This window comes from Daucus carota, chromosome 2, assembly GCF_001625215.2.
Source record: "Daucus carota subsp. sativus chromosome 2, DH1 v3.0, whole genome shotgun sequence".
NCBI classification, from domain to species: domain Eukaryota; kingdom Viridiplantae; phylum Streptophyta; class Magnoliopsida; order Apiales; family Apiaceae; genus Daucus; species Daucus carota.
The window spans coordinates 21,106,745-21,178,833 of NC_030382.2; the positions used below are offsets into that span (position 1 = coordinate 21,106,745).

The 72,089-nt window shown below is 37.1% G+C and overlaps 5 protein-coding genes across 5 annotated transcripts; 1 reads left to right on the plus strand and 4 right to left on the minus strand.

Moving 5' to 3' along the window:
• Positions 1–7,237: 7,237 nt before the first annotated feature.
• Positions 7,238–9,444, plus strand: LOC135150440 (uncharacterized). The gene is made up of 5 exons (XM_064086740.1): positions 7,238–7,671; positions 7,770–8,076; positions 8,183–8,326; positions 8,586–8,990; positions 9,109–9,444. Exons 1-5 carry the CDS (start codon positions 7,238–7,240, stop codon positions 9,442–9,444), a joined length of 1,626 nt encoding a protein of 541 aa, XP_063942810.1.
• A 3,383-nt stretch (positions 9,445–12,827) lies between these two features.
• On the minus strand, positions 12,828–14,916 carry LOC108192513 (5-OH-xanthotoxin synthase). Its single transcript, XM_017371991.2, has 2 exons — positions 13,983–14,916; positions 12,828–13,610 (listed from the first exon to the last, which is right to left on the minus strand). Exons 1-2 carry the CDS (start codon positions 14,898–14,900, stop codon positions 12,978–12,980), a joined length of 1,551 nt encoding a protein of 516 aa, XP_017227480.1. The 5' UTR covers positions 14,901–14,916; the 3' UTR covers positions 12,828–12,977.
• A 9,609-nt stretch (positions 14,917–24,525) lies between these two features.
• LOC108203260 (uncharacterized) lies at positions 24,526–27,673 on the minus strand. Its single transcript, XM_017372032.1, has 6 exons — positions 27,572–27,673; positions 25,927–26,100; positions 25,622–25,825; positions 25,318–25,410; positions 24,693–24,809; positions 24,526–24,612 (listed from the first exon to the last, which is right to left on the minus strand). The coding sequence occupies exons 1-6, from the start codon at positions 27,671–27,673 to the stop codon at positions 24,526–24,528; spliced, it is 777 nt and encodes a 258-aa protein (XP_017227521.1).
• Positions 27,674–33,946: 6,273 nt separating this feature from the next.
• Positions 33,947–34,855, minus strand: LOC135150441 (uncharacterized). Its single transcript, XM_064086741.1, has one exon. It carries the CDS (start codon positions 34,853–34,855, stop codon positions 33,947–33,949), a length of 909 nt encoding a protein of 302 aa, XP_063942811.1.
• Positions 34,856–34,891: 36 nt separating this feature from the next.
• Positions 34,892–35,617, minus strand: LOC108203258 (uncharacterized). The gene has a single exon (XM_017372031.1). It carries the CDS (start codon positions 35,615–35,617, stop codon positions 34,892–34,894), a length of 726 nt encoding a protein of 241 aa, XP_017227520.1.
• Between the last annotated feature and the right edge of the window lie 36,472 nt (positions 35,618–72,089).

The following is a 72,089-nucleotide window of genomic DNA, read 5'->3' on the forward strand; positions in this document are numbered from 1 at the left end:
AAGATAGAATTTGGAAGAAAATTCAGATGTGGAATGCGAAAGCGCTTTCGAAGGCTGGCAAGGCTGTACTGCTCAGAAACGTGGCCACTGCAATTCCGTCTTACTGTATGTCATGTTTTATGCTCCCAAAAAATTATGTCAGGAAGTTGAACGCATACTTAATGGTTTTTGGTGGAGTTCTTCTTCCACAAGCACAAAGGGGATCCGCTGGCTATCATGGGATGGCTTGAGTAATTCTAAAGAAAGAGGGGGTCTAGGTTTCCGAAGCCTTCACGGCTATAACTTAGCCATGTTGGGGAAACATGTGTGGAATTTTATTCATAAACCTCACTCATTAGTCGCTAGAGTGTTTAAAGCCAGATATTACCCTAAATCTCACGTCCTAAATGCCACTAGAAATGGAAGAGCTAGTTTTATTTGGTCGGGTATATTCGCAGCTAAGGAGGAATTAAAAAAAGGCTTTAAATGGGTTTTAGGGAATGGTAAGGACATTCATGTTGGTACTGATCCATGGATTAGAGGCAAGGACGATTTTATGCTTGATAATGGTTCTGCCTTTGATAGTAATTTGAAGGTGGTACATTTGATTTGTCCAAACTCTAGGGACTGGGATGTAGAGAAAGTCACGAACATGTTTAGCGAGAGAGATGCAGAAGCAATTTTAAGCATGAGAATCCCCCATTCAAATTTATTTGATAGAGTGGCTTGGGTTCATAGTAAGGATGGACACTATACTGTCAAATCAGGGTATAGGCTGTGGCAAGAGGAACACAGACAACAACTGTCCAATGAGAACTCTTCGGGCGCGAAGAAAATTTGGAAGCTGCAGATTCCTCCAAAGGTGAAATAATTTTTGTGGCGTTTTTGCAGGAACAATATTCCAGTTCGTGCTCTACTGCAGAGAAGATGTAATGCGATTCCGCTGATATGTCCAATGTGTGACATGGATGTCGAGCATCTTTTACATGTATTTTTTGACTGTGCTTTTGCTTCTCAGTGCTGGCAGCATATGGGTTTAAGTTTTGATATGTGGGAAGTTGAAGATGCAACAGGATGGCTTCTGGATAAGTTGGCGACAGAGAGCCATGATCACCTCTCTAATATTGCCATGATTCCTTGGGGTCTCTGGTTCTTCCGTAATAAAAAGGTATGGGATGATAGAAGTGTTACACCCCGTTTTGCAGTGGAATGGAGTATGAAGCAACTTCAGGATTGGAAGAGTGCTATATCTCAGCTACATAACAACCAACAGGAGCCTGTGCCGACCACTAGCAGAGAAAATAACGAAGGCAATGCGAAATGGGTTCGACCAGAACAAGGAAAAGTGAAAATTAATGTTGATGCAAGCATCGTTCATGGTTCATCATGTTTCACTATAGGTATGCTTGTACGAGATCACACAGGATTTTTCTTGGAGGGCCGAACTATAAAGCTCAACAGAATGGTTTCGGTTATGGAAGCAGAAGCTACTGGTATCGAAGAGGCTTTTAAATGGGCTGTGTCAAAAGGCTTTCAAGGTGTTTGCTTTGAATCTGACTCTCTCCTAGCAGTCCAGGCTATAAATGGTACTGTTGCGTTCCAAACGGAAGCTGGCCACAGTATTGATCTATGTAGATCATTTATAGCGTCTAGGAGTGATTTTTGTTTTCGTCATGTTAGAAGATTAGCTAATAGGGCAGCCCATTGTATGGCTCGTAGGCCTTGTGAGCTAAACTCTTTTGTTGATGCTGTGAATCCTCCGCGAAATGTGTTGGATTCGGTGATGTTTGATGCGTTTTAAGTAATGAAAGCATTTCATTTTTCTTCAAAAAAACTTGGACGGGGTTCTCAATTATGGGAGGAAAACGTGATTGAGAAAGGAAACAGTCTTCTTTCTTGTAGTGAAAAATGTTGCAAGCCCAAGGTAATTTTCTAATGAAGAAGCTGGTGGTACAAATAATCATATATTACGTGAATTTTTGACGATTTTTTTTTGTTCGGGATAATTTAGTGGCCCATATTTTTTTTATGTTCTTCACTTCATACTTACTCACAAAATTTGACAGATTTAAGACAAGAGTAATATTATCCCTTTAGCATGTACCAATTAGTATTAACACTGAATTTTATTGTCTACCTATTAGTTAATAGTAGTCCATTATGAGCTACATGAATATAGGTAATGTACCACTGATTTTAAATTATCAGCTTGTCAGGAGAGTAGTGAAGGAGCAATATCAACTGCGTTTAGATGTAGCTTACAGAGATTTTTTTAGATTTTATACAAGAAATCCTCTTCCTTAGGATTGATATTAAGTCATGAAGGAATATGATTTAGTTTCTCTTACTTCACAAATGATAGGCAACACCAGGTTTTGGCTTTGTGATGAACCAATTTAATTTAATAAAGTATGAGAATTTGTTTATGTCATATCTCAGAGAGATGTAACAAATACCTGTCTGTGTAGCGTTAAAAGGAAGGTTAGTAAAAAAGCACACAAGTTGGAACTTCTTATTTTTGGATTACATTAAGACCTTTGGGGTAGGCTGGGTGACCAATTGATGGATACTAGATTAAGGTTTTGGAAGGCTATATCTTTCAATTGAGTATAAGGGTTTAACACCACCACACTGTTTGCCACACATTGTATGGTGTTTGAAGACACGATAACTTCATAGCTTCTCATTTGTAAAATAATCATTGATGGTGGGTACTTTTTCTTTATTTTAGTGGTAGCTTGAGTATTTTCAGAGGAGGGATGGAGTTGACTGCACGGATAATCTATTTAATCATTTGTTATTAGTTAGCATTAGTAATTATTTTTTAAGAAATGATGAAACTAAATAATTGACTAATTGACAATGGATATGATAAGTACAGTTCTCATTTTTTTAATCAATAACATTAGTCTGTACGAGTTTGGCTAACAAATAAAAAGTTACATTTCATTATTTCTATTGAGGTAAAACATAAGTTCATATATAATACAAATTGGAGAAATACTAGAAGATAATAAAATACATACGAAGCTGTTTAGCTTTATTAATCGAGAAACAATCAAATGGACCACCAAAGTTATTTCAGGTTTATAAGTAGGCTTGGTCAATCTAGAAGCTTAAAAAAATTGATTCGTTTCGGATAATTATAATTGGCTTTTATGTTATCTTTTTGAGTTCAAACAAATAAATATTTGAAGTATAGACTGAAATGAACTTATCACATGATTTATGAACAATAGTTTCTACTTTTACAAGAAGAAAAAAAGATGTAATGGATCAATCACTTGATCTTTTGGCATCTGCTTACTCCAAATTCCCTTTGGTATCAAATTTCTAATGCTTTTGTCCGAGGAACCCCTGATATAATGCATGTGTCTTGCAGTGTTTTTTAATTTAATATCTTATTTGATAAGTTGAGCAGGTGATCAAGGAGGAGCAGAATACGGTGGGTGTGTTTGTGACAAAGAAAAGTTAGTTTTTTCTTCTACACTTATTCATGTATGCAATTTGATGTATTTGAATCCGAAAATGATATGATTCCTTTTTTACAAAGGATTTTCAAAAGAGCTGGATGAGGCTTATGCTTTCTGAGTTTCCAGAGTTTGAAGAGATGTGCGCAATGTTCACAACACGTTTTGGCAAGAAATATGTGGCTCGTGATGGTGATGCTCAATTACGCAACAATTGTGAATTCAATATTAAGGTAGATTTGAAATTCAAAATAATTCATTTTAGGCTTGAGCGAATAATATAATTTTAGTTTTTTGTCATCAGTGTGGAGGATGAAGGTTCTCATAACAATTGCTTCGAAGAATGGCATTAGTCTGGGAATCCTCCATGAGGATAGAGGTAAGCAAGCAACATTATTTCAAATAAACAAGTATAGGACTTAAATTTGGAATCATAGAAGTACAATTTTGTTTTTGAGATATATAAACTAATCAGATCCTTGCTTTGAATGTGTAGAATCTTGAAGCCGTATCAAACTTAGAAGAGTATTCCAAAATTTTTACATGAATAAAAGGTTGGAAGTTTCTCTGATTCTATGAAAGAAAGAAAAAAGAATAAACGCGACACAAGCCGCAGCTATGGAACTCTCCGCTTTGGGTCATACTATCAAGATGATCAAAATAGTCCAAGTACAAGGGATCTATTACAATGGGGCCTAGAATTTCAAGTGGTTGAGTGAAATCTGAGATATCTAACACTTATTAATCTGTATATGAGGATGAAGAAAAGGGTTTAGAAATTATAGATTGTACAAATTTTTTAAAGTGTTTTATATTTAATATATATTTTCTCACTCGCGCGAAGCGCGTTTTCCCCCTGGTTTATATATATTTATAAGTATTTTGGCAAATTTGATTTTTATAAACTTATTTTAACATGCCCGATAAAGATATATTAACTTTAACATGTCTATTGATTATTTAAAAACATATTTTAATTGAATACTTCTATTATTATAATATAAATTAAATATATTAGTTGTTGCATTTCAGTTAGGTATTCGAAAAGACGAAGCTGAAAACTTTAAATTCAAGTTCTCAAAACTCTTACCCATGGCATCCGATCTTCTTTGGATCGGAACAATTCTCGTCCTAAGAGCTACGATTGAATTCTCTGCTCTTATGAAGATTACTTGTGTTTTTGCTTGCAGGAATTCTTCTATTATTTTGGATTCGGATCTTAAAACTTTGATCGATAACTTGGATGGGGTTCTCAATTATGGGCGGAAAACGTGATTGAAAAAAGAAACAGTCTTCTTTCCTGTAGTGAAAAATGTTGCAAGCCCAAGGTAATTTTCTAATGAAGAAGCTGGTGGTACAAATAATCATATATTACGTGAATTTTAGACGATTTTGTTTTTGTTCGGGATAATTTAGTGGCCCATATATTTTTTTTACGTTCTTCACTTCATACTTACTCACAAAATTTGACAGATTTAAGACAACAGTAATATTATCCCTTTAGCAGGTACCAATTAGTATTAACACTGAATTTTATTGTCTACATTTGTGAACTCTATTAGTTAATAGTAGTCCATTATGAGCTACATGAATATAGGTAATGTACCACTGATTTTAAATTATCAGCTTGTCAGGAGAGTAGTGATGGAGCAATATCAACTGCGTTTAGATGTAGCTTACAGAGTTTTTTTTAGATTTTATACAAGAAATCCACTTGCTTAGGATTGATATTAAGTCATGAAGGAATATGATTTGGTTTCTCTTACTTCACAAATGATAGGCAGCACCTTGTTTTGGCTTTGTGATGAACCAATTTAATTTAATAAAGTATGAGAATTTGTTTATGTCATATCTGAGAGAGATGTAACAAATACCTGTCAGTGTAGCGTTAAAAAGAAGGTTAGTAGAAAAGCACAAAAGTTGGAACTTCTTATTTTTGGATTACATTAAGACCTTTGGGGTAGGTTGGGTGACCAATTGATGAATACTAGATTAAAGTTTTGGAAGGCTATATCTTTCAATTGAGTATAAGGGTTTAACACCACCACTGTTTGCCACATATTAATTGGATGGTCTTTGGCTCAAATATTATGGCATAAATTAATTTGATTTTGTTTCAGATTAATTGATATGGTGTATATCTCGATATATTTAATCTGATTCTGTTTCAGATTACATATGGGATATAATAGCTAGCAAATATTTATCTGATTATGTTTCATATTATTTATGGAATACTGTGGCTTGCAAGTTTCACACCGATTCCATAATTAATGATAATTAATTATGGAAAAGAGTAGTGCACAAGTCTCTCTGCACCTATAAATATCCCTATAGGTTGGAGGGTTTTGAATCATCAAACACATCCTCCTCTCTCTCTCTCAATGCCACAATCTTACCTCGCTCTAGTGATAGTTCTCTTGCTCGATTCAAGCTCGCCGAAGGTGCCGTTCTTGTTAACGACATCGCAATCCGTTTTATCCTGGGAAGTTTTCGTTCCACACATACGGTGAGGAGGCGAATACGCTTTAAGGAGACAGTTTCGCACTGGACTCGGATTTTCTTCATATCCTTGTGTTTAATCTGTCTCCTTCGTTCTTGTTCTGTTTCGCACACACAAACACACATATATTGTTTTTTTGCACAGATTGTTCAACAATCTTAAAGCGTATTTTACTTTTGGGATCCTTCCTTTCTTCAAACGGAACGAACAGAGATAGAATCAGACCGATTCCCGAAAAGCCTTTCTGGATATTCCTCAATGTCCCGGCTATTATCCAATTGAAAGTGATAACAGAATGCATAGGTCGTTAGAAGGAGTTCTAGAATACATATACATATAGTATATACCACCTAATTACTCTATTTCCTCTATGGGGAAGAAATAAAATTATGGAGCCTGTGAATATTGGAAAAATTACAATTACTGTTAATCAAGGAAAAAAATTCGTGGTAAAGACAAGACATGGTCGATATCATTATTCATACTGAAACTTACAAAGTCTTCCTTTTTTGAAGATCCAAGAAATTATAGCACCTGGATAATACCCTTTGAATTGACGTAGACCTAAGTTGACGACAACAATGTGCGTCTGTCTGTATGTGTTAATTTAGTAGCTCGTGTTATGTAACTAGGGTCTGATAATTAAGTTATTGCATATATACGAACTTACTCCCCAAGAACTTAAACTATAAAAGATATCTGTGATTGACTTGGTTTGTTTGCGTGTTGGATAACAGACATATGGAGAACACCGTTAACACGAGCGTGATTGGAAACAGTGTGGTTGATCCCAACGCACAGATTGTAACATCTGATGGGGATCACCAGCCGCTGCCAAACCCTAACGCACAGATTCAAACATCTGATGGAGGTCAGGCGACGGTTGGACATGGGCCTTCGGGCTATGTACCTGGCGGACATACTGTCATTGGACAGTTTAATATTCCGTTTGTATAGCTGACGTCAGGTTACGTTCCTACTGGTATGCAAACATCAGCAGCGCAAACGTATACTATACCTGTTTCGACTATGGTGGCACCTGAGATGCCGATGGTTCATGCTGAGAAACCTGAGAAGTTCAATGGAACGAACTTCAAACTATGGCAACAAAAGATGTTGTTTTACTTGACCATGATGCATCTTGAGCGCTTCCTCAAGAAGGAACCACTATTGCTCACTAGTGAGAGTAACCCACAGACTGTGTATGCTGTGAATTGCGTTGAAGCACACCGACTATGTTTGTCGAAACTATATCTTGAATGGCTTGACTGACTCGTTGTATAACATGTACTACACAAAGCCAACGGCTAAGCTCTTATGGGAATTTCTTGACCATAAGTACAAAATCGAAAATGCTAGAGCCAGGAAGTGGATTGTTGGCCGCTTTCTTGATTATAAGATGGTGGATTCCAAGACTGTGGTCATTCAGGTGCAAGAACTGCAAGTGATCATTCACGAGATCCACGCTGAGAAAATGGTCATAAGTGAATCTTTCCAAGTTGCTACTGTGATTGAAAAGCTGCTCCATGGTTGGAAAGACTTTAAGAACTACCTTAAGCATAAGCGAAAGGAGATGTCAATGGAGGATCTGATTGTTATACTTCGTATTGAAGAAGACAACAGGGGATTTGAAAAAAAGATCAACGTTGCCACTGAAAAGGCAAACATGGTGGAGCATGCTAAAAGCTTCAAGGCCAAGAAGACCAATTCTGGTAAGGGGCAAAGCTGGCACCTAAGGGAGGAATTTCGAAGCCGTCAAAATTTCAAAAGAAGTGTTACAAATGTGACAAAGTGGGTCATAGGTATGCTGACTGCAGGAAGCCCAAGAAGACCAACAAGAAGAAAGAAGCAAACATGGTTGATGATATCTCCAAAGAGATGGGTGATATAGACCTCTGTGCTACGGTCTCTGAGGTGAATCTGGTTGGATCTAATCCGCGAGAGTGGTGGATTGATACTGGTGCAACAAGGCATGTTTGCTCGGACAAGGAGATTTTCTCTAGCCTTAAAGCTTTTGATGCTGGTGAGAAGCTCTACATGGGAAACTCTGCGACTTCTACCATTGAAAGGGAAGGCACTGTGATTTTGAAGATGACCTCTGAGAAGGACATGACTCTGAAGAATGTACTCTATGTGCCTGATATTCGCAAGAACCTTGTGTCCGGTTCCTTTGTTGAATAAGCATGGCTTTCGTATTGTAATAGAGTCTGATACGGTAATTTTGTCTAAGAGTGGTATGTTTGTTGGCAAGGGCTATGTAACCGATGGGCTTTTTATGCTCAATGTGATGTCTGTTAAAGACGATAATGTAATGAAGAATTCTTCTGCTTACTTGCTTGAGTCTCCTAATCTATGGCATGCTAGATTAGGACATGTAAATTATGACACTTTATGAAGATTAAGTGCAAAAGAATACATACCAAAACTGACTATCGATTCAAAACATAAGTGTGAAACTTGTGTTGAGGCAAAATTAATGAGATCATCTTTTAAACGTGTGGAAAGAAACACCAAAGTGCTGGACCTAATACATAGCGATATATGATTTAAAATTCGCTCCAACAAGAGGAGGAAACAAGTATTTTATTACATTCATAGATGATTGTACAAAATACTGCTATGTATATTTGCAGAAAAGCAAAGATGAAGCTATAGATAAATTTAAAATCTATAAGGAAGAAGTTGAGAGACAACAAACTGAGACAATCAAAACGATACGTAGCGATCGTGGAGGTGAATATGTTGAACCTTTTGGGGAATTCTGTTCACAACATGGTATAATCCATGAGGTCACTGCACCATACTCCCCTCAGTCAAATGGAGTGGATGAGAGGAAGAATCGCACTCTCAATGAGATGATGAATGCGATGTTGCTAAGCTCTAGACTTCCACAATTGATGTGGGGGGAAGCCATCTTAAGCGCGAATAATATTTTAAATATTACGATGCGCAAGAATAAGGATGTGAGTCCTTATGAAATGTGGGAGAAAAAGAAATCGAGTTACAAACACTTGAAAGTGTGGGGGTGCATTGCAAAGGTACTGATCCCTACACCTAAGAAGGTGAAGATTGGTCCAAAAACCGTGGATTGTATCTTCATCGGATATCCTCCACATATATAGTACAACATATCAGTTTCTTGTTTATGATTCTAAGATTCCAGAGATTCAAAAGAATACGATTATGGAATCAAGGAATGCCTCATTCTTTGAGACTACGTTTCCTTGTAATCCAAGAAATGAGCACCCCACGACATCCAAACGAACTCATGAATCTATAGATGATGAAAATGAGAATGATGAAAGTGAAGATGAAAATGTGGGGGTTGTGAGGAGGAGCAAAAGACAACGAACGGAGAAATCCTTTGGGTCTGACTTCATGACCTATTTGCTCGAGGAAGGAGATCCGAAAACCTATAAGGAAGCGGTTACCTCACCCGATGGACCTATGTGGAAAGAGGCCTTAAAAAATGAAGTTGATTCTATCCTATAGAATCATACTTGGAAATTGGTGGACTTGCCAACTAGTTGTAAAGCACTAGGTAGCAAGTGGGTTTTCAAGAAGAAGTTGAAAATAGACGGCACTATCGATAAGTATAAGGCCAGAATTGTAATCAAAGGATACAAGCAACACAAAGGCCTTGATTACTTTGACACATATTCTCCAGTGACGAGAATAACGTCTATAAGGATGATGTTTCAAATTTAGCAGTACATCAAATGGATGTGAAAACAGCTTTCCTAAATGGGGATGTAGATGAGGAAGTCTATATGGAACAACCTGAAGGGTTTATTGTCCTTGGACAAGAAAGGAAAGTCTGTAAATTAGTTAAATCATTATATGGTTTGAAGCAAGCGCCTATGAAATGGCATGAAAAATTTTATGAGGTCGTGCTGGCCAATGGCTTCAAAATCAATGAATGAGATAGTTGTGCTTATTACAAGGATAACGAGAGCGGTTATGTCATGATGACATTATATGTAGATGATCTTCTTATTGCCGGAAGCAATGATAAAGTAATCAAATCTACAAAAGACATGTTAAAATCAAGATTTGACATGAAATACATGGGACTAGCAAATGTAGTTCTAGGAATTCAAATTTCTAGAACATCAGAGGGTCTCGCACTAAGTCAACCTCATTACGTTGACAAGATCCTTGAGAGGTTTCTTAAGGATGATACTGAGAAAGCTAGAACACCTGTGGATATGACTTTACATCTATCCAAAAATAAAGGTGTGGAGGGTCTCCCAGTTGGAATACTCTAGGATAATCGGAAGTCTGATGTACCTAATGAGTTGTACAAGACCAGACATTGCATACTCAATTAGCAAGTTGAGTAGGTTTACGAGTAATCCAAGAGCTGATCACTAGAAAGCGATCATAAGGGTACTAAGGTACCTAAGGGGAACTCGAGACTATGGACTGCACTATGGCAGATACCCAGCAGTATTAGAAGGATATACTGACGCGAACTGGATATCTAGTAAGAAGGCTCTAAAGTTTATGAGTGGCTACGTGTTTACACTAGCTGGAGCAGCAATATCATGGAAATCCTCCAAACAAACGGTAATAACTCATTCCATAATGGAAGCTGAGTTCGTGGCTCTAGATAAATGCGCCGAAGAGACTAAATATCTACGCCAATTTCTGGAGGATATTTCAAGATGGCCGAGGCCTGTGACTGCAATAGGGATACACTGTGATAGTCAATCCGCTATTGGCAGAGCATAATGTATAATGGGAAGTCCCTTCATATACGACGACATAGTTCCATTAGACAATTAATCTCTACCGGGATTATCACTGTTGACTATATACCATCAAAGGATAATATTACGGATCCGCTAACCAAAGGGTTATCGAGAGAAGTGGTTAAGAAATCATCGAGAGGAATGGGTCTTAAGCCTATCGCTTAACGGGATCATGGTGGACACCTAACCATTGCTGACTGGAGATCCCAAGAACTTGGTTCAATGGGACAACTAAATCATGATGACCAAATCACTGTAGGGGTAACCCCTGGCCTATTCCCATGATGAAGAAACAGTGAGACCCGTATGGTACGAGGTTATGCCTTGAGTTTTTAATGATCTTAAGTGAATACATGGAGTTGTACACGCATGGAATTCAGTTGAGTAAACGCGGGTTACTCTATAAGATAAAGATCACCTATATGGGAGAGAAGTGGGGCCGCTTCAAAGGAGAATTCCTGCAGAACCAGGATGATGTTCCATGGCCAAAATGGACATACTCATGAGAGCTGAACGAGTCAAAAAGGATATAGTGATAAGTATATCATCGTTTACACAAACGGTCGAATAGTTCAAGGACAAGCACGTCTACTGTCTACCAGTAAAGTCGGTATACTTACTCAAGCGAAGGTTCAAGGAGCATTCTCTACCTGTCATATGCTATATCTGATCGAAGAAAATTATCACCAAGCCAAACCTTGTGTCTGTTTGTCTGGTGTGTGCTACTACTAAGATCACCAATCTCACCCATGTGGGGGATTGTTGGAAAATATGGGTATAAGCCCCATATTGGTAAATAATATTTTGAGCATTATGTGTGAGATATGATGATATCTTCTTGATAATGGAAATTATTTTTTCCAGTGAAATTTGGCTCAAATATTATGGCATAAATTAATTTGATTTTGTTTCAAATTAATTGATATGGTGTGTATCTCGATATATTTAATCTGATTCTGTTTCAGATTATATATGAGATATAATAGCTAGCAAATATTTATCTGATTATGTTTCATATTATTTATGGAATAGTGTGGCTTGCAATTTTCACACCGATTCCATAATTAATTAATTATGGAAAAGAGTAGTGCACAAGTCTCTCTGCACCTATAAATACCCCTATAGGTTGGAGGGTTTTGAATCATCAAACACATCTTCCTCTCCCTCTCTCTCAATACCACAATCTTACCTCTCTCTGGTGATAGTCGATTCAAGCTCGCCGAAGGTGCCGTTCTTGTTAACGACATCGTAATCCATTTTATCCGGAGAAGTTTTCGTTCCACACATACGGTGAGGAGGCGAATACGCTTTAAGGAGACAGTTTCGCACTGGACTCGGATTTTCTTCATATCCTTGTGTTTAATCTGTCTCCTTCGTTCTTGTTCTGTTCCGCACACACAAACACACATATATTTGTTTTTTGCACATATTGTTCAACAATAAGTCACTTATGCATCTCCACCTAGTAAAAATTATTATTAAAAAATGAATAATAATATTATATTATAGAAATATTTTGGAGATAATCATATTTATCATGAAAGTTCCCAAATGTTGATTCCTCGGATAAAAGAAAACAAAAACATGAATGTTGTTTTCTGTGTAGGTCCAAGGCAGTTAAGTATTGTTGAGCAGATCAGTGTGGGTCGATTTTGGCGTTTTTGATTTGTTTTGTATTCCTTTCATAATTTTTTTGCAAGGTCCCGAGTTGCCTGTTTTAAGCGATTTAGGCATGAAACTCAAGTTGTTGCCCCCCAAAAAATATCAACTGAAATATGCAGTCGTGGATTCATGTATCTGGACAACATAGACTTTTACATCACTCGTCAGAATTGAAAATCATCATGTCCCATTAACATAAACCTTACATCTCTTGCACTGTATACTGAGCTTAGGCGTTCCGGAGACCCTTCTCAATCTGGGACATATGAGTTTGAGAAAGGCAAGAACATCTCCAAGTGGGTTGTGACTCGTGCTATTATATCTTATCAAAATTTAGAAAATTTATTTCAAAAACTCATTCGCACCCATTATCTAATTTTTTATATTTTTTAGATGAGAGATCTTGAAATTTGAGAAGAAAAAAAAATCTTTTTTAAAGTAAACTCTTAACTAAAAATATATAGCTTGAACTTCCTAATTTAGCATCCAAGTGGGAAGCTCTGTTATAGATGATTAAGTTCCACTTATTACACAGAAAAGCTGCAGGATCATTTTACAGCTATTATTTCATAAATTAAGTTGGCACATGAAATCTTGATACGAGATGAATCATGGACAGACGTATATTTTAGGTCGGATGTAGAGAACATTTTTCCTCTGCAAAGTTAAGCCATTCACAGTCTCCTCGTCGACGTCTTGGCTTCTCATCCCATCAGGCAGCTCCCAGTCGAATGCGTAAAGAACATTAGCAAGTGCAAGCTCCACATTCCTCGCTCCCAGGTTGAGTCCAGGGCATTGTCTTCTCCCAGCACCGAATGGAACGTACTCGAAATGCTGTCCTTTGTAATCGATGTCAGGCCTTTCCAAGAACCTTTCGGGTTTAAACTCTAAGGGGTCTTTCCAATCCTCCGGGTCTCTTCCTATTGCCCACATGCTTACAAACACCAGGGTTTTGGGCTTGATCTTGTACATATGAGCTTCATCTTCGCCGATGACAGAGCTTTCCATTGTTTCGCGGGGAAGTAGAAGGGGACCGGGAGGGTATAAGCGCATCGTCTCCTTCACAACGGCTCTTAAGTAGGGGAGATTCTGGAGGTCATCTTCGTCTATCTTCCCTTTCTTTCCCATTACTGTTCTTAGTTCTTCTTGAACTTTCTTCATGGCTCTCGGGTTACGCATTAATGCTGTCATGGCCCATGTGAGCACAGTTGCGGTTGTCCCGGTTCCTGCAACTATTATATCCTGCAAACATCCATAACGACAGCTATTAGTTAATCATGCATCCATGTAAGGATGTGACTATTCGTCAATATATTATTGCACATATATACTAGCGAATAGTCCAAAAATTAATATAAAACTCCCTCAGTCCTCGGTGAATTCTTTACCAAATATGTATAAAGCAGTGAAAAGAATAATAAAAGTTGATAAAGTTGTGGAACCTATTGATATAAAAAGAAGACAGCGAAGTAAAAAAAAGCGTGAAAAAAGAAGGAACGCGGGAAGTGGTGGAACTCGTGGACTATTTTTTGTAAGTTTTGAAATGTAAAGAATTGAATGAAACATTCAAAAATAAAACCGTAAAGAGATTATTGGGACAGAGGAAGTAATTACCATAAGGATCGCTTTGACATGATTCATCGTTAGAGCAAAGGAAGCCGAGCTCTTGTTTTTGAGCAAAACATCAATGACATCCTCAGTTGCAGACGCGGGCCTGTCAGGTTTTTGGTGTTCATCAATAAGTTCCTGGTAGAACATATCCAACTCCACGAAAGTTCGATCCAGTCTAGCCATCATTCCAGTGAGCCTATCGATCCATCCAAACATCGGAAAATAATCCGAAACAAAAAAGTTGGCATACAAGGCTTCTACATCAGACAAAAGCCGATGGAATTTCCCGCCTTCATCATACCTCTTTCCAAACGCAACTCTAGTGATGACCGAACTCCCAAAATCCGAAAAACATCGGTGCACATCGACCTCTTTCGAAGCTGAAGCCGCCTCTGCCAGTCCATCAATCATCCGATAAACCTCTTGTTCCCTAACAGGCCGAACAGACATCTGAGCTCTTTTCTGCGTAAATAATTCCAGTGTACAAAACTTTCTGACATCCCTCCAGTGCTCACTGTAAGGCGAAAACGCCATTTCCAGTCCATTATATGACATCTTTTGCTGGCCAGTCATCGCAGGCCTGCTACTATAGATGACATCTTGAGTTTTCAGCACTTGTTTCGCCATTTTCGAGGATGATACAACTAGGGCCGGGACTGAGCCTAAGTGTAGAGTCACGAGAGACCCGTATTCCTTGGAAAGTTGATAGAAATCCTCGTGATGCGAAGGAGATTTGTATAACTGGTGCATGTTCCCGATCAAAGGAAGGCCTGGTGGACCTGGTGGTGATGGAAGATCATCTTTCTTTATGTGTTTTAGAGATAAATATAAGAAAGCCAGGGGAAAGGCAATAACAAGAACTATAACTAGTAGATCCATGTGTAAAACCTCAAAAGAGAGCTGGTGTGGAACTATACACATTCAGACTTCTTTATATGCATGAATTGTGTTAGCTGTACATGTTTAAGTGACACTCCGAATGCTACTTTATTTGTCCCATATGGTTGGTAGAAATTTCTAGCTGCTCTGCCGTCCAATTGTTGACATGGCCATTAAGCCTATAATTTTATATATTTTTAATATTTTTTATTTTTAAATAAAAATTTAGTATATATAAAAAAAATTTATACTATACATTCTAAAACGTTAAAACGCGTCAGACATTAGAATAATTATATATAAATGGATGACATGAAAAAGAGCTAATCGTTTATGGATACTTATTGTTTTTAAAATTTAAATTAATCAAAAAATTGTCCTTTTTATTATTTGTATATATATAAATTTATATAGAAAAATATCTATAAATACAAACTTAAACCGTGGAAGCTGTTTAGTAGTACAAATTAATGACAATTAATGATAATATTACTGTATATAGTTAAAGAAGTACTTTTAAAATAAAAAATTGGCTTCTACTTTTCTTTGAACTCGTCTATGTAAAAAAGTAGAAAAACTTTTTAGAAGTTACAAATGTTAGTTTTTTCTTGAGAGTTTCTGTTTATTTTCCAAACATTTTAATCACTTATAAATATTAACTTATTTATAACTTCTCTTTCACTTTTTTACTTTAATCAACAAGCACTTATTTTAAACTCACACAAACGAACCATGTTTTTCTTCTTCATATCAAAAAACATCTGTAGTTCTGTACGTGGGTCAGAGCAAACAAACTCGTTTTTGTAACTTCAATATAAAAAGCTACTATGTCTTTTTTACTAACCATTATTTTATATACATATAAAATTCAAACTATTATTTTATATGTAAATTTCACATTCACATTACATTTAGTGTGATCATACAGAAATCCACATTTTTCGCTCCCGACCATCATTTAAATATTATCAATCGAAAAAAATCTACTTTTGTGGGCTGCATGTTGTGGTCGAGGTAAAAACCAATATTATTGTGCCTTTGTGGCCGAGTTTTATAAATCAAAATCTAACTTATTTGAATCATATTTATAAAGAAGTTATAAACTAATTTTCGACATATGAAACCTGAAAAGAGAGCTGGTGTGGAAGTACGGCTCCTTCAAATTTTTAACTACCTTCAACACAATTTTTATAAAACTAACCACTTTTTTGTTCGTTTTACAAAACTAACCATTCTAAATAACACACACCTCGGGCGGACAGAGCTAGTTCGCCACCCCCGACGTACATATAATAGGTTTTGAAAAAACAAAAATATTGTTTGTTGACACAGTAACTGCTCCTTCACTGCATTTATTTGATTTATAAAAAAATCAAAAAACTAAAAAGTGTGATTAATTTATTTATAAAAAATCAGAAACACTATAAATTAAATGTGTTATTTCGTAAATATTGAATTGAGTATTAATTGTAAATTTAATTATTATTGTAATAATAACGGAGAAGAAATTATGAATTTATATGGATCGAAATAATAGAAAAAATATTCATATATTATAAAGTAAGGCATATAATATTAATTAATATGTGGTTTTTTTGGTAATATGAATATTTTTGTTTAGGTTAATTGATTGAATTAACTAAAAATAAAGATTAATTAATATAAATAGATATTGATTATATCATTCCGATTTGCAAAATTAAAAACTGCAAATAAAATTACATTTGATTAAAATGAGAACATGACATAAGCTCGATTTAATTAATGTGTTCTCAATCCTGAGTGATGTCGACATAATAGTCATCATCATCATCTCCACCACCATCATCATCATCTCCACCATCATCTTCATCTTCATCATCATCAGCGGCCACCGGGGTAGGCTTTTGTATTTGACGGCAATTATAATTTATATTGGGCACATCTCCCCACACTTCCCAAAATTCAGCTTCCTCATGTGCCTCAAATTTAGCTTGCAATGCGTCGCATTCTTTATCGATTTCATCTGCATATTGATCCCAGCGATCATCAGAAAATGGGATACCCATCTCACGATGTCGTCGAGAATAGAGTTTGCTAACTTCAGGAAATTTTTTCGACTCGATTTCAACCTCCTGCTCCTTCGGCACCCAATCTTTGCCCATTCTAATTCTCCTATTAATATACTTGCATACATGTCTTTCAGGACATTCCGTGATTTCAAACATACTGTGCTGCTTTTTCTTCGCCGCCCTTAACTTCCACTTACAATTGCGTGGTGATTTTTTGCACAACAAAGTTCCGATTCATTTTAATATGTGCCTCCTTAACCGCCGAGATTAGAACCTCTTGTTACGAAACATGACTCCGACGCCTAACTCGTCAACGGATGGATTGAACCTGTGTGACATGATAGTGTCCACATTGGACACTATCTCAGTCTCGTACTGCTGGGATCCAAACCATGCAGCCCTATGTACATAAACAGACATATCGTGCGTCTGCAACGAGATATTCCCTTCTCGGACCTCATCCGAGTCGGCTTCTGAAAAGTTTTCAGATTCCTCCTCAACCTCATCATGTGACAGATTCCAATCCGAATCGTCACTTGTAGTTAATGCTCTTTCTGTGGCATTTTCTTCATCTTCTTCATCCCCGTGAAGTGTAAGATTCAGAGCTGCACTTCTGTCTGCCGTATGAGGAGGCAACAATTGTGTGTCCTCCTCAACAACTTCTTCAACGTCAAAATGCCCAGTATTACTAGAGCCCCTGAAAAACTGCCCTACAGTCCCGTAGTTGTAGCCTCTTTGGAATACGCTATTTGACCATCCGGCCATACCCCCCAACTCGCTTCCTCCATAGTCGCCACCGTAACCCCCCCATAGTTTCCTGCATAGTTCTCATCATATTGCTGGCTATCAAGAAATGTATGCATCTGTCCAGATTGTTGGGTCCATGGAGCTTCATAGGGTTGGCTTTGCTGAGCAACACTCGCAGCTTCAACATACATCCATACGTCTCCCATCCCATACAGAAATCGGCCGGGGATGCTTAGCATCCTCCTCAAATCGTCGTCCGACCTAATAGACTTTACAAAATATCATGTTACGAGGTTACCGACAGCAAGTCTAGGATATTTGAAACTGAGTTTCAAATTCCAGTGATGTCTACTTATGTTCATAACCTCATACACGATATCATGTAACTCTTCCAATGTAGTGCCGAATTTGATAAACCTCATCTCTTTTGGATCAGCCGTATAGATAACATCGTTATCTTGTTTGACGATTTCACCACCCCAGAAGATGTTCACGTTTACGTAGGCTGCCATTTTTCTGGTGTGTGTGTTTTTGAGTGTTTGTGTGCTTCTGTATTTGTTGAAGAGTTTCAAATTGGCTTTGCTATGATGGTTGCTGTGTTTAGCTGTAATTCAATATGCATGGGGAGCTGCAACATATAAAGAGAAATATACTGTGCATGAACAGTAGGAGTTATAATTGCTCCTTTGATAAAAGGGGTTGCAGCAAATCCTGCACACCCTTCCACTATATCTTGCTGCAAAAAACAAGCTGGCTAGTTGAATAATTGATGCTTCATAAGTGTAATAATGCATAGGATGTGACCATACGTACACACCCTTCAAGAAAAATCTAATCAACTTGTAATGCATGCACAGAAGAACAGTAACTGCAATTTATTAAGATGTGACCATACGTATCCAATGCTACACACCCTTACTTGAAAAAAATTGTTACATATTGCCAATCTAACATACTAAATTATCAGTTCAAATCAGGACATTTGTCATCAATAAAATAATCATAATTGAATATTTACGAAATAACACAATCACTTTATTGTGTTTATGATTTTTTACTAAATAAAATAATCACAATTTTTAATTTTTTAGATATTTTAATAAATAAAATAAACTCATTTTTTTTAGTTTAAAAAAAAATATATGTTGTGTTCGCCCCGACCGGGGGCCACGTGTGGCTGTTCACCACACTGTGTTCGCCCTCGGAAGGGACGCACACAACCTTGCCCAACAATGCTGTTCGCCCCTGGCAGGGGCGAATATTTCTTATTATGTCCGCCCGAGATGTTAACAATTAGGATGATTAGTTTTGTGAATTGAAAATTTAGGTGGTTAGTTTTGCAAAGATTGTGTTCCGGGTGGTTAGAAATTGGAAGGAGCCATGGAAGTTCACACGTTCAACTTCTTTATATTCATGAATTGTGTTAACTATACGTGGGCAGAGAGTCTAACAGTGTCCTCGTTCAAACCTAGATATAATATAAGATATCATGTCTTAATAATTTTGGACATATTTTACTAACTTAAATTCCAACAATATGCTTATGTTTAGTAGTTTATTATCAAAGATTCATTTTCATCACTAAAACATAATATAAAGTAGAGAGAGAAAAAGAGTGTTCATCAGAATTATTTTAAAATATAAGACAGGATAGGGGGAGAGTGGCTCAAAAATAGGGTTTGAACAGGTTGTCATATAAAAGACATCAATAGAATATTGTTGGAACAACCTCTTTTATCAAATATCGTAAATTATAATTTAAGATACCATAAAAAACATCTCTTCATTGACTTGCTCTAACCGTTAGACTTCTTTATTTGTCCCATATGGTTGGTAGAAATTTCTAGCTGCTCTTCGGTCGGATTGTTTACATTTTTTTTTAAATAAAAGTTAATACTTATACATATTTTCATAAAAAAACCATGAAGTTATGTTTTATTTATATTTTAAAACACTTATCAGAAACTAAAAAAATATAAATAAATAGATACGAAAAAGACACTAATCATTTATGTGTACTTATTACATATTCCTAAAACTGGAATTAATTAAGGTATTATCCTTTTTATATTATATATATATATATATATATATATATATAAACACACACACTACAAATTTAGATCCAAGAAGCTATGTAATACAAATTAATGATAATCTATTAAATTATTGTATAAATATTTCTACCTCGCTCACAGGAGGCGGGTCTAGGATTCAAAATTTTGGGAGGTACCAAAAAAATTTCAAAAAATACATATATATTTTTAGATTTTTTAGAAATATTTTTATAATTTTATAAAATTTAGAATAATAAAAAATATATATTTTATGAGAGACACCTATCTTCATACCTCTTCCTAATTTTGCTCCTCCCGGATATAAAACAGAATCAGGATCAGGGCTGAGTTTATCATTTATGACGTAATATAACTTGACGTAACTTATGTGATAAGTTGGGAGTTTAAAATATCTGTGTGAGTAATTTTAACTTACTAATGATTAATTGGTTATTAAAAATATAATAATAATAATTAAAGTGATTTGTGGGTAACTTGTGACTTTAAGAATAATTGTTTATCAAAATGAAAATTTGAAAAAATTTAGTCACTGAAAAACGTACCATGAACTAACTTTTGCTTTCTGACTTATTCTTAACTTTAAGCGGACTTATGATTTATTACACAAACAAACATTTTTTTGGTTAAAGTCAGAAATGATTTAAAACCCAGATTATAAGCTAGATCACAAACATGCTCTTAATTACATAGCATTTTAACTATTATTTTATGTGGAAATAAGATTCAAACTATTATATTACATGTAACTTACCTTATTTTATAACTTCAATGTAAAAGCTATTCTGTCTTTATTATTACGGACATAGCATTTAAACTATTAATTTATATACATATAAAATTCAAACTATTATTTTATATGCAAGTTGTCTTAGATTTCACATTCACATTGCATATAGTGTAAACGATGGAAAGGGTCTATTTTTGTGGGCTGCATGTCATGCTCGAGGATCTTCTCGTTTCTTCTACGATTTATAAGTTGCGTGGATTTCTCAGTAGGATTCAAACACATTATTAGTGGTATATTATTTTTTTGTAGCAGTATTAAAATATAGTGATAGTCTGTAATATTTTGATGATTTTATATTTTTTTATATCTTTATGTGTAGTATTTAATTTTTATGTGCCCAAGGTCGTTTGCCTTGGTTGATGAAAGTTTAACACCCATTTTACGGCTTCTAAAAGATGTAGTTTCATAAGTTATGCTATTTTTCTCTTCCAAATAAAAATTTAGTGTTTGAATTTTTATACAGAAAAAGAAAATCTCAAAATTAAGCTATGAAACTATGTTTTATAAGAGTTTTAAAGCACGTGCTAAGTAGTATTGAAAATTGTAAACAAATGAGAGGGACAGACCGACTAATAACATAAAATGATGCATTATAGAGGGAAATTATCAAAGATTAACTTTTCCTCTCTATTTAATTATCTTTATCTTGAAAATTGTAATAAGATAAAGCTGTTAAATTTATGAAGATAAATTTACGAGAGATATTAGGCTGGTCGACTGAAACTTTAATAGTGAAAAATGATGTATCGTATCACTCAATTAGATTTTATCTTATTAGGAGGATGTATTGTGATTTCATATTGATGAATAAATTCTAGAATTTTAATTATGGTTTTTCCTGATATTAATTTTTTTATCGGCTCATTTTATGTTATTATCACTATATAAATATATAAACACACGTCACATCATCAAAAAATTACATACTATCACTATGTATTAATGGTGCTACAAAAAATTATCATAATTGTTGTGGATCTAAAAAAGAGGGGGTATGAGTGATTCGTGCTTTGGACTGGTCTCGGTGCGAGATGCCTACGTATCTTCTGCTTGGAGAGGAATCAAGTCCAAAACGTAGTTCTATTTTGGAGGGGTAGAGCCCTTCATATAGGCACTTCATAATCAGAAGTCGGGTGGAAGTACGATTCCATATACCAGACTTCTTATCGAAGTATGCTTCTGAGCAAGAGATAAGATAGAACTCTTATCTTCGGGTGTTGATGTTTATCTCGGATTCTCGGACGTTTATCCGTGAGAGTTAGTCGTATTACAGGATTTAAATTTGTAGCTGGACCCTTAATTGGGCCCCAACCCAATTAAGTTTCTCCAAGTAATCCATATGTGAGATTCGGGCTTCTAGTGGGCCGATGCTAGATTTCTGGTAACTAGATAACTACTCGGGCCTTCTTGGGTCGGGCCATAACAATAACTATTTAATTATTCCAATGCCTATCATTTGCCCCCCAACTTTCGACAAATTTCGTGGTAATTTATCGAAAGTTTATAGAGGTTTCCATACGGCTGTTCGAGCTTTATCGAATATTTCCCATGACTTTCATATCGTACATCGTGTATTTTGTCGAATTTCTCGTCAAGATAGTATTCTCGGGTATTCCCGTATTTTTCCTAGGCTTATTCTATTTTATCGGAATTTCTGTGATTTAATTCCAATTTTCTAGAATTTTCGAGCCTTTAGAATATTTTTTTTGGAATTTTGATATCATTTTTAAACAATTAAATAATTCCTTAATTAGAAAAATCACCCTTCAACAAGGAGGGGCTTCCTTGGCGTGCGTAGCAACGCGAAGGAAGCATGCAAATTACCACGCCTAGGAGACATGTCTCTTGGGCGTGGTTAGGTCAAGCCTGTCATGGCTGAGTTGGTCAATGCTCCCTTGGTGTGCTTTGCCACGCCAAAGAGGCATGCTTGGAGGCACGCCCAGGAGCCATGATGCTTCCTGGGCGTGGTTGCCACCTTAAGGCCAGTAAGTTGATGTTCCCTTAGCGTGGCTAGCAACGCCAAGGAAACACACTTGGTGCAACGCGTAGGAGCGATGTCTCCTAGGCGTGGTTCGACCATTCTCTTTTATTAAGTGTTAACTTGGCCATGTGTCCTTGGCATGCTTAGCAACGCCAAGGAGGCATGATTCCTCCCACGCCCACAAGACATGCTTCTTGGGCGTGAGTGCTTCTTTGAGCCTTACTTGTGTAATGCTCTCTTGACGTGCCTAGCCACGCCAAGGAGACATGATATATCCTACGCTCACAGGATATGCTTCCGGGGTGTGGAAGATCATTAGGCCATCTCTTAGGCTTCTTCAGTGTAGTGTCCCTTGGCGTGCGTAGAGACACCAAAGAGACATGATTTGTGACACGTCCACAGGACATGCCTCCTGGGCATGGTTAAACCTTTGGCCTTCACAAAGCTTCTATTGTGTCATACTCCCTTGGCGTGCGTAGCAGCGCCAAGGAGACATGATTTGTAACACGGTTACACAATATGCCTCCTCGCGTTGTTAAACCTTTTTCTTAACTTCCCATTCTCTGGAATTTATTTATTTGTATAAAAATAATTTTTCCTTCAATTGTCAATCGTGCCCTAGGCGTGGGTAACAACGCCATGGAGGCAATTAACATGGCACGCTTAGAAGCCCGCGATTGTTATAGGTTGTGGGCCTTGGTCTATAACTTGTCAGGCCTATATAACTTGTATTTTTCCTTTAATTTTGAAGTGTCCCTCAAAATTCTTTCGATCCTTCTAGAGAGATTCGATTTTTTCAAATTCATGGGCTTCGCGCTTGTTACGAGGCCTTTTGACCGGCCCAAAGCCAATTTTACTGCACTACGCCATAAGTCCATATAGGAAACTCCTCCGTAAAGTTGCATAAAGCCTAAATGGTGTTGCATAAGGAAATACGCAACACCAGTCCAGCGTTGCCAATGTGAGCGTGGCCGTAGAGTCCTAAGGCAACACTTTGTGCAACACCAAAAAGCATTGCAATATGCATATTACGTAACGGTAAACAGATATAAACGCAATGACACTCAGTGTTGCATGAGGCATTAAACCACATCACCATACAGTCCACATGGCAAGTGACACGTCAGGTTGCCAGGTCATAGTGGTCCCAACACTACCACGTCAGCAGTGGACCCCATGTCTGCCAGGTCAGCAGTGGGACCCACTACGCCATATCAGCACTGGACCCCACATATGCCGGGTCATAATGTGGGCCCCACATTGCCACGTCAGCAGTGGGCCCACTGTTGATTGCAACACTAATTTCTTAATATGTTACACCAGTTTTAGCGGATATGCAACACTAATTTTACTCTTTTGCAACACCAACTTTTTAATTACAACGCCAAAGTTTTTGTTTGCAACACCATTTTTAGTCTCGTGCAGCACCAAAATTTATAAAATACAACCCCTAATAATTTTGTACCAGTACATTTATATGCAATATGCAACACCATATAAAGTCAAATGCAACAGTAGAGAATAGAAATTTTGGACATAACCTTCCTGTTTTTACATAATCCCTGCCAAAAAGGTATCCAAAAAGTCCCAACACTAGAAGTTCTAAAATATTCAAAACAAGCAACCAACAAGTTTTAGACATAGCTAACTACATTAAAGAGGGCACAACCCATTCTAAGTTCAAATACATAACAGCTTGCTTGAAAAGAATAAGAGTACGATATAATAGGTAGCAATAAAGTCCCTAAGAAGTTGCGCTGTCTTGAGTGGTTGGAGTACCATTTTCCTCAAACTCACTGGAAACCGTGGCACATACCTCCTCAATATTGAATGTCATATCGGGGTTGGCTGCTCCTAGTATTTTCAGCATCCAAGCCATGTTCTCCTGCATTCTTTTGTTGAAGTTGGCTTCTAATTCACTCTCAATATTCCTTACTTTTGCCGCTAGTTCTTGAACTTGCTGTTCAGTAGAAACTTTGGAAGTTGAGGCCGAATCAGACTTAGTACCTGCCCTTCCAACCAGCTAGTTTGGTCCATGATCCTTTCCATTAGAAGCGATTGCATTTGCTTCATCCTCCTTTCCCTGTTCTATCAACTTCTCAATTTTTTCCTGGAAGAAATGGATACTTCAGTATTTAAAATATGACATTGATAAATATAAACTCCTTCGATACGATAAAATATACTTACAAGTTTCTTCTTCATTTTGTCAGTATCTGACTTGTACTCCCGTCCTTTATCCCGCTTACGAGTAAGTGAATTTATTTGAGCGTCGCTTGGATGCTCAAGATTTGGATCATCCTTTTTCTGTCATTTAGGGGATAAATATTAAATATGTCACTTACGTAAAGCAAACCCAGCTTGTACATAAGTCGACAAAATGGCATTAGTAATAATTTACCAACAAAAAAAACATATCATAATCCATTAAAAAAATAAGATTGTGCAGGTTTTAAAACATGAATTGAAAACATTAAATAAAAATAGAGTACAATACAGAAACTGTGACTTGAAATACAGGTACAAGTTCACAAACAAGACCTTTAAAAACTTATAAAAAAAGAAAAAATAATAATTCAATACTGCATATATACAAATTTATAAAAAATTTCCATTCGCAAACTTGACCAATAAAAATTGCAGAGCTATAAATTCTCAGGTATTTTATCTCTACACTTAGTTTTGTATATAGCAAAAAGGTAAAGAAGAACAATCGAACAAGAAAAAGTATATTAATCTACTTATGATGCAAAACAATCATTGTGTAAATCATCATTGTATTACAAAATAAACTTGCACAAGGAAATACACTTACCAGTTTTTCAATTACAAGGGCCACAGGTTTACGACCCAATGTGTGCGTCTCAAGCAATGATTTACGACTCTCTGCATTATCTCTACCAATTTTCTGTAAAATAATAATAATAACACAATGAGTCTAATAAGAAACTAATGTTGTAGTTTCGTATCACAATAAATACACCTTTTCTAGTATAATTTAGTGGCCTTTTTCTTGTCATCTTGATGGAAACAGTTTACTTGGTGAAAAAACAAATATTTGCATGAATAATATTTACTGATGAGGTTAAAAAAACTAATGAGGTTTTTCTAGTTACTACCTGAACTTTTGCATCCCCCCAATACTTCAACAGCATTTTAAAATCCTCCAATGGAACCCGATCTGGTCTATTCTCCAATCTTTCCTCAACATTGTCATTTTTAGTGTAATAAGCCTTCTTCACACGAGCCTTGTGTAACTTCCAAGCAACACTAAGTGTAGTATAAACCCATTTCCTTCCATCTTCATGAATATCAAACCTGGCCTGTAAAATATCAAACATAACGTGATCAATTATGTTTTATTAAATTGAATGCATAAATTTAGAAAGTGATGTAATCTATATTCATAGAGAATAGAAATCACCAAAGTATATTCCCATAATTTTTGCTTCAATTGGTCGGGAACAACGTGCCAATTCACGTAAGTGAGCGACACATTATCCCTAGCTATTGTTCCTAAAAAATTACTGAGCTCTCCTACATCTTTGTAATTACCTTCAAAAGCAACAATAAACCCTAAATTGAAGCCCAAAATTACCTGCAAGTTCAGTACAAGTGTGAGATTGAAATCAAAATAAAATCAAAGCTTGGAAACGAGTATTACCAGTCAAAGCCCTCGAGTTTTTAGTCCCACAATTTCCAGTCGAAGCCTGGAGCTACTAACTGTCGCCGATAGTTACTAATCGAAGTCGGAGTTATCAAATCTAAAGAGAAAATTTGAGTTTTGGAGAGAAGCCGGAGTTTGAGTTTGTGAATTTTTTAGAGAAAGTATACTGAGGGAGTTTTCGTTGGGAGGGAAATTCGCCGCCCAATTTTTTGACCTCGGGACCTGTAAGCTCTTTTCGAAATTCATAATGTTTTAATTAATTTATATACTTTTTATTATTTATAGTTAATATAGAAAATCAATATAACATATATTAATTTTTCCACTTTTCACAAATTTTGTATGATTAATGTAATATATATACATATATATATATATATATATATATATATATATATATATATATATAAATATATGTTAATATATATATTATATTAGAAACATAGTTCTTGACAAAGCTAATAAACTGGAACCTGTGTTGACCAATGTTTGACTATTATAAAATCACATCATCCACATCATAAAAAATTCAAAAAAAAAAATCACAACACTAAAATCAATAGATTTTAACATCCGCACGGTCGGATCATTGGAAAAGAATTATAAAAAATTATAACAATAGTTCTTGACAAAGCTAGTTAACAGGAACCTGTTTTGACCACTGTTTGACTATTATAAAATCACATCACACACATCATAAAATATTCAAAAAAAAATCACAACACTAAAATCAATAGATTTTAACATCCGTACGGTTGGATCGTTGAAAAAGAATTATAAAAAAATTATAATCATAGTTCTTCACAAAGCTACTTAACAGGAAGCTGTGTTGACCACTGTTTGACTATTATAAAGTCACATCACACACATCATAAAAAATTCAAAAAAAATCACAACACTCAAATCAATAGATTTTAACATCCGTACGGTCGGATCCCTGAAAAAGAATTACTAAAAATTATAATCATAGTTCTTGACAAAACTAGTTAACAAGAACCTGTGTTGACCACTGTTTGACTATTGTAAAATCACATCACACACATCATAAAAAATTCAAAAAAAAATTCACTTCACTAAAATCAATAGATTTTAACATCCGTACGGTCGTATCATCTACAAAAATAATTAAAAATATTGATAATCGTTATGGTAAGACAAATTATTTTAGAAATAACTTTAACGGTAAAGGTGACACAACTTAATACCAAATGCAACACCAAGAACCAAACGCAACACCACCTGACACGTCAGCAAGGTGCGACCCACATGGCGAACCCACCTGCCACGTCAGCGACGTGGGGCCCACATGCCACGTCAGCATGGTGGGCCCACAGGTGGGGCCCACCTGCCACATCATCATGCCGCGTCAGCAAGGTGGGGCCCACACGTGGGACCCACATGCCACATCAGCAATGTGGGGCCCACCTGCCACGTCAGCATTGTGGGAACCCCCTCTGCCACATGAGTATGCCACCTCATCATTTCTGGACCCCAGAGAGGCCATTTCAGCAATAAATATTTATTTTAAATTGCTAATGCAACACTACTACTGCTAGTGTTGCACTTTGCGCAACAGTGTTTATAATAAGCAACTGTAGTTTAAATGTAGTGCAACGCGTTCAATGCTGTGTTGAAATAGACTTAGTTTTATATGGAAACACCGTTGCCTATGTGCACTTATGGCGTAGTGCTGGCTATAGGCTGTGAACCCTAGGGTTTACCGGCAAATGAACCGGTTATGAGTTTTCAATATAATGTGTGACTTGACACTTCATTTCTCATTTCACACAAAAGTTTCCTAGTTTAAGAACCCCAAATTCTCTCAAACACTTCCAAACACTTTCATTTTTTAGGCGTTATTTGAGGCGGTGTTTCCGGCAATCTTCAAAGATTTCCCAGAATTCTGGCCGATCTTCTAGATTTTGTCTAGTTTCCGGACAATCTTCAAGATTTTCCCAGGTTTCCGATCAATCTTCATCTTCATTCATCAGTTTCTGGGTTTTCTACCTTCATCCCTTGAAGATCAATGACGGATTCCTCATCTTCGCAACAATCCCAGCTCTCTCAGCCAATCGCGGCTCGTTCTCGCGCTAGTCGAGGTAAAAAATTCCTCGTTCATGCTAGCGTAGTCTTAGAGATCAATGTCTTAGAGATTTGTTAAGTGAATTTGGCCAGGCCTTTCCAAATTTACTTCATCTTGATGCTTATAATTTCCCTTCTAAATATGATCAGAAGGACGTTGATGCCATAGCCTATCTTTTTTACATCAACGGGCCTTATAGAGCCGTGGCCCCAGGCCCAAATGATAGGGCCTGTTACCCAAAGCCTGGGGCTATTAGAATTTATAAGGAAACATTTTATTCTGGGTTTAGGTTACCTCCTCCCCCCTTCGTGTTTCGACTTTTGGCCGAGGCCCGCATTTGTCCAACCCAACTCCAGCCCAATGGCTGGAGGTTTATTTACTGTTTTATGGTCCAGTGTAGGAGACACAATCTTGATCCCAGTGTGGCAGTTTTTAGATATCTTTTTAAGTTTGTAATTGCACCCAACGATGAGGGTTGGGTGAAGATCCAGTACAGGTCTTTGGCCCGAAGTATATTTGTATCGGACTCGGCCCCAGATTCCCTACCCCATTGGAAAAAACAATGGTTTTATCTTTATTTGGACGACGGAAACTGGGACGACTACTTTTATTCGGACTTTAGTAGAGCCGAAGATGGGGCCGTTAGGTCCCTAAAATTGGGGATAAAGGAGGAGGCGGCCATCAAGATTTTGACTGGAGACTGCCTTCACCATAGCTCCATACTTATTTCCGAGGCCTCGCTCCAAGAGCATGGGCTGAGTGATTTTGGCCCAGAGGGTAATCCACTTTCCCCCCTTATTTTCTGGGCCTTTTACTTGTTTATTTGTCTTACAAGTTTTAACTGGTTTGTTATTTTGCTTTTGCAGCCCAAGAAAGGTTGGGGACCATTTTCAAGAAAAGGGAAAAGGCCGCGTCCAAAGTCGTGGCCACGGAGGTTCCCCGTGTTAAGCGATCCAGGAAGGATGGGGCCACGGAAGTGGTGAAAAAGATCCCGACCTACCTCAGCCCACGCCCCACGCCCGTCGAGGAGGACCAAAACCCTTACATGGTTCAGTGGGGTCTCCTCAACAAGGATACCGTAGTAGGTGACTCTAGGGCCGCGGCTGAGTGGTCCAGAAACGTAGTCACCTCTCGGGACAAAGCCCAGGTGGTGGAGTCCTCGGATGATCTACAGATCGAACTGCTGGGGGCCCAAGCGATAGCTACCGTAAGGCCCAAAACTTTATCTTAATATCTTTTACGCCTCTTCTTTTTACTTAGAATTTTTCTTAATGATTTCGTTTCACCTTGCAGATGAACACCTACCTGCAAGCCGCTGTCCACAACTTGAAGACGGTAAGGGCGGAGAAGACGATCGCAGAACGTGACCGTGATCGTTACTTCGAGTCCTTAGCCGCCAACTTTGAGCGGTTCAGGAAGGTGGAAGCGGAGCTCGTGGCGGAGCAGGAAAAAGTCTGCAGTTTGGAGGCGGAGCTAGAGAGGTTTTGCCGGGAGGGGATTGTAGATTTTAAAGCGTCCTCGGAGTTCGACGAGCTTCTGGCGGCCGAGTACGACCTGAGTTTCCCCGAGACCTTCAAGTCTTGTTGGGAGAGAATTATCGAGGAGCTCAGCACCCAGGTTGAAGGTGTTAGTCTGGAACGATTCCCAGTTCCTCCGCTCATCGGGAAGGATACTCCTTCTCCGATGGCCGTCGAGGATTTGACGGATTCGTTCCCGTCTTATACCCAAGACGGGGAAAATTTGTCTGAGAACCTTGTGATCGAGGACCCTGACAAAGATAAGGAGGATCTCGGGGTGGAGGCCCGAGATGAAGAGATGGGGGCCCAAGATCAAGAAGCCCGGGATGGCAAGGAAGCAGTCCAATCCCAGGGTAAAGACCAAAAAGAGGACACCTTTGATGATGGGCTCCTATAGATTAGGCGTTTCTTGGCCCTACGTGGCTTGAATTTGTATTTTATTTAAATTCTCTTATTCGCACCCTTCGGGGTTAACTCTATTAACTTATTTATTTAAGTTAACTTTTGTTTTATTTTCTCTCTGGCTTAGCTTTAAACTACTTTCTTTTTATTCTGCGTATCGTGCATTTATATCCTTAACCCAGGATTTCGGCTTCGAGCTTTTGCTTATAAGTCCATAAATTAGGATTTTCAAATCATTTTCTAACGATTGGGTCAACCCTTCAGGGTTTGTTGACTTTCCTCGCCATGCCTTTAAACTAGCTTTCACTTTATATTTTTTCTTAGCTTCAAGCTTTTACTCGTATTCATCCATATTCAGGATTTCATGGATTATTCTTCAAGAGAAAACATAAGTAAATAACACTTGAAAAGATCAAGGTGAAGAATCTTCGGGACTTTCATTAATATCATAGTAAAAGAGATAAACTATTTTTGAAATCAATTACATGGCAGTGGTCGACATGACCTTATTTTGGTGATACCTACTAACTTCTACTATCATAGAATAGATATCTAATATAATATATTTTTAAGTTGGTCGCATGCCAACTCCGGGGAACTTCAATTCCTTCGAGGTTCTGGAGCTTGTATGAGCCATGGCCTGTAACGGTCTTAACTTGATAGGGGCCTTCCTAATTTGGAGCCATCTTGCCTTTGGGGCCTACCCCAGAAGCTTCAATCTTCTAAGTACCAGATCTCCTTCTCGAAAGTATCGCTCATTAACCTGTAGGTTGTATTAGTAAGAAGCTCGCTTCTGGTTTTTCACAATCTTAGCATGAGCTTCATCACGGATTTCATCGATCATATCAAGGGCAAGTCTCATACCCTCTTCATTGGCTTCTGGCTCATACTGCTAGACCCTAGTGGAAGTGTGCGTGATTTCAAGTGGCACTACTGCCTTGGCTCCGTAAGCTAACTGGAATGGGGTTGCTCCAGGTGAAACCTTACAAGTTGTTTGATACGCCTAAAGTATTGGGAGTAACTCGTCGATCCATGACCCTTGGGCTTTTTCAACTCTCTTTTTCAGTCCATCGAGGATTATCCTATTAGCCACTTCAGCCTGTCCATTAGCTTGAGGATGGGCAACGGAGGTAAAGCGTAGCTCGATAAAGTAATCTTCACAATAACTTTTGAATTCAGCATTATTGAATTGAGTCCCATTGTCTGTTACCATGATTCGAGGTATCCCATACCTGAAGTTAATGTTCTCCCACACAAACTGAGCAACTTGCTTGATGGTTATCTTGGCCAGTGGTTTGGCCTCAATCCTCTTGGTAAAGTAGTCAATTGCTACCAACAGGAACTTTCTTTGCGCACTAGCGAGTGGAAACGGTCCAAGGATGTCCATCCCCCACATTGCGAAAAAGATAGGGGTATTAATGGATGTCAACATCTCTGGTGGTTTGTCGTACTATTGGTGCAAACCTTTGGCAGCGATCACATTTTTCACATAGTCTTGAGCATGTTTCAGCATATCTGGCCAATAAAACCCAAGGCGAGTGACCTTATGAGCCAATGCCCTTCCTCCGAGGTGTTGACCACATACAACCTCATGAACTTCTCTAAGGGCTTCTCGAGCCTCATCCGGCCTTAAACATCTCAAGTAAGGGATAACAAACGATTTCCAGTATATGATTCCCTCAATGAGAACATACTTAAGGGCCCTTACCTGTAATTTTCGTGCTTCATCGGCATTTGGCGGCAGGTGACCGTTTTCCAGATACAACTTAATCTCATCCATCCAGGTGGCCCCTGTGTCAATTGGAGCAACTAACTTTGCTTCGATGCTTGGGGTTCTCATAACCTGATAATAAACGTTCCTTGAGCAAATCTCATCGTCAAAGGATGCAAATTGTGACAAGGCATCATCCTTAGTGTTCTCTTCCCTTGGCACATACTCTATTATACATTTTTTGAATAGTGCTATTTGAGTCTTCACAATCCTTAGATATTTTAACAAGTTTCTAGTCACCACAGACCTTCAAGTTTTTCACCCTCAAGGTTCTAGCCAAACCAAGTCCAGCTATCAACGCTTCATACTCAGCTTCGTTGTTGGTGGTCGGGAAGTCCAGCTTAATAGCATATTCCACAGTAAAGCCATCAGGGCTTTGGAGCACAAGTCCTGCACCACTACCTTTTGTTTTTAAAGCCCCGGCAAAAAATAGTAGCCAATATTCTTTAGGTTTCTCTTCCTTAGTAGGTTCTTCTACCTTGTCCACCTGCCCCGCGACTTCCTGGTTGCTAATGGTACATTCAACAAGGAAGTCAACTGAAGCTTTAGCCTTAATCGCCGTTCGTGGCTTGTATCGAATATCAAACTCCCCGAGCTCAATTGCCCACTTGATGAACCTTCCACTAGCCTTCGGGCTATGTATAACATTACGAAGAGTTTGGTCTGTCAAGACTTCTATTTTATGAGACTGAAAGTAAGGTCCTAATTTTCTCGAGGCTGTAATCATGGCCAAAGCAAACTTTTCGATCACCGAGTAATTGAGCTCCGCTCTGTGTAGAACCTTGCTCACATAATACACTGGTTTCCGAACTTTTAACTCTTCTCGAACTAACACAGCACTCAGTGCTTGTTCCGAAACAGCCAAGTATACATACAAGACCTCACCGTCTACAGGCTTTGATAAGAGAGGTGGCTCCGTCATGTACTTTTTCAATTCTTCAAAGGCCACTTGGATCTCATCCGTCCATTCGAAGTTCTTAACCAGCTTCTTCAATGCTTTGAAGAAAGGCAAGCACTTATCTCCCGACTTAGACACGAACCTTCCCAAGACTGCAATTCTTCCTATCAATTTCTAAACATCCTTACGCTTTTGGGTGGTTCCATATCTAGGATAGCTTTTATCTTATCGGGGTTGGCCTCAATACCACTCTTAGAGACCATCAGACGCAGGAATTTTCCAGAGCCAACCCCAAAGGCACACTTGGATGGATTTAGCAGCATCTTATGTGTCCTCAGGACTTCAAAAGCCACTTTCAAATGTTCTAAGTGATTCGCTTTACTCAAGCTTTTCACCAACATATCATCTAGATACACTTCCATAGTCTTACCTATCAGATGTTTGAACATCTTATTTGCCAAACATTGGTACGTGGCTCCCGCATTCTTAAGTCCAAACGCCATAACCAAATAACAGAACACACTAAAGTCAGTAATGAATGATACCTTGGGTACGTCGTCCTTGTCCATCCGGATCTGATTATATCCACTGAAGCCATCCATGAAGCTTAGCATCTCATGACCAGCAGTGGCATCTATTAGTGTATCTATTCTTGGAAGATGGAAACAATCCTTTGCGTAAGCATCATTTAGGTCAGTGAAGTCCACACACATCCTCCACTAGCTTTCTTGACCATGACCGGGTTGGCTAACCATTCTGGGAATTGAATTTCCTCAATAAAACTTGCTTCCAACAACTTATCAACCTCATGTTTAATGGCTTCCTGCCTTTCAGGGGCGAATTTCCTTTTCTTCTATTTAATAGGTTTCCTCTCAGGGTTCACATTCAACTTATGGGTCATAAATAAGGGATCGATACCTGGCATATCGGCTGCTGTCCAAGCAAAAACATCACGATTGTTCCTCAAGAATTTCAGAAGTTCTTGCTTCAATTCTTCCGGGGGTAATGCTCTAACATATGTGACCTTTTCAGGTTCCTCAGTATACAATGGGATTAGAACCAAATCCTAGGCAGGCTTGCCTCTCCTTTCGTCTTCTTCTCGGACATCAAGGTCTTCTATGGGTAACACTTGCCCCCCCAGCTCCTCCGGATTTCAACGCTCCGACATAACAGCTTCGGGCCATCTTTTGATCTCCTACTTCTTCCCCCACTCCATTCCTAGTTGGGAACTTGATCTTCAAGTGGTAAGTGGATGGGATTGCTTTAAAAGCATGTATCCTAGTCCTCCCAAAGATGGCATTATAGGTTGATGAGGCTTTAAATACCAGGTAGTTCAACATGCATGTGGCCTGTCTAGGCTCGGTGCCCATGGTCACCGGGAGTTGGATCATGCCTTCAATCTTTGTTTCCGCGTTATTGAAACCATATATAGGCATATCTGAGGGTGTTATTTGAGAATTAGCATACCCCATTTTCTCATATGCATCATAGAACAATATATTCACCGAGGCTCCACTGTCAACGAGTACTCTTTTTACAGACGAGTTTTTAATCGTTGATGTAATTACTAAAGGATCATCATGGGGGAACTTCACCTTCTCAAGGTCAACGTTATCGAATGCCATAGCATAATCAATTTTTGCCCGCTTCGGGGGTTCTCCAACTATACTCATTACTTCTCTTGCATAAGCCTTCCTCGAATTACTGGAAGTACCGGCAGCTGTAGGTCCTCCGGAGATTACATTAATCACAGGCCCTCGAGTCTGGGTTCTTTTGTCATCGTTGTCTCTTCCACGATTGTCATTGTCCCGATGATTCCTGTCTCCATATTTGATAAATTTGGTCAACGTGCCTCTTCGGATCAAGAACTCAATTTCATCCTTAAACTGCCGGCAATCATCGGTCTTATGTCCGGTGTCTTTATGGAATTGACAATATAAATCTTTGTTCCGTTTCTCCGGGTCGGTTCTTATAGGCTTCGGCCATCTAACACTTTCATGCTTCTCAATCTCCATCAGGATTTGACTCCTCGGGGCATTAAACCTAGCATACTAACTGAACCTCGGCCCTAATTTCTTTTTAGTCGGAGACTTTTCACCGTCGTTCTTCTTGGAGTATTTATTCTCGACGTTATACTCGGTGTCACTCCCGTGCTTCTTGAAGTTAGTACTCGGTCCCCCATTGGTTTGGGATTTTTTCAGGATTTCCTCCGCCTTAATATACTTCCCGGCTCTCTCTTGTAAATCATTCATATTATCAAGGGCCCTCTTGGCTAAAGATCGACGGAAGTTGTCATCGGTAATACCTTGTTGGAGTGCAATCATAGCTACCTTCTGATCTAGGTCTGAGACCTTCAAGGCTTCTTTGGTAAAACGATTCATGTACTCTCGGAGTGATTCGTTGTTACCCTGGTGTAAATTCATTAACGAGGCGGAGCTTTTAGCATTTGTTTTGCTTCCAACAAATTGTCCTATGAAGGCCCTACTCAAGTCAGCAAAACAAGAAATAGAATTTGAGGGTAAGCGACTATACCGGTGTTGCGCCATCCCGCTCAAGGTCTGAGGAAAAGCACGGCACTTGATTGCCTCCGTGACTGGTTGGAGCAATAAAGCGTTCATAAAGGTCCGGACGTGATTAGCGGGATCACCCATGCCATCATAGGCTTTAATGGTTGGGAGCTTGAATTTTCTGGAGATTCTTTCACCTATAATCTCTTCGGTAAAGGGCGGAACAGGGTTATCGGGATCGCCTGCTGGCAACAATTGGATCTGATTCATGCTTAATCGATGAGAGTTCTCATCCCTTGGTTCTGGGGGCGGAAGCCTTGCCTGGTCTCTCTTCAATCGTGCAATTTCTTCTTCGTAGGCGCGGATCCTTTCCTCATAAGTTTGGTTCGTCGGCCCCTGAGGCTCATTATTGTCTTGCCTAGAGCGGCGTCAGTGGTTTCGAGTATGTCGGTATCCCTTCTCCTTCGAGGAGGGGTGTCATGTTCCTGCTCCGAGTCGGAGGAGTCGTAATCAGTTATGTGTACATCATCATTACCCGTACCTCCACGAGTAGTGGTCATGACAGTTGAGTAATGGGTGCCGGTGTTGGTAACGGTTGCAATCACCCGAGTTATTGGGGGCAGCGTGCCAAAGATCAGGGGAGCGGTGGTTTGAGTAGCGGTAGTCCCGAGTGGGATAGAGGCGGTGATGGGGACCGTTCCTGTCGGGACTCCGGTGGTCGTCTGGCTGAGTGGAACATGTACTTCTAAACGTATTCTTGGGTTCGTCATGGTTGTTGTCTTCTTCCCACAGACGGCGCCGAATGTTGAGGATCTAAAAATGAGGGGTGTGAGCGATTCGTGCTTTGGACTGGTCTCGGTGCGAGATGCCTACGTATCTTCTACTTGGAAAAGAATCAAGTCCAAAACATAGTTCTATTTTGGAGGGGTAGAGCCCTTCATAGAGGCACTTCAGAGTCAAAAGTCAGGTGGAAGTATGATTCCATGTACCAGACTTCTTATCGAAGTATGCTTCGGAGCAAAAGATAAGATAGAACTCTTATCTTCGGGTGTTGATGTTTATCTCGGATTCTCGGATGTTTATCTGTGAGAGTTAGTCGTATTACATGATCTAAATTCGTAGATAACTACTCGGGCCTTCTTGGGTCGGGCCATAACAATAACTATTTAATTATTCCAATGCCTATCAATAATGCTAGTAATCAAATCCGGACCTAAGTTAGTGATTAAAAAAACAATCCAAACCTAACATTAGTGAGTAAAAGTAAAAAAAATTTAGTTGAGTGTTATGTTTTTAAAATCACAATAAGTTGCGTGACAAAAAAAAAATCTATTTTCCTTTACATATAATAATATTATCTCTTTTTATATGAATTTTGCATGTGTTATTTTTAGAAAATCGGTTTTTTAGTTAGAAATATGAAAAAGATATTGTGTTTTAGTTAAAAAAGGTAGTTGCTTTGTTGTATATAGAAAATTGAGTTTTTTTAATGAGACAATATAAAAATGATAAAAATTTTGGTTAAAAAGGATAATTGTTTATATAGTAGGTTCAAAATCTGGCCCAAGTATCGATCGATAAACCAAACTTTTAATGATACAGCTTTAATAGTATACTAGCCTAAAACTCGTGCGAAGCACGGGCGTTTTTATTTTTCATAATTCTTTAGTATTATTAAATTATTTAAATAAATTTTCTATTATTATAAAATTATTAGTCACATAAAATAATTGAGTTTTTTTAATGCTTATGTTTTAAATGATTGATGAAAGTGTATGTTTAGATTTGATTTGATTGATAAATATCATATTATAAGGAATAATCATATTAAATACAAAATTATATATTTTATTCATACAAATTTGTTAAAATGTTTTTTTTTCTTATTCAGAAATGTTGATATTTTATTTATCAGTTAAGAAGAAATTATAGTTTTGGAGAAATTTTCTTCGTTACAGAAATTAAAATAAAATATTTTTAGCGATACATCTTTTTACATGTTTTTAAGATATATAAATGAATTGTATAAATATGATGGTAGGTATTATGACATTATATAGAAATATGGATATTTTGTTTATACTAATTCGTTAAATGATATTTTTTTCTTATTTTTATGATAATAGAAAAAAGTAATTTTTATTTTTATGTTGTCTTCAGGAATTATAATATGCCGAGTAATGTTTGCTTAATTAACATAGTTAATATTAAATTATGAAGATGACTGGCTTACAATACTTACTTGCACAACTCAAGTATTATTATCAATAAATGAACAAAGGCCAATACCAGGTCCTTGAATCCTTCAAATTGGGCCGTCCCTAAATCCTTCAAATTGAGCCGTTTTAGAAATACGTACACACCTTCCTCCCTGTTGTTGCTGCAAGCAATTTAAATGGGAACATAATCTCAATCAGCACTACCGGTATTTTCCAAAAGCAATAGACTCCAAGTCATTTGCATTGCTTGGCATTGTACAATAAATATAATGGAAGTTTCCAGCCATTAATCATGTTTAGAGGATTTATCATACTAATAAAACACAAGTACTTTACTTATTATGAAGATGTCTCGGTCTTAAAATTGTATCTAGTTTCAGCAATTTGATCTTTGTCCAATGCAAGAGCCCTAGCGCGATGAGAAATCTTATGATTTTCTTCTTTGGGCATTTCAGCCTAAAATGTCAAGGCATTAGTCAGTCCCGCATATATAAACATGAAAAAGAGTCTTTGAACACAATAAAAAGTGTTTATCCAAATGCATACCGGTTCGTTTGGTCTAAGAGCAAGTGAGAAAACACATAATGCATAGGCTGATTTATCTTCATATGCCAATAACATATGTTCAGTCCTAGAAGTACAACATATTTTAATTATTAGAAGGCAGTTGTACACAAGAATATAAATAACAGAAGGTTAAAAACGGAAGGTATTAGAAAGTAAAAAATAAGTACTTTCATGACCAATCTTCTGCAAAAACCACTTGCGACAATAAAAAGTTCACCCGAAGGGGTTTGTTAAAACATCCAGATAAAAGGTTATATACGAGTAGAGGTATAATTACTTTTTGCTTCACACTGACTAATAAAATTGGAAATACTGAATCCAATATATCAGGAGCAATTATAAATATAACCAATATTATGATATTTCTATTTGCTTGGGAATTCAAAAATAATAATTGCCCTGTACTTAACATTTTATAAAATGGAATTGAACCTTAGAATAAGATTTAGCAAGCTTAGTGACTGTATGGAGGAAAAAAATATTGGCAAGTGAAAAATTGACATTATAGTAACTTCATATCCTTTTGACTGCAACAATATTAGGGAGTAAATTCTAGGCATGATCCATGTGTATCATCAATTATTGTACTTTAAATTTTTAATGATAGGCCGATGACTATTTACAGAAAAAAGGACCTAACATACTATAAAAACGAGAAGAATTTAAATAAGAATTACAATGATGAAGCCATAATCAACTCCTTAAGTACCATACAAATATGATAGAGTACCTGGAATGCCTTTTGAAAAATTTCATAAGTAAATTAGGATCGCATAATGGGAAATGCAACTTATCTTTATATTTCTTTCTCATCATAGCTCTATTTTATGCGCGTGTGTGTGTGTGTGTGAATTAACAGTATAGATATGTTCTGAAATAAAGGTTCGAAACAAATTGTAAGATATTAAATGTTTAATGATGGCAAACCCAAAAACTATTACTAGGTGTTCAGCAGACATATAATATATCAACAGGATGGCGAAATATAAATCCAGACACATTGCATAATTTCATGATAAACTATATTGGTACTTCTAGGAGAGGATATAAAATATATTCTTGAATTAGAGAGTACCAAATCCAAATAGTGAAAATTAATGCAGTATGCAAGACCATGTCTTTAACTTTATGTCCATCACTCAAATATAACCTTGGGGCGGCGATAATTACAATATATTTGGCTGCCTTAGTGCCTTGGTCTCAGTGATGGATAAATACAAAGTTTGACATATAAGGATTTAGGATAAAGTAATTTATCTTTTATTCCAAAAATACTAAAAATTTGCGGACTTGAGGCAAATAACTAAGTATTGTCATTATTTCAAATTCATTAAGCATGCATAAAAACGTGGTTTAATGAAGAAAAACATAGATAAGAAAAACCTACACAATCTGCAACTGTCACAAGTTTACGAGATCGGAAGGCAGCTGACCAGTCTAGTTTATGGTTGATAATGTTTTGAAACAGAATGTTATCAGCTAAAATTAATGCAAGATTTTGAAACAAACTTAATTTTCAGGTATTATCAAACACAAATTATCTTACATGGCTATGACACGAGGACCGAGGTACTCAATCCCGTCCCAATTGCTGGGCCTGGGACACGGATCAGAGCCTACCCAGTTTGGCGGTGTGTTCTTCCGCTGATTCCGCAGAGATTGTAGAACAAAATCTGATATAGAAACAATAACACTTTTCTATCAAAATTAACAAAAATAGTAAGTTCTAATATTCGTATTGTTTTATTCAACATGCATAACTACAAGAGAAGGCATAAGAACTATTGAGAACATAAAGATCAAGTGAACTCACCATCCTGCGATACTATACTGAAAATTTGAATGGAAAACACCAGTAAAAATATCTGAAACCTCTGATCCATTAGAGAAAGCAATGCAATCCTTTAAGTAATCAAAATAAATATGACTGTAAATGAACCGAGCTTGAATTTTAACAGATGAGAGATCTTATACTAACCGAGTTGGACAACTAATCACTAGAAAACCAGAATTGTAATAAATGTAAAAAAAGTCTAGACACCCAACATAAAATGGCTAAGGTCTTTAGGAAGAGGACCAGACAGGCTATTATGCGAAAGATTTGTATCATAACCTTTACAAATTAAAATCTCCTTGGACTCAAGGATCGCAAAAATGAGGATCCTCTCAGGATCTACTGTTTGTCAAAGCTCAAGTCAAAAACAACATATAGTTTATTTTAGCCTTTCTGCTCAAGAACAGAACCATATTTATTTAGTGAAATAAATTATATTACGTAGAGCTAATGAGTTATGCATTTAGAATACGGGAAAATGGTGGAATGCTGATCCAGAGGCAGTTATCAGCCAAACCCTTCAAACCTAAGGCGGACCTAATGTGTGTGATGCATACACCATCAATGGCTTCCCTGGACCATTGTACAATTGTTCTACTAACTGTATATTTACTTTTATTTACCTCTCAAAGTTAATTAAGGGCGAAAAGAATCACTACTACTTTGCATAATATATAAGTAGTTTCCTGCTCGCGGTTATATGATGGTCTACTTGATTTTTATTGGTGAATACAGAAACATATAAGCTGAAGGTGAAGCCTAGGAAAACATATCTTCTTCACATTATCAACTTTGCACTCAATTACAATCTCTTTTACAGTATAGCTGATCACACCTTAACAATAGTTGAAGCTGATGCAATTTACATCAAGCCATTCCAGACTAATATCCTCTTCATCACGCCAGGGAAAACGACTAATGTACTTCTGAAAACAATTCCTTTTTCTCACAACGCCACTACTCTCTTTATGACAGCCAGACCATATTTTACTGGCCAAGGAACATTCGACAACTATACAGTAGTTGGAGTCCTCCAATATGAAAATGACTATTCTAATATCACAAACCTTCCTTTGCCTACTCTTCCTCCAATCACTGGAACATCTTTTTTTGCCAATTTTACCAGCAAGTTTCGAAGTCTAGCTAATTCACAATCCTGTCCATAAGGTCAGAATCTAAACGAACAAATCTGATTTCTAAGACTATAATAATTTTTAAATATATTCATAAAAATTCTAAAAGGTTTCAATATATTTGTTTCCATATTATAATTCATTTAGATCTATTTGGTAAAAATCGCTCAATTTTTCATCTCATCACAAAGTAATAAAATAAATCATGATAGTAATTTAACTACAGGGTATATTCAACTGAGATTTTAAAGAATATTTCCATTCGTAAAATCCAAATTAATGTGTTATGCTCACATTTTAAAAAATGTATCAAGAAATTCTTGCAATATTTAATTAGTATTTTAAATTACTCTATAAAATCTATTGGTATTTGATTAGAATTTTAAAATATGCCTAAAAATCTAATTATTTTAAACTTCATAAACTGATAAATTTCATAAAATTATAATATATATCTTATGATTTTTCAAATCATCTCTTTAGTTCTGCCTACAACTGCATTGCTCGAAGCATACTTCTTCGAAAAATCGAATGGTGCATACACTACTGATTTTCTTGTCACTCTCCTCATGCCATTTAATTACACTAGCACTCCTCCTAAATTTAATTACACTATCACTCCTCCTAATAACACCATAGTGACTAATGGTAATAAGTTGGTTGTGCTGTCATATAACACTACTGTGGAGCTGGTGAGACTTTTTCTCCGAAACAGAATTTAAACAACATATAACACTTGAAATTGAAGTAAGCAGCTAAAAACTACTTCCTAGTATTGAATTATAAATTTAGGACAAAGGTAATTTAGGCCAAGTGTTTTTTTGTTAGGACTTTAAAGGTTTGATTATAAGCATGTTCTTTTAATAGCATCATGGCCGGTGTTAGGTTCGGAAGCGATTGTAGAAGGGGGGTTGAATACAATCTTCACAAAATAATCGCGGAATAAATCTGATTCGGATATAACTTGTTAATAAGATTTTAATTAATTAATATAACAATGTTTGAAGTCGTTATATAATTAAATTGGTTCAGTTTTAATGTCCACTAATTTTCATAGAATAAATTCGACAAGGTATATTCTAGATTACTGGTTAAAACAACCAAGTGATCAAAGCACAAAAAACTGTGGATATAACAATAGCAAGTTACAAACAACTTGAAAGCTTAACAATGCTTTGAATCAAAGTGAGTGAACACTTTCAAATAAAGAATGGTGACCATATATATAGGCAAAACCATTGAACTAACAAGACAACTAAAGATAAGACAACTAAAAGCAAGACATGACAAAGCTAAGCAAGGTATGACAATCTAGTAGCTTGCCATGACAAAACAAAAAAGAGTAAGACAACATAAAGCAAGGTATGACAACTTTAGTGCTAGTTATGACAAAGTAAAGAAGGGAAAGACAAAACAAAGCAAGGTAGGACAATTGGAGACAAGGCATGGCAATAGTTTCATTCGAATGACAAGGAAGGTCCTTGTCTTTGTACCATTTGAATAAAGCATGGAAATGGCATGCATGACTTGGTATTGGAGTGTATTAGCTTTGCAAAGCAAAGAGTTGTCTTGACCAATTGTTTAAGAAACAAGGTAGGACAAAGCTTTTCAAAGTCTTGGAGTTCTTTAAAGTAACTAGACAAAGCATTTCTTAATTAAATTAAAGTGATTTGTATAGTAAATAATAAATGGAATATAATCCACTAAATTAAATTAATTGAATATATTCATTAGTTAAATTAATTCAAGAGTGAATCAATTTACCAAATAAAATACACAACTAATATAATTACTTGAGAAGTGAATATATATAATCTATTTAATATTTAATCACTTTCCTTCTTTAACAGAGCTTCTGTCTTCTTTGAAACTTTAATATCTTCGTCTTGAGTTGTCAATCGATTGAACGACCACCTTTGTTTGACGTTGAATATTTAATCCGAGTAGCTGACACAAAAATATACTGTCTAGTTCATCTGTATCTAGTTTAATAAAATATTCTTCGTCATTAAAATAATTAAGATGTGGCTCGTTCGACGAGTCTTCATCTTGTAAGTTCTTCTTCATAAATTGGAATCTTCTGAATAAATAAAGTACAGAAAATCTATACCTTCTGAACTCCTGGATGTGCCACAAAAGATTATTTGTGCACTGAGGCTTGAACATATTAATGAACTTCTTTCAGTGGTGTGCACCAGCATCCTGGAATTCTTCTGACATAAAGTTCCGATAAATCATTTGATGTTCTTCGTACGGATTCCTATTACTTTTAATTTACTGAGCTTTCTTATCTGAGTTGAGTTGTACCTCTTTAAATACAAATAGGCTAAACATATGCCTTTCAATCTCCCCCTATTTGTTTGTTAACAAAACATGCAAATTTCCTAGAGGATAACTCAACTAATAGATAAGACAAATGATTAAACATACAAATGTAAATAGCAAAAATGTTTTTGGTATTAAATTAAACATAGACCAGAATAATTAATAGATTACAAAAGGATGTTCTATGAACATATCTTACAAATATCCTAGTCAATCTATTTCACTCAGAGTGAGTGACTTCTCCTTCTTCAGTATCAGAACAGTGAATAATAGGAGTCGAAGGCTCATTCTGAGTAGGCTCTTCAGATATGGTGTATTCACCACGTTTATTTCTCTCTCGAGCCAAGGACAGTTGGAACTGAACTTCTGTATCCACGGGGTCTTCTCTAAAGTCTGATGGTTGATTTTGCTTGACATACTTCATCTTCCTAAAGTATTGATAGATGTTCTTCCTTGTACAGTAAGCGACAATCTCAGCATCAGCATCAGCTTTGGCTTTTGAAGTGAAGCCCTTAGTTCTCAGAAGAGTAGATACAAGAACCATCTGATTGACACCATATTTAGCAAGATATCGATGATTCAAGTAGAAGGTTCCAAACTTGTTTGCATGAATGTACTTTACACAGTATGGGTTCCTGATGACTTGAGGGCTATTATGAATAGCATAATCTATAAGTCTGTCACGGAGGAGTTCATTCAAATTCAAACTGCGTCGGATCTTGTTTCGAGCTACCCAGATTTCAGTATGAGATAAAAACTTGAAAGAATCAACCGAAACTCTGAATGTCCCGTTCCTTTGAGTAGAAATGATAATCTCCCAAAGATCGAGGAGATTCTTGACACCAACAGTTATATATTCTAACTCAATAGCAAGAGCACGCATAAACATATCCACATCAGGGTTTACCTCTCTTAGATCATATAGAAATGACTTGAACTTTCTATCTTCAAAAGGTTCCCTTTGATGTCCAAAGAAGATCCTCTTTGCAATGTCCCAGCTTTCACCAACTTTCCGAGCAATATCCTCATTGTTCTGCTTACAAGCAGCATCCCAAAGTTTCTGTTTCTCCAATTTGATATGCTCATTAGTTATCTTCTTATCATCAACCAATTTCTGCAATTCTTGAAGCTTTGCCTTTCTAGCTTCATGTTCAGCTTTAAACTTTCGTACCATTTCCAAGTGCTCAGGGTCAGCAGGCTCTTCTTCAGTGAATAAGAAACTTTCATCAAAAAGACCTTCATCTTCAGCTTGGAAGTAGGCAGCATCAAATGCATCATCATCAGCAATATCTTCAGGAATGTTCTCATAATCTTGATTGGTGAAGATATCATCAGAATCAGGCATCCTGCCTTTAGACTTTTCTTGTTCCATATTAGCTACTTCATAGGTGTCTTTTGAACTTTCTTTTTCTTTGCCTTCTCCATCTCTATCTTTTCCATCTTTGTCCATATCCTGATCTTTCTCCCCCTTAGTTGAGGGATCCTGTTAGGAATCAATAATTTTGATGATAACATAAACACTCTGTAACATGTTTTATTTAGAGCCTTTATCAAAATTCAGTTGTAATTGTTATATTTCTTGTCCTTGAGAATTATCAACGGATGGATAGAATAGGATGGCTAATTGTAAATATCCAATGCCATGTAATTTTGTCTAAGTGAAGGATATTCAACTGATGAGTTGTAACAATTCAACTGATGAAGACTGCACTATGTTTCAACTGATGAAAACCAAGCATTCAACTGGTGAGACTGGAACAGGACTCAACTGATGAAGTCTGTAATTCGTTCAACTAATGAAGCCACTTTCGACTGATGAAGCAAATAGCAGTTGAAAGTGACTAGAGCTTAATTTTGACAAGTCACATGGATCGAATTTCACCAAAATAGACATGGAAGTCTGATTTAGGACAATAAATAAGAACCAGAAACATTCTTATCTCATGCAATGCAATCTGGATCAAATCAAGATGATGGTCAAAGATGAAGACATCACAGAAAGCTTGCATAAGACAAAGATGTGTAGCATAGTTTAGATTAGGGTGCATAATTTGTATTCTAGTTAAAAGCTTTGTAAAACTTGGAGTATATAACCAAATTAGTGGCATCAGCTGAACTTGTTCGAATACTTGAGAGAAAATCTGAGAGTTCGAAACTTTTCAAGTGATGAACCTGCAGCTGTGAGAATTGTAATCAATCCATAGATTCTTCAATATAAAATCTCACGGGTGGATCATTCAATCCACTCGTATTTTTAATACTTGGTGTTTTTCTGATTTATTATTTTAAGTGTTCTTGTTCTTGAATCTTTTAATTTGTAAAAGATTGTATTCAACCCCCCCTTCTACAATCTGTCTCATAGTTAGTGTAATATAACAATTGGTATCAGAGCGAGGTTCCCAACAAATAGGGAAAAAGATCAACACTGCTAGAGAAAGATGGGAAAGAAGGATGCTGGAGTGAAGACTCCTGTTCTTGACAAAGACAACTATTTTCACTGGAAAGTGAGAATGCATTTGCATCTGTTGTCAATAGATGAAAGCTATGTAAACTGCATTGAGAAAGGACCACATGTTCCCATGAAGGTATGTACCAGTATTGGAGCTGATGGTGAAGACATGGTAGGCAAAATGGTTCCCAAACCTATCTATAAATATTCTCAAGAAGACACTGAAGAAGTGCACAAGGAAAAGAAAACCATGAACCTTCTGTTTAATGGTCTGGATCAAGAAATGATTGATAGTGTTATCAGCTGCACAAGTGCCAAAGAAGTTTGGGACACCATCAGGACCATCTGTGAAGGAAATGAGCAAGTAAGAGAAAACAAAATGCAGTTGTTGATTCAACAATATAAGTCATTCCATTTCAAGGCTGGTGAAAGCTTGAGTGACACATTTAACAGATTTCAAAAACTGTTAAATGGTCTGAAACTTTTTGGAAGAATATACCAAGTTAAGGATTCAAATTTGAAATTCTTAAGAGCTCTTCCTAAAGAATGGAAACCCATGACAGTCTCTCTTAGAAACACTCAAGAATTTAAGGACTATACTCTTGAGAGACTGTATGGAACTTTGAAAACTTATGAGCATGAAATGGAACGAGATGAAGAGATAGAAAAGAGTCAAAAGAAAGGATATTCATCTGTGGCTTTACTTGCATCTCTTGACGACTCTGTCAAAGATAAGGGAAAATCTCAAGCTGAAGAAAGTGAGAAGTTGGTCAAAGGAGAGAGCTCAGAATCAAGCAAAGGAAAAGGGAAGGCAAAAGATGCAACTGATTCTGGTGAAGAGAGTGATGGGATTGATGAGCACTTGGCCTTCCTGTCAAGAAGATTCTCCAAACTAAAATTCAAAAAGAATTTTAATACTGCAAAATCATTTAAAGGCAATCACAAGTCTGACAGAAGCATGGTGGATAGATCCAAATTCAAGTGCTTCAACTGTGGGAATGCAGGTCACTTTGCAAATGAATGCAGAAAGCCTAAAGTTGAGAAGAGGTCCAGTGAAAGCATGTATTACAAAAAGAAATATTATGAACTTCTCAAGCAAAAAGAAAGAACATTCATTACAAAGGATGATTGGGCAGCTGGGGATGATTCTGATGAAGAAGAGGAGTTTGTCAATCTTGCTCTAATGGCCAACTCCACAAATCAAGAGGAAAACACTGGAAGCAGTAGTCAGGTATTTACTATAAACTTAGTTGAGTTAACTAAAGATGAATGCAATGCTACTATAAATGAAATGTCTATAGAATTATATCATTTGCATGTTTCTTTAAAGTCTCTCACTAAGGAAAACAGTAGGATTTAAGATGCTAACACCTTCCTTAGTGATAGAAACAGTGCTCTAGAAGCTCAATTTATTGAGTTTGAGAAACTGAAAATTGAATGTTAGACAGCCAAAGTTGATCTTTTGTTTGTTTTAAAAAGAGAAGAGATCATAAGAAAACAGCTTGATAAGGAACAAGAGATAATTGCCAGATGGAAATCTGGAAGAGATGTTTCAACAAACATTATCAACATACAAGGCATAGAAACTTTTGTTGAGAATGAGTGGAAGAGAGACAAGAAAGTTCTTGAGATCTCAGATGCTAGTTCAACTGATGAAAATACGGATGATGATCATCAGTTGAAGTATAAAGTTTCAACTAATGAAAGTCATCCGTTGAACAAAAGTCCATCAATTAACAAGAAAGTTCTCAAGAAATTAAACAAGAAATATGGCCTTATTAAAAAGAATTTTGTTAAAGGTGAGAGTAATTCTTCTGAGACAAGTGAGAGTGTAAACAACACTCATAACTCTAGTAATAAGACTAAGAAGAAATTGGATGCCAGTGAGTTTAAATCAGAAGAGACTAAAAAGAAAAAGGGAAATAGGAATGGTAAAATTGGAGTCAATAAGCACATTAATTACACTCCCAATGCTAGTGCTCCTAGGAAAACTTGCATTAAATGTGGTAGTGTCAATCATTTGTCTGCAAATTATAAAATTGTGATTGCTCCTAATTCATCCTTGCCTATTTCCATGCCATCCGTTTCCAACATGAATTTATCTGCTATGAACATGATGCCTGGTTTATTGCCTCACAATCCATACTCTCAGTCTAGAATGCCATACATGTTCAATCCATATTTCAATGCCTTTAACATGCCTCAATTTCACTCAAATTTGCAAGGTTTCAATAATGTGTGTATGCCTCAAATGCCTATCTTTTAGAGTAATGTTGATACCCTAATTTCTCAATCAAAACCAAAGATTGAACCATCTCAATCCAAGGGAAAGATTGAGAATGAAGGGAAAGCTGTTAAGACTAACAAATCTGGACCCAAAGCAATTTGGGTACCAAAATCAACATGATCTGTTTTGGAATATGTGTGCAGGGAAGCCATAAGAAGAATTTGTGGTACTTAGATAGTGGATGCTCCAGGCACATGACTGGTGATTCTTCCCTGCTCACAAAGTTTGTAGAGAAAGCTGGCCCTAGCATTACCTTTGGAGATGACAACAAAGGATATACTATGGGATATGGCTTGGTAGCAAAAGAAAATGTCATCATTGATGAAGTTGCATTGGTGTCTGGTCTTAAGCATAATTTGCTTAGCATTAGTTAACTTTGTGACAAAGGTTATAAGATAAATTTCACTCCTGCAGCCTGTGTTGTCACCAAAGGAGATGACAACAATGTGGTACTAATTGGACAAAGAATGGGAAATGTGTATGTAGCTGACTTCAACTCTGTCAAGTCTGAAACAATCACTTGTTTTTTCAGCAAAGCAAGCTCAGATGACAGTTGGCTATGGCACAAAAGATTGTCTCACTTATATTTCAAGATAATGAATGAGTTGGTAAAGAAGGATTTGGTTAGAGGAATTCCAAAGTTGGAATTTTCCAAAGATGGTCTGTGTGGAGCATGTCAGCAAGGAAAGTAAAAGAAAAGCTCTTTCAAAAGCGAAGTTCTTTCAAAATTGTGAAGCCTCTTCAACTTTTTCATATGGATATGTTTGGACCAGTCAACATTATGTCAATTTCAAAGAAGAAGTATTGTCTAGTGATTGTTGATGATTTTTCAAAAGTTACTTGGACTTTCTTCCTACATTTTAAGGATGAAGCTGGGAAAATCATTATCAATCACATCAAGACGTTAAACAACAATCCAGATGTCAAAGTTGAAAGAATAAGAAGTGATAATGGGACTGAATTCAAAAATTCAGTAATGAAGGAATTTTGTGAAGAAAAGGGAATTATTCATGAGTTCTCTGCACCAAGAGATCCACAACAAAATGGAGTAGTGGAGAGGAAAAACAGAACTCTTATTGAAGCTGCAAGAACCATGATTAATGAAGCTCAATTGCCAACCTATTTCTGGGCTGAGGGTGTGAACACTGCTTGCTTCACTCAAAATATTTCCTTAATAACAAGTCTCACAGTCTGACTCCCTTTCAACTTTTTAAAGGAAAGAAGCCAACAATTAGCTTTCTTCATGTATTTGGATATAAGTGCTATGTTCTAAGAAATCAAGGTGAAAATCTTGGAAAATTTGAAGCCAAAGCAGATGAAGCTATTTTTGTTGGATACTCTAATGGAAAGTCATTTAGAGTGTAAAATCTGGAGAACCAACATTGTTATGGAATCAATCCATGTAGTCTTTGATGATAAAAAGATTCAAGGTCTGTCAGATGAAGGATTTCATGACAATCTCATATTTGAAAATGAAGGTGAAGGTGATCTATATGATAGTGATGATGATTGTGATGATTCTGTTCAGAATGCTGGAATTAATCCTGGAATTAATATTCCAACTGATGAGCATTTGATGTATGAGACATCAGCCATTGAAAATTCAGCTGAAGCATCAATTGAAACTACTTTGAAAACATCAGTTGAAACTCCTCTGGATTCATCAGTTAAAAAAAATATCTCAAAATTCTAATCAATTTAGGAATAATGAGATGTCAAATTTAGAGGGATCTTTTCAACATGGCAATCTGAACTACAACAATGAAGCTACATCATCAAGTAAATCACTTCCACCTCAAAGAAAATGGACCAGGGATCATCCTTTTGAATTAATTATTGGTGATGCAAATGCATCTGTTCAGACCAGAAGAGCTACTCAAGATGAATGCTTATACAGTGCATTTTTTCACAGGATGAGCCTAAAGTAATAGAAGATGCTCTCAAAGATGCTGATTGGGTTCTTGCTATCCAAGAAGAATTAAATCAATTTGAGAGAAACAAAGTGTGGAAACTGGTACCCAAGCCTAATAACAGAACAATTGTAGGCACAAAATTGGTATTCAGAAACAAAATGGATGAGAATGGAGTTGCCACCAGAAACAAAGCAAGGCTTGTGGCTAAAGGATACTCTCAATCTGAAGGAATTGATTTTGATGAAACATTTGCACCAGTCGCAAGATTGGAAGCCATAAGAATTTTCTTGGCCTATGCTGCTCATGCAAACTTTAAAGTCTATCAAATGGATGTTAAAAGTGCCTTTCTTAATGATGAATTGGAAGAGGAGGTGTATGTAAGTCAGCCTCCTGGTTTTGAAGATCCAGATTTTCTTGAGTATGTGTACTTTTTGTTAAAAGCACTTTATGGTTTAAAGCAAGCACCAAGGGCCTGGTATGACACTCTATCTCAATTTTTGTTAGATAATCATTTCTTTAAGGTAACTGTGGATAAAACACTATTTTATAGAAATGTGAATGGTGCTTTTATCTTAGTTCAAATTTATATAGATGATATAATTTTTGGGTCTACAGATGAGAAACTCTGCAAAAAGTTTGCCAATCTAATGAAAAGTCAGTATGAAATGAGCATGATGGGAGAGCTCACCTACTTTCTTGGTTTACAAGTTAAACAAGTAAAGGAAGGTATATTCATAAATCAACCAAGTACATTTATGATTTACTTTAAAAGTTTGATTTAATGGATTGCAAAGAAGCTAAAACTCCTATGCCAACTGCCACTAAATTAGAGTTAAGTCCTAATGAGAAATCTTTGGAAATCTCTAATTATAGAGGCATGGTTGGTTCTCTTTAATACTTGACAGCTAGTAGACCTGATATTATGTTTTCTACATGCCTCTGTGCTAGATTTCAAGCCGATCCTAAAAAATCACATCTAATTGCTATTAAAAGAATATTCAGATATCTTAAGGGAACACCAAATCTTGGTATTTGGTACCCTAAAGACTCTGGATTTGATCTAATTGGATATTTAGATGCTGATTTTTCAGGATGCAAAATTGATACAAAAAGTGCAACAGGCACATGTCAATTTCTTGGAGACAGACTGATTTCTTGGTTTAGCAAAAAGCAACACTCTGTTTCAACCTCTACAGCTGAGGCTGAATATATTGCAGCTGGAAGTTGTTATGCACAAATATTGTGGATGAGAAATCAATTACTTGATTATGGTTTAAATCTCTCAAAAATCCCAATATTCTGTGACAACACCAGTGCTATTGCTATAACTGAGAATCCAGTACAACATTCAAGAACCAAGCATATTGACATCAAATACCACTTCATAAGAGAACATGTGATGGCTGGTACTATTGAAATGCATTTTGTTCCAAGTGAAGAATAAATTGCAGACATTTTCACAAAGCCTTTTGATGAATCCACATTCACAAGGTTGGTAAGTAAATTAGGTATGTTAAATTTCTCCTAATTTATGGTAAATTTGTCTCTAATTTGGCAGCCAAAATTTAGCTAAATTTAATATTTCCAAAATTAATTTAGTTATGATTCTGGATAGAATGTGTAATATTTCAACTGATGAGATAGTGGAATTATCCTATACTGGAGTATTCTTTCAACTGATCTTCATCAATTGAATAAGAATTCCAAAGAGGCGCCTATCTCATCCATTGAAACAATTATCAGATCTGAGCCGTTGAAATAACTTTTATCTCTCCTTAACTTTATACACACAATCGTGTGTGTAATTTTTACAGAGTGAAATAAAAGTTATTACTACTCAACGGTAATATATTTCTCGACCAATCACAGCAATTTTCTGTGAAAGTATTTAAGCTTTTTAAGTTTATTTTCATTTCTTTTCATCTCACTCTTTCGAATTCACAAAGCTCTCTCTCTCTCTCTGCAAAAGAAGTTCTTATTTTCTTCAAGCTTTTTCTGTAACTGCAATGGCGCCAATGAAGAAATACTCATCACCAACTGGATTTATCAATGAGAAGAACAACTTTGCATCTTTTTTGGATAAAGAGGCTGTGGAAGAAAAGGAGTTCCACAAGATGATGGATTTCATCATGGCAAGCCAATTGTCTCATGCTATGCTCTCCACTTCAACAAACTACCATGAAGTGGTAGATGAAATCAGGACTACGGCTGAGTTTAACAGTGAGGATGATACTATCTCTTTCTCTCTTAAAAATACTGTACATACTATTAACTGTGATGTTATGAATGCATGCTTTAAGATTCCTGAAAATACTGTTAGTACCTTGCCTTCTGACATTCAATTAGTTAATATGTTGTATGCCATGAACTATGTTTTGCCTACTGATGCTCTAGGTAAAATAGTTAGGAAAGGCCTTAGGAGAGAATGGAGCTACTTGTGTGATGCTTTTGTAAATTTTGCAAATTTTTTACATGTTTCTGGCTAATGAATACTATAACTTTGGCACTTTGATGATCCATGAAATTGGGGGAAAGTTAGGTGATAAGACTGATAGGCCCAAATATATGTATTATGTTAGGTTTCTTATGATGCTAGCTAATCATGTTGATAAGCTAGTTATCACTAACAAAGAAGCCAAGGTTGCTAGCTTTGTGCAGGAGAAAAGAGTCTTCAAGGATCTTGCCAAAATGAAGCTATTCAACAACTTGGAGGTTGTCTACCTGCCTATTATGGAGAAAAGTAATGAGAAGAAGGTATTTGGTTTCCCTACTACTCCTTCTCAACCCTCTCCTGCTTTGCTTTCTGCCATTAGGGCTGTTGAGAAGGCCCAACAACAGTCTACCCAAGTGGCAAAACCTTCAAAATCCAAATCTGCAAAGCCAACCTCAGGTGCATCCCAAAAGGCACCTGTTGTAAAAACTAAGAAACACAAACCTAAGGGGAGTGTGATTGGTGGAAGTAGGGGGGAGAGACAGGGTGAACATCAAAGAAGCCCTAAGGATAAGGTTGGAGAGTTGAGTGAGAACCAGCCTAGCCACTCTGCAGTCTCCCAAAAGACTGTAGAGATTAACAAGGAATCAAACTCATCCTTAGCAGCATCCTCCCAAAAGGATGTTGCTATTGAAAAAAGTCCCCATCCAGGGACACTGCCAAAGAGGGGGAGGGACACTCAGTCACCAGTTAAAGCTTATGGGAGAAAGCCGTTGAAAAGTAGCAAATCTAAGCACTCTGCACACACTTCTCAGGCTAAAATCATTGATTTTATGCCTCCATTTTCTCAAAGTCTGATTGATGTGACTCCAGTAAATGTGGAGTCACAGCCCCCTTCTACTTCTCTACCTATCTCACACATACATGATCTCACTATTTCTACACCCCAAACACAATCTCCTACCTCTTCTGTGGATGTGGAGTTAATTCACATCTTTGGACTTCATTGAGAAGCCCCTTTCTGAGATTGATCATCATCAAATTGATGATTTGTTGGATCTTTCTCATAAAATTTCTTCTTCTTCTATGAGAATGTGTTCTGTGGATTTACACTCACAATGAATCACCACAAACTCAACTGTCATAGCCTCCTTGCCTATTTCTTCTTCATCTTCAATGGATCTTCTTCATCTGTTGAAAAGTGTTTGTCCTTCAACTGATGCGCTTAACAGCCTTCATCAGTTGAAAGCTGATGTGCTCAAAATATGATTTTAATCGCAAGTGCACGATCCCGTTTTAGTAATATAAGATTCGTTCCAAGGACTAAATTTATTTTCGCGAAAACTTAATTTTTAACTTAATCAAATTAGACCAAAAGATTTTGAGATGATTTTATTAATCTAAAATCTGAAATATATTTTATCAAATAATTAAAATAAATTATTAAAATCTAAATCTGATTATATTCAATATCACATTAAACTAAAATAACAAGATAATATTTGAATAAAACAAAAAAAAAGGAAAAAGTAAAAAAACAAAAACAAAAAAACAAAAAAAACAAAAAAAAACGAAATAGCAGCGCGGAAAGAACAGGACAGTGGCAGAGAAACGAAAACACGTTAATATACAGACGAACACGCCGTGGCCAACTCCACCGAAAACAAACCACCGGAATCTATGGGATCACCGGAATAGCTTAAATCTCGCCGGAAAATTAATTTGACCGGAAAATAAAGCCATTCCAAATATAACAAATAAAAGCCCACTAAACTCTAAACCAAATTCAACAATAAATTCTACACTAAAGAGCCCTTAAACTACCCATTTTTGAACAAAACAAGACTCAAATTAAACCAAATAAACTCCAAACTACACCAAATTTCAAATCTAGCCTAAACATAATATTTCTAACATAAACCCACTAACCTCAATTCAAAATCACAAACTAAAATTTACACCAAAAAGCTCCCAAAACTACCAAAACCAAGAACAAGAACAATACTAACTCATACCAAACTAACTCCAAATCACACAAAACTTCAAAACTAACTTATCTACTATGTTCCTAACAAAACCCCATCAAACTACAAACCAAAATATCAACTAAATCATTGAACCCACTAATAATATTGAGAATTAAAAGGGGCTCAAGCTAAATACTAAAAATGTAAGCTTAAAACAAATAATAAAGGCTCTTTCAACCCACAAGTGGTTGGCATAAATGCCACTTTATCCACTTGTTGAAGGGAAAGTTGGTCATAGCCATAAATTTCAACAAGGTAAGAATGCAAGAGATAAAGAAACCAAACTTGTACTTATATAAATGAAAGTGTTTACAATATTTGAGAGATTACAACTTGAAAGAACATGCTATTCTAGATGTTGAAAATGATAAAGGAGGCTACTAACAACTAGGTAAAAACTAGGGTAAAGACTATGTTGGTGGCTAATGAGAGAAAGAGATGTTTATATAGGCCAAGATTAGGGTTTTAGGGGTAGAAGGGTCTTTGTGTCTTGATTTTCTTTTCTTTTTTTTTTCTTCTTCTTCTTTTTCTTTTCTTTTTCTTCCCCTTTTTCCTTTCTTGCACCTTTTGTTCCTTTTTCTCTTGAATTCTCGATTTCTCTAAAAATTCCTGAAAACAAAACAGTTAACTAATAAAAATACGATAACAAGCAATAAATAGGTAGGTAAAATGTGCAAAATAATGGACCTATCAAACGTCCCCATACCTATCTTTTGCTCGTCCTCGAGTAAAAATCAAAAGAAAAGAAAATAAACTAAGAAAACTAAATGCAAGTCCTAGGCTCCTTTTCGTAGGCGTGACGGGTGATTTTAGGTTCACCAACCCGTTAAACTCGTAGACGATCTCTACAAGAGGAGTTTTGTCTCCTAAGGGTTTACAGAAGATATACCCATAAAATCTGTGAGACATTCTAGCAAGTGTCTACTCGACTCTACTCTAATTTCGCCGGTGTTAACAAAAAGCGTTTTTAAGGAAAATACGACTCAAAGACTCTTTTACTAATAATCAAGATCCAGTTGCCTCTAATCTACTTGAATCGACACAAAAATTTACTAGAAATCCAAGGAGTGTAAGTAATTTAAGGCCTTTGATGGATCCTAATTGTCTAAGAACATTTTCTCTTTTTCAACCAATTTTGAACTGACCCAATCTCTATCGAAACAAATATCTAGCCAAACTTCACAAACTCTTATTCTTCCTTTTTTTTCTTTTTTGTTTCTTTTTTTTGCATTGACTTTATTTTGTCCGTTTTCTTAGGCAAACAGTGTTACCCATGTAGCGAGCTTTGGGTCAGTGACTCCCAAACCAAACGGTCTTAGGGCACTAGGTTTTAAAATCCCCCTACGGACTTAATTGCTCGAGTAACAAAGGCCACAAAACGAGACTAGCCAATCTACTTTTGCCCATTATCTAAAGATTTTATCTATAAAGAACAATGGGTATTGAAGTAGTTTATTCCTTTTTTTTTCTTTTTCTTTTTCTTTTTTTTTTCGCTTTTTTTTTATTCGCAAATGTTCGATTCGACATTGTTTCAACATGTGGGTTCTCTCTCAGGTATCTAATAATATCACTAGACAATCTCTCCATCAAAGGTCTTGTGCAAATGTGTGTGCCATCTTGGACTTACAAGTACAAATCGGTCGATACAAGTTTCAAAAAGACAACCTTACTCAACTATGTTCAAATTATCTAAAAGACACTACATATATATACTTTTCGAAAACATTCTAAACACCAACTACTCCTAAAGTTCGAGTGAGGGAAAGACAACTTAGCTAAAAGTATCTCTAATTTTGGATTTTTCTAATTTTTCATTTTTTTTTAGGGTTTTCAATTTTTAGGAATTACACTAAAGCCCTCCCCATACCTAAATCATGCATTGTCCTCAATGTATGCAAAAGAGAGAATGAGAGAGTAAAGAGGAAAAAAATACCTGAATAGGAGATGAAGGGACTTTTATTAACTACTGAAGTGACTTACATGATCAAGGGTCGATAAGGTGGATGACCTCTTCCTCCGAATCAACAGGCAATTCTAAAAATGGTTTAAGACGTTGACCATTAACCTTAAAAACATTACAATTTTTAGGATCCTGAATTTCAATAGCACCATGAGGAAAAACAACTTGAACAACATAAGGACCATCCCATCTAGAACGCAACTTACCGGGAAACAAATTAAGCCTAGAATTGTAGAGAAGAACTTTTTGGCCGGGAGAAAAGGATTTTCTCAATATGGTTTTATCATGGAAGGCCTTGGTTCTCTCTTTGTAAATTTTAGCATTTTCGTAGGCATCATTTCTAAGTTCGTCCAACTCGGTCAATTGTAACTTCCGATGACTACCGACGGTGGGTAAGTCGAAGTTCAATTCTCTAATGGCCCACATGGCCCTATGCTCTAACTCAACCGGCAAATGGCAAGCTTTACCATACACGAGTCTATAAGGAGACATTCCTAAGACGGTCTTAAAGGCGTTCCGATAAGCCCATAAGGCATCTATCAACTTGGTTGACCAATCTTTCCTATTTGAGTTGACCGTCTTCTCTAAGATTTGCTTAATTTGCCGGTTTGAAACCTCTACCTGGCCACTAGTTTGAGGATGATAAGGGGTAGCAAGCCTATGAGTGATGGAGTACTTCTTAAGAAGAGACTCGAATTGACGATTCTTAAAATGCGTCCCTTGGTCACTAATGATAGCCCTAGGTGTGCCAAAACGAGAAAAGATATTCTCTTTAAGGAATCTAAGGACAACTTTGTTGTCATTGGACCGGGTCGGGATGGCTTCTACCCACTTGGAAACGTAATCAACCGCGAGAAGGATGTAAAGGTGGCCAAACGAACTAGGAAATGGGCCCATGAAATCTATGCCCCACACATCAAAGAGCTCTAGAACAAGGATTGGGCTCATAGGCATCATGTTCCTCCTAGTGATTCTTCCTAGATGTTGACACCTACTACATGCGGAACAATACTCAGCGGCATCCTTAAACAAACTAGGCCAATAAAAACCGCATTGGAGGATTTTAGCGGCAGTCTTCTTCGCACTAAAATGACCTCCACATGCTTGATCGTGACAAAACGAGAGGATGCTATGAAACTCACTATTTAGGACACACCTCCTAATGATTTGATCGGGACAATGTTTAAAGAGATATGGGTCGTCCCAAAAGAAATGTTTCACATGAGAAAAGAACTTAGCTTTATCATTTTTGGACCATGTCAAGGGAATGTCACCGGTTGCTAAGTAATTGACTATGTCGGCGAACCAAGGGAGAGTGGAAATTGAGAGAAGGTGTTCTCCGGGAAATGACTCGCTTAAAGGCAAGTCGTTAGTGGATTCAACCACTAATCGAGAGAGATGATCGGCAACGACATTCTCACAACCTTTCTTATCTCTAATCTCTAAGTCAAACTCTTGGAGCAACAACACCCATCTAATCAAGCGGGCTTTTGAATCTTTTTTAGAGAAAAGATACCTAAGGGCGGCATGGTCGGTGTAAACAATGATTTTGGACCCGATGAGATAAGAGCGAAATTTTTCTAAGGCAAAGACTACGGCTAGAAGCTCCTTCTCGGTGGTAGAGTAATTGAGTTGGGCATCATTTAAGGTCTTACTAGCGTAGTAAATGACATGAGGCCTCTTATCTATTCGTTGTCCTAAAACCGCTCCTATGGCATAATCGGATGCGTCACACATAAGCTCAAAAGGTTGACTCCAATCGGGAGACTTCATGATCGGGGCCGAAGTTAATTCTCTCTTAAGTTCTTCGAAGGAATGAAAACACTCGCTTGTGAAATCGAATTTGACATCCTTGGCTAGAAGGTTGGTCAAAGGTCGGGCCTTTTTGCTAAAATCCTGAATGAATCTACGATAAAATCCCGCATGTCCAAGGAAAGAACGAATTTCCTTAACGGACTTGGGAGGAGGGAGATTAGCTATTAGGTCGACCTTAGCCTTGTCTACTTCGATCCCTTTTTCAGAAATTTTATGCCCTAGAACGATTCCCTCCTTAACCATGAAATGACATTTCTCCCAATTTAATACTAAATCCGTTTCCTCACATCTTTTCAAAACTAAGTCTAGATTGGTAAGGCATTGGTGGAAAGACGGTCCAAAGATGGAAAAGTCATCTATGAAGACTTCTAGAAAGTCGCCTATCATTTCTGAGAAAATGCTAGTCATGCACCTTTGGAACGTGGATGGGCCCGTGGTTAGGCCAAAAGCTAAACGTCTATACGCGAAGCTTCCAAAAGGGCAAGTGAAAGTGGTCTTTTCTTGGTCTTCGGGAGCAATCGGGATTTGAAAATATCCCGAATAACCATCTAAGAAGCAATAAAAAGCATGACCCGCTAACCTCTCTAGCATTTGATCGATAAAAGGTAAAGGAAAATGATCTTTCCTAGTGACGGCATTAAGCTTCCTAAAGTCTATGCACATTCTCCAACCGGATTGAACACGTGTTGGAACTTGCTCATTGTTCTCATTTGTCACTAAAGTGATGCCCGACTTCTTAGGCACAACATGAACGTGACTCACCCACTTACTATCGGAAATGGGATAAATGATCCCATTGTCTAAGCACTTAAGAATCTCTTTCTTAACTACCTCCATCATGGGAGGATTCAACCTCCTTTGAGGTTCTCTCACGGGCTTTGCATCTTCTACCAAATGAATCCTATGTTGGACAATCGCCGGGCTAATCCCTTTAATGTCCGAAATGCTCCACCCTATCGCTCCCTTATGCTTTCTAAGGATTCCTAAAAGTTCTTCCTCCTGTGACGTAGTCAAATTAGAGGCAATGATGACAGGGTAGGACTCGTTAGGGCCTAGAAAAGCATACTTAAGAGTGTCAGGAAGAGGTTTGAGTTCTAACTCCGGCGGTTGTGACTCAACGGTTTTCTTAGGTAAAGGTAAATGCTCGGATTCAACATCACGCTCTTGACTCGTTGTCGGAATGGTGGATTCTAACATTTGGTTGACCTCATGTGTGTAGTCGGAAACATCCCAATTCTCTACAAAATGTTTTAAGCAAAATTCAAGGGCATCTTTAGGATTCATGAGATCTTGATCAACTATTTCATCAATTAGATTAACATCCATAGGTTGATCATAGAAATCATCGGATTGTTTCCCTACATGAAATATGTTGAGGTCGATTGTCATGTTGCCAAATGTTAGCTTCATTAATCCGTTCCTACAATTAATCAACGCGTTAAATGTAGCTAAAAACGGTCGTCCTAGGATAATGGGAATTTGATTCTTAGGGTTCCTAACCGGCTCGGTCTCTAGGACGACAAAATCTACGGGAAACACGAAATCACCTACTTTAATTAGCACATCTTCGATCATTCCCTTAGGAATTTTCACGGATCGATCGGCTAATTGAAGTGTGACATTGGTTTGGCGGAGCTCTCCTAAACCTAAGGCTTGGTAGACAGAATATGGAAGGAGATTAACACTAGCCCCTAAATCAAGTAACGCCTTATCCACAAAAGTTTCTCCTATGACACATGAAATTGTAGGACAACCGGGGTCCTTGTATTTCACGGGAATTTGGTTTGAGAGAATCGAACTAATGTGAGATGTAAGGAAAGCTTTCTTAGGGACATGGTTTGTTCTCTTATGGGTACATAACTCCTTAAGACACTTAGCATATGAAGGAATTTGTTGAATAGCATCTAAAAGGGGTATGTTGACCTTGACTTGCTTAAAAACTTCCAAAATCTTCACCATTTGAGCCGATTGCTTAGGTGAAATAAGTCTTTACGGGTACGGGACTCTCGGTTTATAGACTACTTCACTTTGTAACTCGGGTTCCGGGTTTGGGTCACTCGACTCCTCACGGGCTTTTGAACACTCGGGTTTGTCATGATTAATGGTAGTAATGGGTGGACTTGGATTAGAAGTCGAATCCCCTTTTTCACCAAGGTTCTTACCAACGTGGGTATCTACTTGCTTACCCGACCTAAGAGAAATGACCGCATGCACATTATCCGGGGGTCTTTGATTAAGAGGAAACTTTGGATTTGGCTCGGGTTGACTAGGGAATTTGTTCTTTTCTCGCTCACACAACGTGCTCGCTAATTGACTCAATTGGGACTCTAACTTAGAGACGGCTTGCACATTGGAATGCAAAAGTTGCCTTTCTTGTGTTAAAGTTTGCATGAAGTTTTGTTGGGATTGAGTCAAGTTAGTTTGCGATTTCACTAAGGCTTCGATGCTCTTTTCTAGGGAATTGAGTCTCTTATCCGAATCATTAAACCCGGGAGGATTTAACGGAGCTTGACTCGGGTTTTGATAATTCGGAAAATAATTGGGATTGGGCCTAGGAAAATTAGGTTGTGGGGCTTGAAAATTTTGCCCTTGGTTCCACGAGAAATTCGGGTGATTCTTCCACCCGGGGTTGTACGTTGGTGCAAAAGGATCATTTCTAGGCTTAGGTTGGAACATCGCGTTCACTTGCTCAAAATCATGAGATTGTTGGATCTCGGGATGGGGAGCATTATAGTTCGGGAACATAGGCATGGATGAGGGGCCACTATGAGACTCCAAAGCCTCGAGTCTCTTAGTAAGGGTTGCTAATTTGGCATCGGTTGCCACATTGTTTCCTATCGAGTGCAAACCCCTAGAGCTAGACGCCTCGATCGACTTTTTAGGTTCCCTAGTAGACTCCCATAACATTGTTTTTTCGGCTAAGTCTTCGAAAAATTCCCACCCTTGGTCCTCATCTTTCTCCATGAATTTGCCTTGGCACATAGATTCTAACAAAGCGGTTGTTTGACTATCTAAGGCCTCGTACACAATCTTACAAAGTCTCCATTTCTCTATTCCATGGTGGGGGCATTGTGATAAAAGATTTTTGAAGTGATCAAAGAATTTCCAAAAAGACTCATTTTCCCTTTGATGGAATTGATTTATTTCATTTGTAATTCGAGTCGTTTTATGGTTTGGAAAATACTTTTTAAGAAACATTACCACAAAACCCTCCCAAGTGGAAATAGAATTGACGGGAAGACTATACAACCATTTTTTTGCGTTTTCTTTTAAAGCAAAGTTGATTAGTCTAAGCCGAATGGAGTCTTCGCTCAATTGTTGGAGTTTTTGCAAACCGCAAACCTCCTCAAATTCTTGGATAAAAAGATAGGGATCCTCACCTTCACTCCCTAAAAACTTAGGCAACATACTAATGTGATGTGCCTTAATCTCGAAATTATTCCCATTAACAGGAGGAAGGGTGATGCACGATGGTTGTGCGGAACGGGACGGGTAACAACGGTCTTTAAGAGACAACGCCATTTTTACTATCGGTTCTGGAACTTCTAGGGTTTCGGAATCGGAAGAAGACGAAGAAGGAATCTCGATTATAGGTCTAACTAATCTAGACGTTTCGTTCCTAACCCAAGTAGTTCGCATAAACAAGATAGTAAACACGTAGCAAATAAGTGCGAAAAAATAAAACAAACAAAAGAAAGGGTGTAAAAGTGAAAAAAAAAATACTTAATTCTAGGGTTCCCTAATAGAAATGAACTAGACCTTGCTCCTAACGTTAAGGACCACCAAAAACTCGATAAATCCAAAATTATTCGGACCGGTTTGGCCAGTTTGGAGCAGGCATTGCCAAGAGGCCAATCTCCGCGCTTAGACACCAAATCTTAATCGGCCAGGTAAGCTTTCGCTTACCTTAGACACCGAAGAGTCGGAATAGTTAAAGATTACCTCGTCTTTTAGGTACCTTCCTAAGTGAGCGTGAAATCCTAGGGGCTAACGTCTAATTCAATTTTATTACAAGGCTAGGGAATGCAAAATGAAGAATAAATTGTTGTGGGCCAAGGAAAGAGTGATGAAATCCCTTCCCTTATCTTATGAGTGGTTTTGCCCTTAAGATTTATTTAAAATGATGCACCACACAACGAGATAATAAAAGCGGTAAACAAATATGGATGCTTCTACACTACGTGATTTACTCTGAAGAAAGGAAGAAATTAACGCACCTTAGGGTCCTCCAGCGATCACCACAATTTAAGGTACGAAAATTTAAAAACAAAAATTAAAATCTAGATAATGTGCTCCTAAGTGTTAAAATGCATGATGCTACAATTATGTAACTCTAGCTAATATTTTTGGATTTTAAATTTTTTAATTAGTTTGTGATTTTTTAATTTTCAATTTTTTTTGTGATTTTCTAAATAAAATAAATTGAAATAGGAGAGAGATACGAGTTACCCAAGCAAGCTTCCAATACTCCAAGAATATTCTCCACTTATTCCAAGCTAGCTTATACTCTTCCAATTTCCTAAAATTCAACAAAAAAAAGAAGTGAGAGAATATAAAAAAACTAATTCGAAAAATAAAAAATTAAGGCGCGAAAATTAATTTTAGTCCCCGGCAGCGGCGCCAAAAACTTGATGTGCTCAAAATATGATTTTAATCGCAAGTGCACGATCCCGTTTTAGTAATATAAGATTTGTTCCAAGGACTAAATTTATTTTCGCGAAAACTTAATTTTTAACTTAATCAAATTAGACCAAAAGATTTTGAGATGATTTTATTAATCTAAAATCTGAAATATATTTTATCAAATAATTAAAAATAAATTATTAAAATCTAAATCTGATTATATTCAATATCACATTAAACTAAAATAACAAGATAATATTTGAATAAAACAAAAAAAAGGAAAAAGTAAAAAAAAAAAACAAAAAAAACAAAAAAAAAGGAAATAGCAGCGCGGAAAGACCAGGACAGTGGCAGAGAAACGAAAACACGTTAATATACAGACGAACACGCCGTGGCCAACTCCACCGAAAACAAACCACCGGAATCTATGGGATCACTGGAATAGCTTAAATCTCGCCGGAAAATTAATTTGACCGGAAAATAAAGCCATTCCAAATATAACAAATAAAAGCCCACTAAACTCTAAACCAAATTCCACAATAAATTCTACACTAAAGAGCCCTTAAACTACCCTTTTTTTTTTGGCAAAAAAAAAAAACTACCCATTTTTGAACAAAACAAGACTCAAATTAAACCAAATAAACTCCAAACTACACCAAATTTCAAATCTAGCCTAAACATAATATTTTTAACATAAACCCACTAACCTCAATTCAAAATCACAAACTAAAATTTACACCAAAAAGCTCCCAAAACTACCAAAACAAAGAACAAGAACAATACTAACTCATACCAAACTAACTCCAAATCACACAAAACTTCAAAACTAACTTATCTACTATGTTCCTAACAAAACCCCATCAAACTACAAACCAAAATATCAACTAAATCATTGAACCCACTAATAATATTGAGAATTAAAAGGGGCTCAAGCTAAATACTAAAAATGTAAGCTTAAAACAAATAATAAAGGCTCTTTCAACCCACAACTGGTTGGCATAAATGCCACTTTATCCACTTGTTGAAGGGAAAGTTGGTCATAGCCATAAATTTCAACAAGGTAAGAATGCAAGAGATAAAGAAACCAAACTTGTACTTATATAAATGAAAGTGTTTACAATATTTGAGAGATTACAACTTGAAAGAACATGCTATTCTAGATGTTGAAAATGATAAAGGAGGCTACTAACAACTAGGTAAAAACTAGGGTAAAGACTATGTTGGTGGCTAATGAGAGAAAGAGATGTTTATATAGGCCAAGATTAGGGTTTTAGGGGTAGAAGGGTCTTTGTGTCTTGATTTTCTTTTTTTTTTTCTTCTTCTTCTTTTTCTTTTCTTTTTCTTCCTCTTTTTCCCTTCTTGCACCTTTTGTTCCTTTTTCTCTTGAATTCTCGATTTCTCTAAAAATTCCTGAAAACAAAATAGTTAACTAATAAAAATACGATAACAAGCAATAAATAGGTAGTTAAAATGTGCAAAATAATGGACCTATCAAAAGCCTCTTCAATGATTGTTTCAACTGATGACTCTCATCAGTTGACAACTACTGGTACTTCATTTGATCTTCCATCTTCTACAGTAGTTGATCACATCATAGCACAAGCACTTCTAGGATTGAGTGAAGTGAGTCAAAGTGTGGAGAGGCAGCCTTGGGTGCTGGCAAAAGGAGAGGGCGTAGAGGGTATGGCTATTTCTTCAAGCCAGGAAAAAGGAGAGGAAATGAGTGGCCCTTTAGACTGGGCGAGTGAGGGAGAGGTGAGTTGTGTGGTGAGCCAAGGGGAGCCCTTGATGCAAGAACAGAGAGAAATTGAGAGAAATGCAGGTGTCAATGATGGGTCAAGTGAGCAAGATTTTCAGGCTGAATACAGATCCATATTGGATAGTGTGTCACTTGACCCTGAGACTTTTACTCATGGAATGTTTTCTGTTCAGGCATTTGCAAGTCTGGACAACCAAGCAGCTGAGATGTTAGGCCGAATTAACTCACTATATTAATTAATATAGTGAACATAATCAATAAAAAAATACTCAAACAAGAGATTCAACAAAGTAAACTCTTATTCACAAAACTCAGTAGGTTACAAAAACTCTCTTAGTGATTTATAACTTTTCACTAAGAGCTGCTGGATTACAAGAATAATATTCTCGATATTCTAACTCATATAGAGTAAACCCTAATCTGTGTTTATATACACAGTTACATGATATCTACTGATTGATTCATAATTATCTGCTTCCTAAAATAATCTAATCAGTAGCTATCCTTCTGTTGTCCTGATTTGCACAATCTTCCTTAATCTTTATCTTCCTTATTTAGCCAGATCTGCTCCTGAAAATCAGCCGCCTGCAAACTCTGATCATCGATAAACTCTGATCCAGCTGGCAGTCGTTAAACTCTGATTTCCAGCTAAACTCTGATATTTGCTTCTGCACACTAAACAAGTTAGATACCTGTGACATCATCAAATATGTAACAATCTCCCCCAACTTGTACATTAAACAGAATGAACAAGTTATATATATATGTACTGATGATGTCAAAAACTATCAAGGACAAATGCATGAAATAATTAATTTACAGAACTAATTACAACTTACAGGACCAGCAGAACTATCTATCAAATCAACCTATATCCAAAACTTTCTTTGACAAACTGGTTGATCAGATTTTCTTCCTTCAGCTTTAAAATCTGTATCATCTGGGCTTTAACATTTCTGAGTTCTTCAGTTTCAACCCCAGTCTGATAGATAACTGCTCTCAAGGCATTCACCTTGCTTCTTTGCATTGCATCTCCCAGCTGAATCACTCTTGGTCTGTCTGCATCATTGTTATAACCCAAGATTCTGGTGTTTGCAATAGTCTCCATCACAGAGCTATTCTTCTCCATACATATTTCAGAACCATCATCTTGAGCTATTTTTGGAACATATTCTTCATCAGACTTTATACCATAGAATCTTCTTTTCTCATTTATAGTCCTCTTCATCAGATCAGACCATCTCTGAGTAGCTTCATTCTTGATTTCCAGCATATAGTGAAAGTGTTCAAGCTCTCTCAGAGATTTCAGCAATAAATCAGCTTCTGAGACTCTGTAGACTCTGCCAGACTCCAGAAATATAGCAATCTTCTCTTTGTCTCCTGTCCCATCATGAGTATCCATGAGGATCTGCACTGATTCTACTTTATCTAGATCCTTCTGAGTAACAGCTTCCCCCACTTTCTCAGTCAGAGGATAAGGATCTCTGAAGGTGGTTGCTGAACTTGTTTGAATTTTCTCCTTTCTGTGACCTAGACCAGTAGTATCATAAGCTTCCTTTCCTCTGGTTCCATGAGTTCTGATTCTGGTGAGCATTGAGCTTTCCTTGTACAGACTTGTACCAAGGCTTCCAAAGAGACTCTTCTTTTTCTGATCTTGAGTTTTCTCAGATTTTATCTTCAGCCAAGAGACTGTAGCATCTTCAGTCTTAGTCTTTTCTTCTGTTACCGGAACTTTAACTTGAGCATTGTCAGTGGTTAAAGTTATATCAGAGATTGATTTGTCTTCACCCTTTCTTCTTCTGGTCAATCCAGCTTCTTCTTCTTCTGTTTGATCAGAGACATCAGTGATTATATTTGCATTCCTGCTTAGCTTTATCATCCTCTGAGAGGGATTCTCTGATGCTATCTTGACAATTGATTTCTTGATCACAGGAGGAATCGGAGGAACTCCATCAACAGTTTTCTTTCCTTTGTCTTTTGAATCAGATTCAGATTGAGTTTGAGACCTGGTTCTTGGTCTGTTGATATCAGTGTAGTTCACCTCATTAATTACTATCCCTTTTTGCTTTGGATTCTTCTGTTTCTGTGAGGGATCAGTAATTTGTTTTTGCTCATCAGACTTTGTCTTGCTGATCTTCATCTTCTCAGTAGCTAGTCTTTCTTCCTCAAGTCTGATGGCTTCTATATCCACTCCTGGATTTTCCTTTTCAAATATCTTCCTTGCTACAGCTTCATCAATAGCTTGCAAAGAAGGAGATTTGTAGAATAGGGTGGTTTCTCTGCCTCTGAACTTCAGAGTTTGGCAGAACTTCTGAGACTCAGGGTCTCCAGCTTCAATCAGCTTATCTGATTCAGAAATCAGATCTTCTTTCTTCTTCTCAACCTCAGAGTTCACAAGAGCTATTTCTTTAGATATAACATCAGAAACTCTGACTGCTTCACTTATTTTCTTAACTTGAGACATAACAGTCAGCTCCATAGACTTGTGTTTTTGTTGAGAATCTATGGGTCTATCAGAGTTTGCACCCTTATAACTCCTTTCCTTATCCTTGATTTGCAGCAGCTTTAACTGCTTTTCAGCAATCTCCTTATTGCCTTCTTCATCACCATCTGGCTTTTTCTTTGTAATTTGCTGGTGGTCAGATTTGCATTTGTCTTTAGATATTTTCTCCCTTTTTTTGACATCAGCATAGGTGAGAACTTGAACCAGCTGAGCTACAGAAGAGCTCAAATCAGCCAGAGTATGCTGCATTGATGTTTGAGTGGCCTCAATAGAGGCAAGTTTGTCTTCAACAGAAGGAGGTGTAGCTCTGCACATCCTCTGAAAGTAAGTTAAATTACAGACTCTCCTTTTTGCAGGCATAGAAGATGGAGGTGGAGAGTTTGGAACTGGAGTAGGAGCTCTAAGAGGAGAGGATTCTCTGACTGGTGACAGTGCTTTAACTGGAGAATTATCCCTGACTCGTGTAGTATCTCTGACTGGATCAGAGATAAAAATTTGAAGATCAGAAGTCTGCACAGGAATTGATGTGACCTCTGTTGCATCATCATCTTCATTATCATCAACAAAGATGCTCAGAGTGTGAGATGCCAGAGCTTCAGTAGCTGCATCAGAATTTGCAGCTGTAGGAACCTCCTGAACAGGAGCTGCAACATTTGATTCAGGTTGAATCAGAGAGTCTTGAATCATTTGCAATACAAGCTCTATTTGTGCATCTCTGATTGACTTGGAACATCAGAAGTTTTGTCTGACACATGAGTATCAGCTGCAGTAATGTCTTCATGTTGAGTCGGAGATTCCTGATTCAACTTCAACCCTTCATCTGATTTGGCCACTGCTGGTTGATCATTATGTTCAGAGATTGATTCTGACATTTGGATGTCAGCTGCCATTGTGTCAAGTGGAACTGCAGAGATAGGTGCAATCATGAATGGGTCTGCACTTGAAGGTTGATCAGAGAATGGGATCAAGGCCTGTATGGGATCCTCTGACTGAGGTGGCTCAACAGTCAGGTCAGTTATATGAGTGGGCTTGATCTTCTTTCTCTGTTTCTTAACTGGTTGAGGAGGTGGAGGTGCTTCATCAGGGTCAGAGTATAATATTTTCTGTAAGAATCTTCTTTTTCTGAGAGGAGGAGATGGTTTGGTTGGGGACTTTGAAGACCTGAGAACTCTTTTAGGTGAAGATTTTTCAACTGGCCCTTTTTGGGAAGGACCAGAGGGTAAGATTGGGTCAGATTTTACAACTGACCCATGTTGGGAAGGACCAGAGGTTGGAACAGTATCTGTGTGAGCAGTAGAGGAGGGAGGATGTGGTAAATTCTCATCAGAGAATAAGGGTCCATATTTCTCTTGCATGGCAACCCTCAATTTGTCCTGAACTCTAACAAGAATAACAAAGACTGGAGGGTTGGGTTTCTTACTATCCTTTTTGATGAGATCAGTAAAAGCACGTTTAGTGATTTTAAATGGCAATTCATTACCAGACTCAGGGATGGGTACATCAGGAAAACAATAAGAGAATATAAGCTGACAGAATCTAGCATAATACACAATGTTCATATTATCTTTTCTTCTATCTCCAATAAATCGCAGTATAGATGTAGCAAGATCAAGTTTAAGATTATGAATCAGAGAGTACCCAATCTGTTGGCTGAATATTGGAATGGCATCAAAGTTACTGCACTTGTTTCCAAATGCCCTTGTGATGCAGTCATAGAAAAAGCTCCATTCCTTGCAGAGGTTTGGACGCTTGAGCTCCCCCATCTTCTCTGTACTGGCTGTGTACCCAAAGAAGATCGTCATGTCCCTCAGAGTTTGAGTAGGGACTGGAGAATCAAACTTCTTCTATTCAGGAAGATGAAGAGTTCCTGATTGTTGCTGGTGAAACGACATACTCCTGACCCTCATAGTCACATTTCAGAGATGGTGAGCCTTGATCACCCCCATCATCATAATTGGCTGTTCTCTAGAAGGTGAGGACTTGCGAAGGATAAATGGACTCCGGCTGAGTCAGAGCGTACATTAGCTCACTGTGAGCCAAAAAATCCTGAATAAGATGAAACTCCTTGGGGGCTTCATCATTGTCTAGGATGGCAACATAGTTATTGGTCACAAACTTTGCTCCATCAATCTCAAATGCTGTTGTCGACATGATTCTGAGAGAAAATGAGAGTTTAAAGATTGCAGGTAAGGTGTTTGATGAAATGCGTAGTAGAAATTGAAGAGGAAAGTGTGAGAGAGAGAGACGGTAAAAAAATCATGAGTTAAAAAGTTAAAAAACTTTTTAAAACTGATATATATATGTGTGTGCACGATTCACCGAGAGGAAGCAGTAGTAGGACACGTGTCATGTGTCTAACGGTAACAAAAAAAGATAGTGGGACGGTAATTATTACTGGCGTGTGTATCTGCAAGTGTGTAACAATTTCCGAGAAAACACAGTCATGCACCGTGTTTTTCTCCACTCAGGAATTCAAATGGTTTTGTACCGTTTGACAATTAAATCTAATATTTACCTGACCAAAAAATCATTTATTTTAAACTCCGACTTTGATCAGATGTTTGACCATTTGACCAGAGTTTAAATAAATGGCAGTCTATGAGACAAATCAGAGATTGTTCATAAAATTTCGTACTGATGAGTGATAGACATTGAAAGTCTGAATGATTATTTGAATTTAATCAAAAATCACTCGAAGTCAGAAGATATGTTAATCACAAATGCGGAGTGAAAGTTGTGTGTTGATATGATTCATCTGTTGTCACAGAGATTGACAAACTTCTTAAGAAACATTAGAAAGAATCAGATTAACTGAAAATGTTTTAACCACTTCATAAGCCGAGTTTCTCACAATATGGATCAGAGTATAAGTTTTGTTCCCTTTTCTAAGATACTTATCTTTTGAAAGGAAACTTCCCATGGCAAGTGAGTCATAACCTTCATCAGATTTTTATTTCTCAGTGTATTTCTCCAGTAATCTGAGAATGCGAAAGGTCTCCAAGAAAAATAAGATTTTTCTGATGCATTTTGCTTAATACCAGCAGTGCACTTGGATCTTTCCTTTCACAGAGTTTCTAAGATCTCAAAGGAGTACATGAGATAACCTCTTCTTTCTTTTCTTTTGTTTTCTTTTCTTTTCTTTACTTTTCTGAGAAGAAACAAATTTTGTTGATCCCTATCTGAGACTTATTTACTCTTAGCTTATAAGGGGAGTAAAACAAATTCTTCACTGAGTACATGTCTAATATTTAAGAAGTGAGGCAGTCTAGGTAACAGCTTTAAATCATGTTGTGTGTGACATAGATTTTCACATATGTAATATCACAAATATCAGACTTTAGAGAAGTTTATGACTTAATTCAAGTATTTGCACCATATTCTTCACAGGAAAGTCATTTATCAGTAAAAATTTCATGTCATCAGAGTTTGTCAGGTCAGAGTATAAATATCAGAGTTTGTCATATCAGTGCATAATCATCAGAGTTTATATCAGAGAATAACAGATGCAGTTATAGATCAAGTTTATAAAAGAGATTAATAACAGATATCTTATGAAGGAATGTAACAGAGTTTAGAGAGGACCAGAGATCATCCCTAATTCGTTTACAAGTCTGGTGAATGTTGCTTCAGCCAAAGGTTTGGTGAAGATATCTGCTAACTGCTGATCTGTTGGGACAAAGTGAAGTTCTACTGTCCCTTCCATCACATGTTCTCTGATGAAATGATATCATATGCTGATATGTTTGGTCATGGAATGCTGTACTGGATTTCCTGTCATGGCAATAACACTTTGGTTATCACAATAAATAGGAATTTGTGTAAGAGATAACCCATAGTCTAGCAGTTGATTTTTCATCCATAAGATCTGAGCACAGCAGCTTCCTGCAGCAATATACTCTGCATCTGCAGTAGATGTGGAAATTGATTTCTGTTTCTTACTGAACCAAGACACCAGTCTTCCTCCAAGAAATTGACAACTTCCACGTGTGCTTTTCCTGTCTATTTTGCACCCTGCAAAATCTGCATCAGAGTAACCAATTAGTGTAAAGTCTGATTCTTTGGGATACCAGAGTCCCATCTCAACTGTACCCTTGAGGTATTTGAAAATCCTTTTGACTGCTATCAGATGTGGTTCTCTTGGATCTGCTTGAAATCTTGCACAGAGACAGGTAGCAAACATGATATCAGGTCTACTAGCAGTTAGATATAGAAGTGATCCTATCATACCTCTGTAGTTAGTAATTTCTACTGGTGATCCAGTATCTTTATCTAACTTAGTGGCTGTTGCCATGGGAGTAGTGGTAGCTGAACTATCCTGCATACCAAATTTCATTAGCAGGTTTCTGGAGTACTTAGACTGATTAATGAAAATTCCCTCATCAGTCTGCTTAACTTGTAGTCCCAGAAAATAGCTCATCTCTCCCATCATGCTCATCTGATATCTAGACTGCATAAGCTTTGAGAATCTCTCACAGAGTTTAGGATTAGTAGATCCAAAAATGATATCATCTACATAAACTTGAACTAAAAGCAGGTCATTACCATGGTTGAGATAAAACAGAGTTTTGTCTATTGTACCTCTGTTGAAACCACTGTCCAAGAGGAATTGAGCCAGAGTTTCATACCATGCTCTTGGTGCTTGCTTTAGTCCATACAGTGCCTTATCCAGTCTGTAGACATAATCTGGAAATTTGGAGTCTACAAAACCTGGAGGTTGTTCAACATATACTTCTTCCTCCAGCTCTCCATTTAGAAAGGCACTTTTCACATCCATTTGAAAAACCTTGAATTTCTTGTGTGCTGCATAGGCCAAGAAAATTCTGATTGCTTCTAATCTAGCAACTGGGGCAAAGGTCTCATCATAGTCAATTCCTTCTAGTTGAGAATATCCCTTGGC

Coding starts and splice junctions, on each gene's coding strand:
- LOC135150440 (XM_064086740.1), top strand. CDS start 7,238: ATGTACTACACAAAGCCAACGGCTAAGCTCTTATGGGAATTTCTTGAC. Junction 8,077..8,182: donor AGGACATGACTCTGAAGAAT/GTACTCTATGTG, acceptor ATTTTGTCTAAG/AGTGGTATGTTTGTTGGCAA. Junction 8,327..8,585: donor GGCATGCTAGATTAGGACAT/GTAAATTATGAC, acceptor GTATATTTGCAG/AAAAGCAAAGATGAAGCTAT.
- LOC108192513 (XM_017371991.2), bottom strand. CDS start 14,900: ATGTGTATAGTTCCACACCAGCTCTCTTTTGAGGTTTTACACATGGAT. Junction 13,611..13,982: donor ATGTCAAAGCGATCCTTATG/GTAATTACTTCC, acceptor GGATGTTTGCAG/GATATAATAGTTGCAGGAAC.
- LOC108203260 (XM_017372032.1), bottom strand. CDS start 27,673: ATGGCCTCTCTGGGGTCCAGAAATGATGAGGTGGCATACTCATGTGGC. Junction 25,411..25,621: donor GGGGGGATGCAAAAGTTCAG/GTAGTAACTAGA, acceptor ATTATTTTACAG/AAAATTGGTAGAGATAATGC. Junction 24,810..25,317: donor CCCTTGTAATTGAAAAACTG/GTAAGTGTATTT, acceptor CCTAAATGACAG/AAAAAGGATGATCCAAATCT.
- LOC135150441 (XM_064086741.1), bottom strand. CDS start 34,855: ATGGAGATTGAGAAGCATGAAAGTGTTAGATGGCCGAAGCCTATAAGA.
- LOC108203258 (XM_017372031.1), bottom strand. CDS start 35,617: ATGAATCAGATCCAATTGTTGCCAGCAGGCGATCCCGATAACCCTGTT.